The sequence below is a fragment of the Rhinolophus ferrumequinum genome, chromosome 3 (assembly GCF_004115265.2).
Source record: "Rhinolophus ferrumequinum isolate MPI-CBG mRhiFer1 chromosome 3, mRhiFer1_v1.p, whole genome shotgun sequence".
Lineage (NCBI taxonomy): Eukaryota > Metazoa > Chordata > Mammalia > Chiroptera > Rhinolophidae > Rhinolophus > Rhinolophus ferrumequinum.
In genome coordinates, this window is record NC_046286.1 from 39426960 (window position 1) to 39499048 (window position 72089).

At 35.9% G+C, this 72089-nt stretch overlaps 2 protein-coding genes across 3 annotated transcripts; one reads left to right on the forward strand and one right to left on the reverse strand.

Moving 5' to 3' along the window:
* Positions 1-20936: 20936 nt before the first annotated feature.
* Positions 20937-23402, reverse strand: LOC117015595 (uncharacterized). The gene is made up of 3 exons (XM_033094187.1): positions 22996-23402; positions 22564-22777; positions 20937-21190 (listed from the first exon to the last, which is right to left on the reverse strand). The coding sequence occupies exons 1-3, from the start codon at positions 23367-23369 to the stop codon at positions 21116-21118; spliced, it is 663 nt and encodes a 220-aa protein (XP_032950078.1). The 5' UTR covers positions 23370-23402; the 3' UTR covers positions 20937-21115.
* Positions 23332-58887, forward strand: TTK (TTK protein kinase). 2 transcript variants are annotated; one of them, XM_033094186.1, is made up of 23 exons: positions 23333-23447; positions 23708-23818; positions 24601-24741; positions 27177-27399; positions 27762-27868; positions 30133-30273; positions 30918-31032; positions 31199-31271; positions 31365-31459; positions 32887-32971; positions 33994-34111; positions 37615-37763; positions 42685-42818; positions 44182-44308; positions 46935-47027; positions 50922-51079; positions 51705-51856; positions 52948-53072; positions 54079-54159; positions 55415-55591; positions 56521-56605; positions 56936-57033; positions 58458-58887. In XM_033094186.1, the coding sequence occupies exons 3-23, from the start codon at positions 24603-24605 to the stop codon at positions 58539-58541; spliced, it is 2559 nt and encodes an 852-aa protein (XP_032950077.1). In that variant the 5' UTR covers positions 23333-23447; positions 23708-23818; positions 24601-24602; the 3' UTR covers positions 58542-58887. The 2 variants fall into 2 exon arrangements, with proteins under 2 accessions (XP_032950076.1, XP_032950077.1); XM_033094185.1 differs by lacking the exon at positions 23708-23818 and having other exon boundaries at positions 23332-23447.
* The last annotated feature ends 13202 nt before the right edge of the window (positions 58888-72089 follow it).

The window sequence follows — 72089 nt, forward strand, 5'->3', positions numbered from 1 at the left end:
TGTGTGGAGAGTGAGAATGAATAAATGAATAATATTAAAGCAAAAATGCAGTCTATCAGTCTAAGATTTAAAAAAAAAAGTTGAAAAACTAATGCCATATGATAAAAGCAATAATTTTTTTTCTTTTCTTTATTGTATCTATTGGGGTGACATTGGTTAGTAAAATTATGTGGGTTTCAAGTGTATGTTTCTATAATACATCATCTATATATTGCATTGTGTGTTCACCACCCAGAATCAAGATGGAAAAGGAATCAGATATATGGTGATGGAAGGAGAACTGACTCTGGATGATAAAAGCAATTTTTATATTGCAGGGTATTGTAATATTTTTAAAACTCAGAATAGTGAAAGCTGGAACCTAAAAAGAGATATAGAAAGATGGTTATGTGTGTTTTTCTTTTATAACTTAAAAATAATCTATTTCAGGTTTTGTTACATTTAAAGTTTTGATCAATTTTATAAAAATTAAACAAACAGAGTTTACAACCTATATTTTGGTGAGATAAAACATATTTAACATGATTATAACTACAGATAACATCTTTCTGCCAGTTTGGAGCATATCAACTTTGCAAAATGGTATATACTTGCTTTTGGTTTTTGTTTTTCTTAAAATATATTCTCTTTAAGTATAAAACTGGAACAAAGCCAAAGGTATCACATTGCCTGACTTCAAACTACACTATAAAGCTACAATAATCAAAACAGTGTGGTATTGGCAGGCAAAAACACATACACACAGACCAATGGGACAGAATTGAGAGCCCAGAAATAAACCCATACATACATAATTTTTGACAAAGGAGCCAAAAATATAAAATGGAGAAAGGAAAGCCTCTTCAAGAAATGGTGCTGCATTTCTTGCAGTATTATTCACAATAGCCAAGACATGGAAACAACCTAAGTGTCCTTTGACAGATGATTGGATAAAGAAGATGTGGTACATATGTACAATGGAAAACTACTCAGCCATAGAAAAGATGAAATACTGTTATTTGTGACAACATGGATGGATCTTAAGAGTATTATTCTAAGTGAAATAAGTCTGATGGAAAAGGACAAGAACCATATGATTTCACTCATATGTGGGATATAAAGCAAACAAATAAAAAACAGACCAAAACAAACAAACAAATAAATACAAACAAAAGAATGATAGCTACCAGAGGGCTAGAGGGTTGGGGAGGATGAAGAGGGTAAAGGAGGTCAAATATATGGTGATGGAAGAAGACTAGACTTTGAGTCGTGAGCACACAATGGGTAGTATACAGACGTTGTATTATAAAGTTGTATACCTGAAATTTATGTAATGTTATTAACCAATGTTTCCTCAATACATTTAATCTTTAAAAAAGGTATAGAACTGACTGAGTTTAAAATGTTAGGGAAGTAAATTGACTTGCCCAAAATCATGATTTGGTGACAGATAAGATGAAAATGAAGATGTCTAACTACTAGTCGAATATATTCTATTTTACCATTCCACTGCCTTCTTTCATCATGTTCCTGAATATTTTAGAGGTTTACACTATTTTAACAGGTGGTTTATGCTTTGAATTTTAGTTGGAAAAAGTAAAGGATGATTGCTACTTAGTGCCAGAACAATTAACCCCATGGATTCATTCATTCAATAAATAGTCACTGAGTAGCTTCTGTTAGGTTATACCCTGTTTTAGGTTCTAGGATTAAAGCAGTGAACAAACTGGGCAGCAATTCTCATTGTTGTGGAGGAGTTTAGTGGAGAATATGAAAAACTAAAAAAGTAAAATCTACACTATTTCCAGTATTAGTAAGTGCTGTGGAGAAAAACGAAGCAGGGCAGGCAAATAGTGTAGGAGTTGGGGTGACAGTGGGGCACCTGGTGATTCAATTTAAAGTATGATGCTTGGGCCGGCCTGGTGGCTCAGGCGGTTAGAGCTCCATGCTCCTAACTCCGAAGGCTGCCGGTTCGATTCCCACATGGGCCAGTGGGCTCTCAACCACAAGGTTGCCAGTTCAATTCCTCAAGTCCCGCAAGGGATGGTGGGCTCTGCCCCCTGCAACTAAGATTGAATGAACACGGCATCTTGAGCTGAGCTGCCTCCTGGATGGCTCAGTTGGTTGGAGCACGGGCTCTCAACCACAAGGTTGCCAGTTCGATTCCTCGACTCCTGCAAGGGATGGTGGGCTGTGCCCCCTGCAACTAGCAACGGCAACTGGACCTGGAGCTGAGCTGCACCCGACACAACTAAGACTGAAGGGACAACAACTTGAAGCTGAACGGCACCCTCCACAACTAAGATTGAAAGGACAACAGCTTGACTTGGAAAACAGGCCTGGAAGTACACACTGTTCTCCAATAAAGTCCTGTTCCCCTTCCCCAATAAAATCTTTAAAAATAAATAAATAAATAAAATAAAATGAAATAAAAAAATAAAAATAAAAAAATAAAATATGATGCTCAAAAAAAGCTTTACCAAAAAAGTGACCTCTGCCTATGTTTATTGCAGCACTATACACAATAGCTAAGACATGGAAACAACCGAAATGCCCATCGGTAGATGACTGGATTAAGAAAATGTGGTACATTTATACAATGGAGTATTACGCAGCCATAAAGAAGAAAGAAATCTTACCATTTGTAACAACATGGATGGACCTAGAGAACATTATGTTAAGTGAAATAAGTCAGACAGAGAAAGATAAGTACCATATGATCTCACTTATATGCGGAATATAAAGAAAAGAATAAGTGAATGAACTAATCAGAAACAGTTTTGGAGACAAAGAGGAAAAACTGAGGGTTGCTAGATGGGCGGGGGGGTGGGGGTAAGGGGGAAGGTGAGGGGATTATAAAACAATCAGTAACCACAAGATGGCCATGGGGTTTTGAAAATTAATCTGGGGAACGTAATTTAGTGGTTACCAGAGGGTAAGGGGGTTGGGGGGTGGGAGATGAGGGTAAGGGGGATCAAATATATGGTGATGGAAGGAGAACTGAGTCTGGGTGGTGAACACACAATGTAATTTATAGATGATGTGATACAGAATTATACACCTGAAATCTATGTAATTTTACTAACAATTGTCACCCCAATAAAAAAAAAAGTGACCTCTGAAGAAAGAGTTGAAGGAAACAACAGTCATAAATGCAAAGGCCTTGAGAAGCTCTGATTTCTTCTCAACTTAGAATCGACGTGCTTCTGTTCAAGTGGTGAGTGACACAAGACCTTGAACCTGAGTGAGCAGTTGTTTATTGAGAAGTTGTGGATTTCCTACGATCGGAGCATTCTGTCTTACCACTATAATAAACTTTTACTTGTGGTTTATGTTTTACGGAACAGGGACATAAAAGCAATACAATGCTTTCTCCCCTGGAGTTGTTTGTATATGTGTGTGTATGATAAGTGAGGTATATGTGTGGGAGAGAGAGCTTGAGGGTTGGTGAAGAAAGCTGGATCAGAGTCATTATTTCTTTTTTCATAATTTTTTTTATTAAAGTTTATTGGGGTGACAATTGTTAGTAAAGCTACATAGATTTCAGGTATACAATTCTGTAATACATTATCTATATCTCACATTGTGTGTTCACCACCCAGAGTCAGTTCCCTTTCCATCCCTATATATTAGACCCCATTTGCCCTCTTTTAGAGCCCCCCGCCCCCTTACCCTCTGGTAACCCCCAAATCTATGGCTATGAGTTTTTGTTACTTCATTTGTTTGTCTTGACCTTTTGTTGTTTACAGTTTTATATACCACATATCAGTGAAATCATATGGTTCTCTACTTTTTCTGTCTGACTTATTTCGCTTAGCATTATAATCTAATGCCAAGATCCATCCATGTTGTCACAAACGGTACTATTTCATCTTTTCTTACCGCCAAATAGTATTCCACTGTGTATATATACCACAACTTCTTTATCCATTCATCTATCGAAGTACATTTTGGTTATTTCCATGTCTTGGACACTGTAAATAAAGCTGCAATGAACATTGGAGCACACATGTCTTTATGGATAAATGTTTTCAGATTTTTTGGGTAGATACCCAGGAAAGGAATTGCTGAGTCATATGGTAATTCTATTCGTAATTTTTTGAGGAACCTCCACACTGCCTTCCATAATGGCTGCACCAGTCTGCATTCCCACCAACAGTGTATGAGGGTTCCTTTTCCTCCACAGCCTCTCCAACACTTGTTACTATTTGTATTGTTGATGATAGCCATTCTGAGTGGGGTAAGGTGATATCTCATTGTGGTTTTTATTTGCATTTCTCTGATGATTAATGATGTTGAGCATTTTTTCATATGTCTGTTTGCCATTTGTATGTCCTCTTTGGAGAAATGTCTCTTCAGGTTCTCTGCCCATTTTTTCAATTGGGTTATTTGGTTTTTCGTTGAGTTGTATGAGTTCCTTGTATATTTTGTATAATAGCCTCTAATCAGAGGCACTGTTTGCAAAAATCTTCTTCCATTTAGTTGGTGGCTCTTTATTTTGTTGATAGTTTCTTTTGCTGTGCAGAAGCTTTTAAGTTTGATATAGTCCCATTCATTTATTTTAGCTTTTACTTCCCTTGCCTTTGGAGTCAAATTCATAAAATGCTCTTTGAACCCAAGGTCCATAAGTTTAACCTATGTTTTCTTCTATGCAGTTTATTGTTTCAGGTCTTATGCTTGGGTCTTTGATCCATTTTGAATTAATTTTGGTACATAGTGACAGATAGCAGTCCAGTTTCATTCTAGAGTCATTATTTCTTATGCATCTATTAAAAGATGTCTCATTCTCTTCCATTCTTGCTGTTTTTCAAGTTTAATCTTGATATTGAAGCTAATGCTTCAAGAAGCGTGGCATAGGGGGAAAATACGTATCAGTGAGTATCCTCATGCCGAACACTTCAGTAACTCTGAGCGCTCTCAGAAACTAATGTGATCCCGGATTCGCCATCTGTCATCTAGCACAGTCCTGAGAACGCTGGCCTGTTTCAGGGCCTTCCTACTCAGATGTGCTCCTGGGAAGCCTGACTAAGTCGAGGGCTGCACTGTCCTGTATCTCCCTCATACCAGGCAAGAGCAGCCACTCCCCTGATCCCCAGTTTTCATAGAAACATGAACAAATAAATTTATTAACAAACACATTGGATCTGTGTTTAACTCATTGTCTGGTGCTTAGCACTGCACAGAATGATCTATAACCCTAAAGATCCACTCTTATTCCTAACCCCATTCAGGCCCCAAGGAGAACCTAAGAGGTTCTTCAAGCCTCTTGTCCTATGTCCTTTGAAATAAAGGGTACCTGTATCTATGAAGATTTGTGCGTTGTGCCACTGCCTACGTTGGAGATGGATACTGATTCACAGGATTAGAGTGATAGAAGTCCTTAGGTAAGAAGAAGATAAAATAATTAACACACCAAGTTCTTCCTCTTAACGTCATTCCCAGTGGTGTGGAGCATCCACTTTCTTGCTTCTCTTTGTATTTCAACTTGTGATTCTGAAGGCCCTCACCAATTAATGTAGCATTTGTAGTAGTTTACATGGCAACCAAGGCATACTCACTGTCCAGTATGGTGGCCTTAGCCACTTAGCTAGTGGGCACATGAAATGTAGCTACTCCAACTGAGAAGGGCTGTAAGTGTATCTACACACCAAATTTTGAAGACTTAGTATGAAAAAAAGAATGTAAAAGACCTCATTAAATATTGTTATATTGATTACATGTTGGAATAATATTTGATATGTTAGATTAAATAAAATATATTATTAAAACTATCTTAACAATTTTTAAAATGTTTACTTTTTAATATTTTAATTTAGAAAAATGTTTAATGTAAAAGAATTAAAAATTATGTATGTGGCTTGCACTATATTTCTATTGGACAGTGCTGATCTAGACAAAATATATATAAAGTATGATACTTATTCTTTATATAGCACAATTTAATGCTAGACTTGTGAAGCTTTATTTTTCTGAAAATATCTAATAAGATTTAATAATGTTTTTAAAATGAATTTAAAAATTCAACTTTAACTAATTTGGATTAAAATTTTTCAAATGCATTAATTAGAATTTGTATTTTAACTTAATTTTAATATATCATTTTGAATATTTTAGAAGGAAATAACTTTTGTAAAAGTATATGTAAAATAATTTAAAGTTTTATATTTATCTTAATTTTTGATGAAAATATTTTCAAATTTTGTATTCTGAATAGTTACTATTAATTGTTAGTTATTTGGCTTTCTACTGTCAGTAGAGCACAAATTATGTAAAAGTCTTAATTAGAGCAATATAATAAGTGATCTTTCTCTAGTGAAAGTAAGAAAAATTCATGGAATGAATCAATTTATAAATAACTAATAAATTATACACATTTGTTATTATTCATTCAAACATCAGTGGCCCATCAACAAAAATGCCTATAATGTAGAGTAATAATTAAATCCAAATATCTTTTATATTTTTATATTTTGTTGCAGTAGGAGGAGAGAAAATATGTCATTTTGCAGCTTGTTAGCCTGAGCTATAACCTTTAAATATTTAGACATGTGGCATGTGGACTTTTATTTATACTCTTGCCCTGGAGCTCACAAACGTTAGTAGTGGATCTTTTCTGATCATAAAGTGGTCTCAGGGTAACCAGAAAGTTCTAAGTGAAGCAGGGTATTTTCTGTGGAACAGAGTCACATGTGGAGCTTTCATGGCTTCTGGGGATCCTTCAGAGCTGACAATATTTATATGCCTCTCTCAAGGTCTGTGTGACCCAACAGAGTCTCCAGCCTAACCCATCAGCACGTTGACTCCTGGGCCTATATGGAAAGAGGTGGTTCTAGGAAATGGATGGGGAGACAATGAATCTGACCATGTCCTTGCATGTATGACTTCCTACTTCTGCCCTTTCCAGAGTGAGTTAAATAGCCTGGTTGAAAATTGCTGAGATAGGTTTAAGCAAACTCAAAGCTTCTGCAATATATGCAATATAATAGCTGTAGTGCCAACTTTTGGTAGAAACTGGGTCAAAGGGTGGAGTAGGTGCAAGTGATCATTTTCAAATGGTGCACTCAGCCATCTGCCAATTAAACTGTGATTGAGGACTAAGGCTCGTGGAGAACCCAAAGGAAAGTTGTAAACTGAGTTGTTTCTTAAATTGATTCACATATTATTTTAACAGCACTTGAAAAGGAACAAACACAAAATGCATCAATCCAATATGGGTAAGTATCGCAAATTGTACCTATCCATGGACAAGCTTTACTCAACCCTGGAAATTAATAGCTATTTTCAGTGACAGAAACTAGAGAGCTATGAATGATCATTCCATCAGAAATAAAAACGGACTGGGAAGAAAAGTCCAGAGTTCTAGTCCCAGTTTTGCTATTTCCCAGACATGTAACCTAGGGCAAGTCGCTTATTCTAATCTTCAGTCTCCTGTCTGTGAAATGATGAAAAAAATTGTGCTACGTGTCTCATAACCTGATGTGAGGATCAAATGAGACCATTTAAGTGAAAGAACTTTAAAAACTATAAAGTTACTTACAAAAATAAAACATTATCATTTTTGGTTTTACCCTTGATATTCCTTCAGGAAGTTAGGACTGATTGCTATTATTACTATTATCATTACATGTTGATATAGGTTTATTTGATATGATTATATAGTAAGATATATTTCTTTCCCAAGTGACTACAATTCAGAAGTCTAAATCACTGATTATTTAGTATTGAAACTTTATTAAAGTACCATTCCAAAGAAACTTTTTTAACCTAATCAGTTTTACTCACTAATTTGAGTGCTGCATTTCTCCCCTTGAATTCCTATTTCTCTTTTTCTCTCCTTCCATTTTAAAAAATCAGACGACTTATTATGTATAAGATACCTATACCTATGCTGTCAAAATAAACATTGCCATTTTACCAATGTCTGCTTTTCTTCTGTTTGTCTCTCCTTCCTGCATTCATCTATAGAGTCAATGGGAAAGGAGCCTCAGTGTTTCTCATGTTGACTGCTTTTAGAAGAAAGGGACCTTGTAGCTCCCTTCTACGCCCCTGAGGCATTTGTGGGTTCCATTCTGACAAGACTAGTCCATCTGCTGGACACACCCTGTGCAACCTTGGCCTTCAGATAAAGCAGGGAGTGAGCCTCTGACAGGTGCCGCAGTCAATATCCTGGACGTCCATGGCGCAAGTGGAACTCTAATCAGACCTGTGTGTATATGTGGTTGTGCAACATGCTGTGTGTGGGTGGGTGACTTTATCCCCAGATGAACACCTTGTTGCATCTGCGTGCTCTGAGTGAATGAAATCCTTAAGAAGATTTGAAATAAATAACAATATGAAAGTGTTAGGACATATCACTAAAAGATGCACATGTAATCATGTAAGAAGAAAATTTCAGGACCCAAATTATTAGAATAAAACAATGTATTAAATTTTTTTCCTAACTAACTGAAGAAAGGTCTTAAACTATTTTATGTATTCAGATAACAAATTAATTCAGGCCCCTCAAGGGAGACACAATTAGAAGATAATTTTAGGTAAGATTAAATAGATCAATAGATAGATAGATAGATAGATAGATAGATAGATAGATAGATAGATAGATAGATAGATAGATAGATAGAGACTCTAAACCATTCCGTGTCTCATATTTAATTTGCAGAAATTATTTTAGAATATCAGAATACTGCTTATTGTCGCTGTTTATTATCACATCTCTGTATTACAAAGTTAATTTTTCGTCTTTTAGTTGTTATAAATATTCTCTACAAATTAATGTTGATGGCTCTTTTGGAATTATTCATTCCAAACAGGTGGCCTTAGTATTTCCTTACCTCAGAGGCAGAGGAGGCAAGACCCTTAGAGGAGCTTATTTCTCCCGGGGCATTGAGAAAGCTGCACTTTCAGCACAGATACTATCAGCCTTACTAATGATCCCAGGACCCTGAATGTGGACTAAAGCAAGAGGTCCCCTGGAAATACCTTGGCGCTTCAGCAGTAATCAGTGTGAGGAAAGGCTTGAAGTCAGGGGCCCTCCAACATCTTAGTCACACAAAAAACACAAGGTATAGCCTTGGGTAGGTGGAGCCCCAATTATTACTGAATGTTCCACCAGCTTATAAGAATGGGACATAGAGTTGGATTGAAAGTGATTTATAGATTATAAACAAAAATGATGATTTTTGTACTTTTGAATTTGTGAACTGAGATTCTGTTCTTCCTATGTTATGGCTTTTAACACATACATTCACAAACTGAACAAGGAATTAGAAGTAATCATTAATTCTTGGTTTGAATAAGAGGTTGTTGCTGTGTTGATGATCTTAGAATAGTTAGGCTCACAGATACTCAGAACAGCAACCTTCACTTTTTTTCCCTTTTCTTTTAATTGTGAAAATAGAGTAAGGAAGTATAAAAGCTAAACTTTATTTAGAAAAAGCACCACAAGTCCGTCATCCAAATATAGCAACTATTTTAATGCTGTTTGTATCCTTCCAGTCTATATATCTATATGTTAACAAGTAACCTCTGTCCCCAGTTTCGGGAGTATCTTGGCAGAATTTCAGCAGAATTGCTGAAAACCCAAATTCCTCCTTGCTCTTGGCAGAATATGTTGTGTGGTGATTGGCATTTGTGTTCTCTTTGGTGACCTTAAATTGCTTTTGCTGCCACCTCATGGACTCTGTTGCGGCTGGCTGCCTTTATTGCCACAGGTGTGGGATGGCTTTGCATAATTTGAAGGTTTGTCACTACAGAGTTCATTTGAAGATTTTCCTGTGCATCAGGATAGCAAAGCTTCAGTTTGAACCTGGGCTGCAATTCCCGCAGGTTCAGGCTGGTACAAGCTTGTCTGGGGTTTGTGAAGCCAGAGTATTTTCCCGGGGCCTGAAGAAACTTTTGGGAAAGAGCTTGACTTTTGTCTCCTGCTGGAGCTTCTAGGTACTTGGGGTAAATTATGAGATACTCTGACAGAAGTCAAACTGAAAGGGGGCTATAGAGTCTTCTTGGAGAGAACTCTAAGGGTGGAAGGAGGGAGGAGCAATCAGCTCTCCAGTAACAAACCCTTAGTTGTCAGAAGAGAAAAGAGATTCTGAATATAGTTTTGTTCCCAGCCGAGTCTCGTACATTCATGTCTGAGTCCTACGTTAAGTGTGGGCAATACACAAAAACTAAAAGAGCATTGACTGGACTCCATTAAGGTACATATGAGGTCTACCAATTAAGTTCGCAAACTTGCCACTGTGCGCTTACAATGGCAGCACTGTACAAACAGCTCGGTAAGGTTTCATCACCTTGGTATATCAGTGTCTCACAGTTGTGTTCCTGTCGACGTGTGGCGGTGTCTTGCTGAGTGGCGTTCATTATTGCTGTTGCATGTTTTTGTGTGCTGTCGTGAGAATGTCTGAGCTTGAATTCGAGCAATGAACAAACAATAAATTTCCTGTTAAACTTGACAAGAGTGGAAGTGAAATCAGGGACATGTTAGTCCAAGTTTATGGGGATAATGCCATGAAGAGAACGTCAGTGTACAAGTGGATTAAATGTTTTCCTGAGGGGAGAGAATGTGTCACTGATGAAGAGAGGTCAGGGCGGCCTATAATGAGCAGATGAAAACATTGCAAAAATATGTCGAATCGTGCATCAAAATCGTTGGCTGACTGTGAGAAGCATAGCAGACCAAGTAAACATCGATAGAGAAACAGGAAAATCTTAACTGAAAATCTTGGCATGAGAAAGGTGTGTGAAAAAATGGTCCCAAAGGAGCTCTTGCATCCCGACAATGCACCAGCTCACACGGCACTGTCTGTGAGGGAGTTTTCAGCCAGTAAACAAATAACTGTATTGGAACACCCTCCCTACTCACCTGATCTGGCACCTAATGGCTTCTTTCTTTACCCAAAGATAAAGGAAATATTGAAAGGAAGACATTTTGATGACCTTCAGAATATCAAGGGTAATATGACTACAGCTCTGATGGCCATTCTAGAAAAAGAGTTCCAAAATTGCTTTGAAGGGTAGACTAGGCACTGGCGTCGGTGCATAGCTTCCCAAGGGGAGTCCTTCGAAAGTGACCATAGTGATATTCAGCAAGGAGGTATGTAGCACTATTTCTAGGATGAGTTCGCGAACTTAATTGTCAGACCTCGTGCACATACTGCATGTTTTTGACTTCTCAGATTGAAAGTTATCAAAGAAAGAGAGGTAAACTCAATTTGCTACAAATCACCAAGTTAATTACTGTGAAAATTTTAAGAACCACATGCTGTGTTGTAAAATCCTTTGTGCTCAGTGGAGTAGCAACAGGTTTTGTGGAAGAATGACATGCTTGGAGGAACAGGATCTGAGAGAGCAGTGGGGATCCTGGAAGAGATATGTGGTGTTCAGTGAGGCTAGATTTGCTTCTGATTACAAGTAAGAAACTCCCTGCAACTTTCAAGAAATGCCAAAGGGAACGACTCCGAGGCTGAGGACCAGCATTCTGCAGATAGAGGAAATAAGTCCTGAAATTTTAGAAGTCTTCAGAGGACCCTGATGTACTTACAGGCTGGCGAGGTCCTGGGAAAACCTGCCTACCACTGGCATTTTCATGGTGTCTTCAGAATGAGATGAAGACTCACATACCCACAGACGGAAGATGCTGCTATAGTTAACTACAGTAGCAACCCCCCCATTTGCTGTTTCACTTTCCGTGGTTTCAGTTACCGCAGTCAACCAACATCCGAAAATATTAAATTTCCCCAATTATTGACCATTGATAAGTTCAACCATTGACACCATCTGCTCCTGACATTCAACCACTGACATCATCTTGGCTTGATGACCCAGGATCAGCCCAAGCAAATGATCCTTCTTCTAATGTATCATCAGGTCAATAGTAGTAGCCAAACATTATGTCACAACGCCTACGTCATCACCTCACTTTGTCTCATCACGTAGGCATTTTATCATCCCAAATCATTACATGAAGAAGAAGGATGAGTACAGTACAATAAGGTATTTTGAGAGAGACAACATTCACATAACTTTTATTACAGTATATTGTTATAATTGTATTATATTATTAGTTGTTGTTAATCTCTTACTGTGCCTAATTTATAAATTAAACTTTATCATAAATATGTATGTATAGGAAAAACATTGCATATTTAGGGAAAAAACATTATATAGATACTATCCATGGTTTCAGGCATCCACTGGGGTTTTGAAATCTGTCTCCCACGGATAAGGGGGGGACAACTATACTATCTGGTCAAAGTGGTTTAGCCTCAGGATTTTAGTGGTGCCCCTTGACTTATTACTTTTCTAGCATTTTTTATTCAGCACGTAATCATTATGTACATCCTCTGTGTGGGGGGGATATAATAGTGAGCAAAATATATTTTGATCTAGTTCTTGTAGACCCCATAGCCTGGTGATCAAAACAAACAAATTCATTCATTTGTTTATTCAACAATTTTTATTAGCTACCTACAATATGCTACATACCATTCAATGTTTTTAGCATAATGATGGACAAGTATGCAAGGAAGGAATTTAATATCAAAGTGCTTACTTGGTAGGAGGAGGTAGGTAATAAACACAGTGATGAATAAATGAACAACATAACTATGGATAGTGATAAGTACTATGAAGGGAATAAGCCTGATGACTTGATGAACAACTGAAAAGCCTCAGTGAAGAGGTGATATTTGAATGGGGCCCTAAAAGATGGAAAAGAGCCAAACACTGAAGATTGCACATGAGCAACAGTAAAAGGTGGGGTTCTTAGGCAGGAAATATTTCAGTGTGTCCAAGGAACTGAGAGGAGACCAATGAGCTAGAGCTTAGTGCGAGAAAGAGAGGGAGGGAGAGAGAGAGAGAGAGAGAGAGAGAGAGAGAGAGAGAGAGAGAGAGAGAGAGAGAGAGAGAGAGAGAGAGGAGAAAGAACTTAACGAGAAGGGCTTGGAGATTAGAAAGGGCTCTGTCATGCATGCCTTAGGGACTTTGGTAACGAGCATTGTTCCCCCTGTAAGTTACTAGGAAGGCTATGAATGTTATAAGCAGGTGACCGTCATGATCTGGGAAATTACACTTCTATTTTCTAAGAGCACTCTCCCCCAATGCTCAAGAAACTTAAATTTTTTAGAGCTGGCCCTTAAAAAAAATGTCAAGTGGCATGACTCAGTGACCTACCACAAAGCTCACTCTTCACACTAAAGTATGATGTTTCCACATTGTTACTCAAATATCTCAAGTCCTGTCTACTCAGGGGGACATAAGATAGGACACTTTCTAAGACACTGAGGTGGCTTTGGTTTCCTCCTCTCTGCTGGAGGCTTCCCATACCAAGATCAGCTCTCTAGCAACTGCCTCTCCCAGGAGGTTCATGGAGGTCAAACTTCCATTGGCCTACCTTTCACATTAGAGCAGCCCTATGATGAGGAATTTAGCAAACACACACATCCAACCCGTGATTTAACAGTGTCTCAGTCACAGTCATAAAATGGGGGGAATGGCAGAGATAAACTGCAGACCTGATAGGATCCTGAGAGGAGTAGTTTAAGCAGAGTAAGGAAGACGATTACAATGCTATGTAGTAGTTGCATGTTCTTATACATGAACACATGTGCAAAACTCAAGGGACTCTCAGAAGTAGTAGAGGAATGTAAAATTTTCAAAGAAATGGAAGGCTGCATTAGCAGGTAGAGAAGAGGGAATCACACACAGGCTAAAATAAGGAATACCACTCCATCTTCAAAATATCCTCAAATATTTTCAAAATATTTGGTTCTTCCCAGTGAGATTACTCATTTGATTTTTTTTGCTTTCATTTATTCACCCACTATTAAATGAGTATATGTGTTTACATAGTTTTGTACATTGTTATAACTACATTAGTCACTATATATACTAATATATAACTATATTAGTCACTGTATATTATATATGTGTGTGTGTGTGTGTGTGTGTGTGTATATATATATATATATATATATATATATATATATATATATACAGTTGTTATGGATGGAGTGTTTGTGTCCCCCTAAAATTCATATGTTGAAATCCTAACCCCCAATGTCATGTGTGCTTATAAGAGAAGGTACCACATATCTCTCTCTTACTTTCCCCACCTGCACACAAAGGGAAGGCCATTTCAGGACACACTGAGAAGGTGCCATCTGCAAGCTGAATAGAAACCAACCCTTCTGGCACCTTGATCTTAGGCTTCCAGGCCCCAGAACTATGGGAAAATAAGTTTCTGTTGTTTAAGCCAACTGTCCATGGTGTTTTGCTATGGCAGCCCTACCAGATTAATGCAGATTTTAGTACTGTGCAGTGGGATGCTGATGCGACAAATATTTAAAAATGTGGAAGTGGGTGATGGGTCAAAGCTAGAAGAGTTTTGGGGTGCATGCTAAAAGAAAAAGTCTAGATTGCCCTGAAGGGACTGTTGGTAGAAATCTAGATGTTCATGGTGATTTGGGTGAGGTTTCAGACAAAAATGAGGACCATGTTATTGGAAACTGGGGGAAAGATGATCTTTGTTATAAAATGACAAGGAACTTGGCTGAATTGTACTCTCGTGTTTTGGTAGAATTTGCAAGGGATGATCTTAGATATTTATCAGAGGAGATTTCTAAGCAAACTGTTGAAGGTGAAGGTGCTGCCTTGTCTCTCCTTATTACTTATAGTAAAATGCAAGAGGAGAGAGATAAATTGAAGGAATTGTTAAGCAATATAGATCACATCTTGAAGGTTTGGGAAGTTCTTAGTCTATTCTTACAACAAAAAATGAGAAAGCTTGTTCTGAAGAGAACACCAAGCCTGTGGTTGGACAGTTACTTCAAATAGAGGTTCCCCACAGATGTAATCAGCCATCTCAGTTGTGGCTAGGACTAAGACTCAGATAATAGTAGCAGCAACCCTGTCAGCTAAGACAGAGAAAAGAGAAAACAGGACAGAATGAAGGAAGGCTGTCAAAATTCCAGGATTCTACAGGACAAGAAAACAGAGCTATTCAGCTGAAAAGGGAAGAATGACCCATTCAGGGATCATTATGGCTGCCACTCTAACCACACACCTGGGGGCAAGGGTTTATTCCTCTCACCAGATACCAAACTCTGTTGTCACGCTGATCTTGAACTTCCAGGCTCTAGAACTGTGAGAAAATAAATGTTTGTTGTTGAAGCCACCCAGTCTGTAGTATTTTGCATGGAAACCCGAGCTAATACACATCTGTACCCTGAAGACAGCTCTTTTTTCCATGTTCCTTTGGTTCATTTGAAATTTTGATCACTTTACAATACCAAGAAGGGCTATCATCTTAGCTCTTTCCTTGACAGAATACATAATAGGAGGGCATTTTACATGTTTATTTTCCTTTTCTCTTTCTTGTTTTACTTTCTCTTCTCCTCTCCAGATCTATGACCTGAGGTCATGGTGAATAATGGTGGTGATGGTAATCAGAGTACTTATTCCAATAATGTGGCAAATTATTCCAATTAAATCCCATTTCTCTATTGTGAAGTTTTGGCAGAGACATTTTAGTTGTTAGCGACTCTGAACCATCTAAACCTGCTTTAATAGATTTTTGTATTCAATCCATTGCTTTGAAATGTGTCAAAAACTACTCTTGGTCATTAGAGAGAAACAGGTGCCTATTTTCACAGCTGTCTGTGACTCTGGAACAGTTTGAAAGCATTTGATCCAAATTTCCAGCAGATGCACTTACTTTTGCCAAGTATCCATTCTGGATCCTTATCTGAGGACACATTCAAAAAACATTCTAGATCAGAGACCAAAGATCATTTATCTAGATGATCAAAAACTCTTAAATCTGTTTTCACAGGCCTCTGCCAAGTTAGGTATTGTTGGTTCTTATTTAGTAATGTAAACATGGTATATCTTTTTCCATTCTTTTACTTTTATCCTATTTGTGTCTTCATATTTAAAGTGGGTGAGTTGTAGGCAGCAGATAGTTGGGACTTGCTTTTTATTCAATGTGAAAATCTCTATCCTTTTCAGGGGATGTTTTGATCATGTACAATTAACGTGATTGTTGATACAGTTGGATTTTAATCTATAATTTTCTATTTTCTTCATCTGTTCTTTTTATCTTGTTCATGATTTTCTGCTTCATTTTGATTAATTGAATAATTTAATTTTCTTCTTTTGTTCAACGATTAGCTATAATTTTTTATTTATTTGCTTTTTTGTTTTTGTTTTGTCGTTGCTTTTTAGTGGTTGCTTTACAGTTGCTAGCAACACTATCCAATATGTGAGCCACGTATTTGATTTATAATTTTTCTACTAGCTACATTAAAAAGACATTAAAAGGACACGGTACAATTAATTTTGATACAATTTTTATTTAATTCAATATACCTAAATTACTATTATTTTAACCTGTAGTAGTACTAAAATATTAATGATAAATTTTATATTATTTTTCACACTATGTCTTTGAAATGTGATGTGTATTTTACACATACAGCATATCTCATTTTGGACTAGTAACATTTCAAGTGCTCGAGATCTATTTATGGCTAGTGGCTACCGTGTTTCCCCGAAAATGAGACCTTAACCGGAAAATAAGCCCTAGCATGATTTTTCAGGATGACATCCCCTGAACATAAACCCTACTGAACCTTTTGGAGCACAATTAATGTAAGACCTGGTCTTATTTTTAGGGAAACACAGTACAATAATGGACAGGAGGGGGTTATAGAATGAGTTTTTAACTTATCACAAGTAACATATCACTTTACACATAGTAGAAAAACCTTAAACAATATACTTCCAATTCCCACCTCCTGGTCTTAGTGCTATTATTGTCATATGTTTTACTTCTGTATATGTTGTAAATCTGACAATACACTGTCATTGTTTTTACTTTAGTTATTTAATATTTTAAAGAGACCTTTTAAATAAGAAAAATATCTTTATTATGTACTCACATATTTACCATTTTCAGTGTTTTTTACTCTTTTATGTAGATTCAGAATATTTCTCCCCAAAGAACTTCCTGTAATATTTCTTACAGTGTAAGGCTACTACTGGTAGTGAATTCTTTCGGCTTTTTTGTGTCTGAAACCATCCTTATTTTTCCGTCATAGTGAAAGATACTTTTACAGCGTATATAATTCTAGGTTGATAGTTTTTTTTTAATTTCAGTCTTTTACAGATATTGCTCCACTATCTCCAGGCTGATATTGTTTCTGCTGTCATCCTTGTGATGGTTCCTTTTTATATAAGGTGTCTTTTTTTCTCTGGGTGCTTTTTAAGATTTTTCTCTTATCATAGTTTTGAGCAATTTGATTATGCAGCTGGGTGTAATTTTTATAAAATTTCTTGTGTTGGGATTTGTTGTATTTCTTCAATCTGTTGATTTATAGTTTTTGTCATATATAGACAAATTTTGGCCGTTTGTTTCTTCAAATATATTCTTCAGTTTTCCCTCCTTTCCTTTGAAAACTCCAATTATGTCTATGTTAGTCCACTTTAAGTTGTCCTAAAGCTTATAGATGTTTTGTTTACTTTTTGTGTATCTTTTTACTTTGTGTTTCATTTTGCATAGTTTTTATTGCTATGTTTTTAAGTTTGTTGATCTTTTGTCCTCCAATGTCTAATCTACTGCTACTCTTATCCAATGTATTTTTTATTGCAGATGTTGTATTTTTTATCTCTAGATGTTTGTTTTGGGTCTTCTCATATATTCTATATCTCTCCTTGGCATGTTTGCATTTTCTTCTCACTTCTGGAACATATGGAATACAGAAATAATCACTGTTTTTGTGTCCTTTTTTGTAGTTACATTTTACAGCTTAGAATACCTGCTAATGCTTTCAATTCAATGCCAGATGTTGTGAATTTGACCTGGTTGAATTTTCTTGTATTTCTATCAACATTCTTGAGCTTTTTCCTGGGATGCAGTTAAATTATGTGATCTTTTTAAGGCTAGACTAGTACAGCTTTTAGTCTAGGGCTAATTTTGCCCCAGTACTGAGGTAATATCATGTGTCCTTTGCCTGATGCTCTATTGAGGAACATGAACTCTTCCTTGCCCTTTATGGGTCTATGGATTATTCCCTCTGATTCTTTCAGCTACTATTTTCCTCTGGCTTTGAAGTGGTTTCCTCAAACACATGTACTCATCGGTATTCAGCTGGAACCTCAAGGGACTTCTAGTAGATTCCCAGTGTTCTCTCTGTGCTGCTGGTACTCTGCCCAGTGAACTTTCCTGTCTTGGCCATCCCAGACTCCGAGCTTTATCTCCTTAACTTAGGGAGAATGCCAGGCAATGTTTGGGTTCCTCCTTCCCACACTGCAGCTTGGAAATTCTCTCCAGGAAATAATCTAGGGACAATCTCAGGGTCCATTTGTTGGTTTCTCTGCTTTCAGGGATCACTGCCCTGTAATGCTGGATATCTAATGCTTGAAAATGCTTGTTTTATTTATTTTGTGCAGCTTTTGTTGTTGTTTCCAGAATATAAATCTGGACCATATTTCTCCGGTTGGCTGGACTCTAATTATATGTTTGAGAATTTTTTTTTTGTAAGCCGTAATGTGTGGTGTCACATTTATCCCTATACATTCCATGTTGTTAACTTTGTCTTTATTCTCTTCTAACATGTTGGTCTTGCTTTAATTAGTATGTGCAAAATTAATAATCATTATTTGTATATGTTTGCCACACAGATAAAATATGTAGTTTAAAACAAGACCAAGAACAGAGTTCTGAGGCCTTCCACTAGGGGTCAACCTCAGGTTCTCCTCAAACTCCTAAGCAATGTTCTTTGAGAATTAAGGTCTACAGAGTTGCAGAATCATCCCACATTAACAGCACAGAGCTTACATGCTCCTCTCTTTTTCAGAAAAACGATAAGAGAGTCTTTATCACTTTCTTTGCCAGAGTTAAGATATTCTATATTTCCGGCCTTCCGTAATTTTAGAAAAAAATCAAAATGAGAATTTAGTATATTCTATATGGGTTGTTCTTAATGAATCATGCTGGTATCTAGAGATCTCTGCTCCCAATCAATTCTATAAGCTTCTCCAGAATTGAGCTAAAAGTTCACATTATAAAGACCTACAGCTTCCAAGTGCTACATTTTCTAAAAAGAAACATTTCTCCATTTCTGATTTTTTGTCCCTGTTCCTGTTTATCAAGACTTTTCAGAGACTGCCAACAGTTTCTGGGATTATAAAGTCAATTTTTTCAATGTTCTGTTTAGTTTCTCAAGTACATTACACAGCTACGTGAGTTTCCTTCTGATAGCAGAGATTGAAAACATGACTAAAATAAAAAAAAATTCGTGTCAGATAATTTGAAATTTAAATGGCTTTCCTATATAGTTTCACATGACAAGAGTTTCAACAAATTCATTTTTAAGATTGCCAGTTTGAATACTATTCTCCATGGCGGAGGAAAAAAATAGGAATTCTACTTTTTTTTTTTGTCATTTGTTAATATAATCTGTTGCCTGAATAACTAAACAATATCTGATGTCCAAGTAGTGGTCCCAAACTATTACTGCTGCTTTTCTTGTTCAGAACATAATCCAAACTGTTATTGCTGTTTTTCTTCATAATCTATGAAGTGCTTTGTTGTCTGTCCTTGCCATTTCATTTTCTTTTGGGTAAGGCTTGGTCCATTCTGTGCTATGTAGCTTTCCTTAAATTATTCTTTCAGGTTCTCACCATTCTTATAGGTTCACACCATTCCTATATGCACCAAAATTAGGTACACTAATAACATATCCCTGAATAAATCACCAGAAAGCAGTGCATGACTTATTACATGCTGTGAGAACTACATTGATTATTAATTAGAAATTTAACCTCTGTACATGCACAAAGTAAATCCAAGTATGGGAAAAAGTTTCTGAAACTAAAGTTTGGGACTTAGTGAACTCATAACAATGACTTCAATAATTGAATTATAAAGGCAACTGTGTTGACAGAAAATCATCAGATTAGCAAAAAAAGTGACATGATGATCAAGCCAAAGTTACATGGTCCAAGCTTTTATTTATGTAACAAAAATAAAAGTGAAACTTTCCCATCTCAACATAAAATCAAAATCCTTTGGTGAATTGTATTGTTTTATGGAAGGCTTGCCTCTGAAAATAAACACGTTTATTCACTGCCAGATGAAGCTGGTTTTAAACCAAATGAGTAATTGTAATATTATCTTGAGAAGAACAACTTCACTTCCTTATTCTCTTTGTTGGTGGCTCCTCATTGGTCTATTATTGCAATGGCCTTGCTGAGCAGCAGCTAAGGATCAAAATCTATTTGGACAGAAGAATCACAGGCATTGATTCTGCGTCAAGTAGGAGAGCTATGGCCACCCTACAAGTAGAGAACTAAATACTACAGTGAAACTGTTCATCCCAATATGGTATATTGTTACATGTCTCACATGTATACAATCAATATAATACTTACCCAAAAATTGTACCTACTGTTTCTAAACAGCTTGTCATGATATTCTCTGTCAATAAATAGTTGCTGAGTGTGTGTAAGACATAGTACAAAGATTTCTTGAGCATTTACAAGAAGTATAAATGGTTAAAGTTTCCTCCTCAAGAAGTATACAAATATGTTTTATATATTTCTTGGAAATAGGATTCTGAAATACTCTAATAGTCATAAAGGTTAGTATTTGGCTAACATTGATTGAATGCCTACAGTGTAGCAGACACCATTCTAAACACTAAGGATATTTTAATGAACATAGTAGACATAAATTCCTGCACTTATGGAGTTTACATTTTAATAGGGTAGGCGGAGGAGAGTCAAATAAATAAATACAATAAACAGGTCAGATAAACTATAGGATTTCATAGCCCATTGCGGTCCTGTGGACATAAAGTGGAAGAGTCACATATGTAATTTTCAATACCCAAATTAAAAAAGTAAAAAGCAACAGGTAAAATTAAATTTTAATTTATTTTTTTTATTTTGGAGTAATTTTTTATTTACAGAAAAGTTTCAAAGATAGTACAGTTGGCGTATACCTTTCACTCAGTTTCCCTACTGTTAAGATCTTACATTACTGTTGTTCATTTGTTCAAATTAAGAAACCAACACTGGTACATTACTGTTAACTAAACCTCAGCTATTTATTATTTGGATTTCATCAGTTTTTCCATTAATGTCTTCTCTCTGTTCCAGGATTCAATACCACATTGCATTTAGTTGTCATGTCTCCTTGGTCTCCTCTGGTCTGTGACAGGAGATATTAATTTTAATAATATATTTTGTTTAACACAATATATCACAAATATAATTTCAAACTGTAATCAATATTTTTAAAATTACCAATAACATCATTTTACATCATTTTTTCATACTAAGTCTTCAAAATCCAGTGTGGTATATATTTATAATTACAGTATATATCAAACTCAGACATTTTCATAGGAAGTACTTAACTGCATTTACAAAATTTACATTTGAAAAAGTAGATTCACATACCTGGATTGTTCCAAATATACTTAAACGTTTTCCAATAATTGTACTTAGTATTCAGTTTTAATTTTAAATTAACTTTAATTAAGGTTAATTAATTTAAAAATTCAGTTCCTTGGTTGCACTAGCCATACTTCAAGTGTTCAATAGCCATACATGACTAATGGCTACCATATTGAACATTGCAGCTCTAGACTATTGTAAGGACTTTGGGCTTTTATCCCGAGACCAGGAGCTCTGACAGGTTTTGAGCAAAGAAGTGACACGATCTGATTTAAGATTACTTTGCTGTACTGGAGAATAAATTGAGGTGAGGCAAGGTCAGAAGCAAAGGAGACCAGCCAGGAAGCTATGGCAGTAATCCAGGTGAGTGATGAAGGTGCCAGAGACTAGGGTGGTAGCAGTGGAGGTGCCAGTATTCCAGGAATAGCTCATTAGATCTGACACTATTTATGATTAGATGTAGAGTCAGGAATGACACCAAGGTTTTTGGCTTAAAAATAAAACAATGAAAGTTTCCTTTGCAGAGATTTTGTAAGAAGCAGGTTTGAGAGGAAGGGGGAAAAATCAGGCACTCAAGTTGTGGGCATTTTGAGTTTAAGATGCATTTGAGACGTTTAAGTGGAGATGTTAAGTAGGTAATGGGTATATGAGTCTGGAGTTCAGGAGAAAGAACTCAGCTGGAGACATAAATTTGGGAGTCATTAACATATAGATGGTACCTAAATATGTATGACTGAAAGAGATCACCAAAGGAGTGAATGTGCAAAAACGAGTGTAAGGGTGAGGTTATCAGCAGCAATATTTTCAGAAAAATGAGTTTTGAGATCAGGCCCCTAAGAGATCAACAAGAACTGGTGAGATGGTAAATTCCTTCCGACTAAAGCCAGTGTTAGAAGCAACTGTGCAAAGGTGGTGATTAGCCAATCATGATACCGTGTAGCAAATCATTTTGCTCTACTGAAGCAAAAATACATAGCCAGCAGGTACGGACAGGTGCACTAAGTGACAAAGGGCTTTCTTGCTAGCCAAAGCTGGGAACGCGAGGGCTCTGAGAACAACTTTGTATTAAATAAGTGGCAGCTGCAGTTAATTTCCTACACATACACAAAAGAAAACCTGTCCTACCATAGAGCATGTCAGGATGCTGATAAAAGACATCTTGTTGTCCTGGATCACAAAGCCACTTATCAGAGCCCCGCACCCGTGTAGTTTACTCGAGAAGTGACCTTTCCCAGAGGACACCTGAGCCCTTACTTGGGACAAGCTCGGAGGGAGGGGCGCTGATAAGCCGAGTTCAGACATGTCAATCGTGACGGGCATCGGAGTTCTGCGCAGAATTCTGACGAAGGTAAGGACCATGGAATCACTTAAGGGTAGAATGAGGGCACAAATGGGATCTCAAGACAAAGCACTGAGATTTTTGAGCTGGTGGCAGGGCTGAAGGTAGCTCTGTGAACCAGCATTTCTTGCCACATCCTCCCTACGCTCGGCAGTGAGGAGCTTGGAAGACGCAGGAGTGGGGTGGTGGTCGGCGGGAAGGACTAGCTCACAGGGCACCTTTTAGGTCCAGATGCTGAGAGCAGCGTTTCCGCCCCTGTTATCCTCTCAACGGGTGACTCTACCCAGGAATGGCTCCCTCCCCGAAAGAGACTTGCTCTGGTTAAACTGGAAAGTGCAGGAAAGCCGGCCCCTGGCGCCGGGGGAGTGCCAGCGGAGAGCCAGCGAACCCGGACTGAAGCGCTGCGCAGGTGCAGATCGGGAGACGACCCTTCCGGGGCGGGACTCGCTGGTCGCAGAGGGAGGGGCGGGGCTGACGCACACCAACCAATCACAGCAGACGCTTCCACTTGGCCAGCACCGACCAATAGGAGGCCGCGACAGTAACGGCGGGGGAATTCAAACGTGTTGGTGGAGAAGGGTTCGGATTCCATTTTTTCTTCTCAACTCGGCTTTCTGGCGGTGATTTCGGCCTCGCAAGTGCACGGGGAACGGCGGCAGCTCGCGGGACGGTAAGTGGTGGGGGCGGGTCGGGGGCGGCTCAGAGCCGGGTAGACGACGTAGGGCGCGGCTAAACGAGCTGCAGGGGGAGGGGAGCTCTCGCCGCCTCCGCCAACCCACCGGGTGTAGCCCGAGATTTTGTTGAGGATCCAGGAAGCAAGAGGTGGGTGTAGACCTCGCTGGGAAGAGGGTCTGGCGGGGCACCTGGGGAGAGTTTGGGGACACGAGATTGTCTCCCTAAAGGTACTTCTTCTGTTGTCTGGTGTTTTAGAACAGAGAGAGGAGATGGTGGCTGTGTTCTGACAGTTACCTTTCGATCCTGACTTGAAGAGGTGATATCTAGATGCCCAGTTTATCGCCCCTTTTCATTGTTAAAGTCAAGGTCAGTGGCGGCATTGATACCAGCGACACTGGGTTACTGGGTTGATGTTTGAGAATTACAAAAATGAGATTGACAGGAAGACTGCAGACTCTTTGTTGACCAAACATTACCACGATGCAGATGAGCAAGTGCTTGGTATTATATGAATACAGTAGTCTTGGTATTAGAGTGATTAAGTTAGCAAATCATTAATTCTGCCACATATGCGCAAGAACAAGCCTGCTGTGATCCCACTTATCAATAAAGGGCTGTGGTGGTGTATATATTCTGCTTTGAAAACCTTTGCATTGTGCAGGTTTACTCACATAAAGCAGGTGAATAAAGCAATGGTTATTCACATTGCCAAAAGGATTCTTTATGTCTAAATGTCACTAACAAAATCCAAACAAACATTCCATCACATTTTTTTTTAAATGGCAGAATTTGCAGATGACCCAGAGAAAATAAATGAAAAAGAGTGAAAGGGAGGTGTTCAGTGTATAGAAGAAAAATGAAAAGCTTTAAAGGGGGACAGCAATTTCTGTATCATACAATGACACAGTTCTATTGGGACGAAAACACATACTTAGCCTATTGGAAAGTTTGATGGACAATTTTCAAATATGTGCAGTTGTTTTTGTGCACATAGCTTCACAAATACTACCTTAATAATATTTGCATTAAGATGTGTTCATATAACTAATGCTTTATCCTTCTGGATTCTAAAAGGCTAGTTGCAAGTTTTTTTTCTTTAATGGTAGTAAAAATAAGAATTATGACCAGTTCAGTTATTTTTTTCTTAGAAATGGAGGCCGAGGATTTGGGTGGCAGAGAATTGACAATTGATTCCATAATCAACAAAGTGAGAGATTTTAAAAATAAATTTAAAAATGAAGACCTTACTGATGAGCTAAGCTTGAATAAAATCTCTGCTGATACCACAGGTGAGTTCCTTTTTTTTTTTTTTTGAGTGCCCTCTAAGGTTAAAGAATGAAATGTTAACCACTGGGTGTTTGCGTGATATAATTTTCTCAGTAATTGATGCTTACCAATTAGAGTACTGTACACACTTTTGTATGGAAATATTCCCACAATTTTCTGCTTTCTGAAAAAGGAAACATTTATTACAGTGTACTCAGAGGTAGTTTTCTGAACTCTTCCATTATTATCAGCTGTTATTTCTGCTAATATGCCTGCCATCAATAGTTGTGCCATTTTTTTCCATTCCTTTCTTGCAGCAAACTAAGAAATCCTCAACAATCTTAAAATTATATATAAATTCAAAGTCAAACATTTTGTTTTTTATTTGGAGAGTGTTCCTATTAGTCTCTTGGCCATTTTTTCCTGTTCTGGCTCCCTCTGTTCCAACCACAGCGATGTCCCTGCTATCTCCTCTTTATGCCAGACTACCTCCTAGCCTAATGTCTTTTCTCTTGCCCTCTGCTGTGAACACGGCTCCCCCAGATATCTGCCCATTCTTACCTCCTTAAGGTTTTTGTTCAAATGTCATCTCAGTGAGGGCTTCCCTCACTCACCTATTTAGCAATAGCAACTTGCTGGGGTGGGAGTGTGCCCCCTCTCTTCCTTTCCTGTATTGTTTTTCTCCACAGCACTAATCACCTTATATCTGATATACTCATGTGTTTATTCCCTGTGTCCTCTGCTAAAAGGTGAGCTCCACGAGAGCATAGTTTTTATCTGTTTTGTTATATCTACACAGCTGATAATGGTACCTGGCATATGGTAGGCACTTAAATATTTATTGAATGATGAATGAATGAAAATGCTCAAGTTTTAATACCTGGCTTTATGAAAACTAGCTCAGAAGCCTAAATATTTACTATATTTCAGATTGTTATGGTTATTTGAAAGATGACCTTTGGATAAGTTTGTCATATCTGTATAAGCATTAAATGGATGAGGAATTGAAAATAAATGGAAGAACCTGTAATCTAGTCATAATGGCAGATCATATTCACTTAAAACATCCCACAAACTAATTATTTTTTGGTTAAGCACATTCTTGAGTATCACCATGCTTTGTTATGTGTATTTAACGCTTAAAAAAGTTTGTATACTAAGGTAGATGGATCCTTATTTGAAATCCTTAGCTCACTCAAAGCTGTAAATACCTAACATATATTGATAATTAGGATTATTAGATTGACTGTATTAGATGAGTTAATTATATCTAAGTATATTAGATTAAGTATTGAGGAAGATTCAAAGATGCTTAAAATCATGGTTTCTAAATGAGAAGCATTTAAGAATCCACTGTGCTACATTATAAGGTATTTGACAACAAAGGAATACTAACACAATAAAGACAATACTTTAAGTGTTGAGTAGAGGGAGAAAGGAGTACTCAGAGGCATGAGGAATAGATCTGTAAAGACTTTTTTAGACACTTTGCAGATTAATTTGTTAGGAAAGCAATGGGAGGTAAAACTGGAAAATGAAGTTAAGATCAGACCAGATTAAATGTAAAATAGAAAAGCAAAATTATGAATGTGCTATGTTTTAGTAGAAAGTAGAAATGGTAATTTTATTTACAAAAGTAAGGATTTAGTCCTTACCGAAGGTAGCTGAAACCAATGGAAGGAGTGATAGTTTCTCTGAGAAGGAAGAATTTGATAATGTTTAGTAATGACTAAAATACAGTATATAGGAGACCGACGTTAATTCAAGTTGTTTTTTAAAAACACTTAACACTAAAGAAAGTAAAAAATAAATCACAATATGAAAATTACAGGGAAACTTGGGTAACTTGGAGGGAAAAGAAAATGACCATATCAGTTGCTTATCTTTTGTAAACTGGTTTTATTTGGTTGGTTTATAAGTTTGACTTATATGGAGATAATGTTGGCTAAAACAAGTATATGATAGGACTGGGATTATAAGTTTCTAATGAATAAGTTATTAATGAATTTTCTAAGGAATTTGGTACAGGTGGTGATGGGAGAGGCTTAAATTTCCTTTGAATAGTTAGAATACTAAAATAGAATTATGCTATAACAGCATAAAATTTTCTTAAGACTATGTTTTATTAAACGTATTTATAAAAAGCATTTATTTCCATCTTTTTCCTTCAAAATATATAGTTTTTTGGGTAAAATTTCATAAATGATATAAAAAAACCTCATAAAAAATTTCATAAATGATATAAAAAAACCTCATTTTGTTTTCATTAAAAAAAACCTCATAAATGATATATATGCAGTAAAGGAGTTGCTTACATTTACACAAATTGTTAAAGTTTTTAAAAAGTATTTTAAGGGGTTTATGTACATTGAGAGTATAACTAATTTATAGGAAAAATTAGTGTTTGTTTTCATGTCTTTCTTCCCTTTATTATGGCATATTTGTTTCTTTTATTCAGATAATTCGGGAACTGTTAACCAAATTATAATGATGGCGAACAACCCAGAGGACTGGTTGAATTTCTTAGTCAAGCTAGAGAAAAACAGTGTCCCCCTAAATGATGCTCTTTTAAATAAATTGATTGGTCGTTACAGTCAAGCAATTGAAGCCCTTCCTCCAGATAAATATGGCCAAAATGAGAGTTTTGCTCGAATTCAAGTGAGATTTGCTGAATTAAAAGCGTAAGTATTAGCATTTTAACTCTATTTAACTAACTACATCACATAATATGTAACTGCGTTACAAAAAGGTAAACTGAGAACATGTCAGGATTACTTGTAGGAAAGTAAATATTTTTTGCGCAAATCCTTTTGCTTATAATTCTCAAGTGAATGATGTTAATTCTCTTTATTATACATATTTCCACAAGCTTCCTATTCCTGACTCAGCCCAAAAAGGTTTTTAAAAGTAACTTATTAGTATTTAATTTTATATACAGAAAAAGATAATACCCCATGTTTTTTGGAAATTAGATGAGGAATTATCAATCTTAGTTTAGCTGTGTCCTTTTTCTTAAAATTTGACTCTAAAATCTTTATTACAGTATTCAAGAGCCCGATGATGCACGTGACTACTTTCAAATGGCCAGAGCAAACTGCAAGAAATTTGCTTTTGTGCATGTATCTTTTGCACAATTTGAACTATCACAAGGTAATTTGAAATATCAAGTCCAAATTTTAAGTAAAAGATAACTTCCTATTATAACTTAAATCATAGATATGAAGTGGGAATCTGAGGCAAAAGGCATAAAAGTTGATCAGAGGAGACGGGAAGTGGAGGGTGGGGTGGGGGAAGATTCCCACCTAAATATAAATGCAGAGAGTATTTGTTGTACTAGCTCTTCCACTTGTAAGGGGTAACCTCAGGAAATATGCATGAACATGGTGTTTGTGCTTACATTCAGGAAAAGTCAAAAAGAAAGTGTCTTCTTTACTGAGTATTTGTGGGATAAAGATATGAGATATTTAAGCTAGAGCTTAGGTAAGCTTTTCTTTTGCTATAGCTTCAGAGCATTTCATAGCACCGAAATATATATCAAAATATAATCATAGCATTAATTGGTCGTTCCCCTTTTTAAAGAAAGAAAGAAAGGGAGGGAGGAAGGAAGGAAAGAAAGGAAGAAAGAAAACTTGTAGAAGCTTTTATTTCTTGCTTACCTGATTCTTTGTAGTATGAACTTTTGGATAGGACCAGTGCAAGCTCTTCCCACATTTTTAGCCTGGCCAATCATAATCTTTTTTTCTCATTTTCTGGGGCCTCTGGTCCACCCTCAGTCTACCCTTTTGGCTATGTGTTCCTGTTTTCCCTCAGCCTTGTTTCTGCTCTATCCCTGATCCCATTTACCACCAGATACACACATTACCATTATTGATTTGGCTCAGCCAGAATCCCCATGATGGTGCCCAAAGCAGGACTCAGTCAGTGGAGAGTATTCTCAGGGATTGAGATTGGAGAAATGCATTGTACAAACTCAGGAAGTGATCTGAGAACCCTGAACTTTACAGATGATTTCTGAGTCTTAGTTACCCGACCCATCTCTAATCTATCCTGTGCACTGTCATGCACTATCAGGTGACCTTTTAAAAAATCGTCCCTTTCCTGCCTAGGAAAATTGATTCCTCCTTCTTGCTTGTTAAAGTAAGTTTGGCCAGGCCTTTAAGATCCTCTATTTTTCCTTCATTCTACTTAAGAAATTTTTTGAGGTATTATGGCCTATCAACAGCAACTATAAACTTTATATCTTTAGAACACATAAATATTGAAAATATTGAAAATCTCAAATTGTGATCTGTAAAAAAGAAATGTACTTTATCTGTACCACTGCAATGTAGTAGTAGCCTCAAGATCAAAATTATGATTATTTTGAACAGGGTTGATAAACAGGCTTTCAGGAAATATGCAACATCTCTGAAGTCTTATGTGCAGTTTTGTGTGTATGTGTCTTTTTATAGGAGTGGAGGACATTCCATAGTTTTATCAGATTCTCAAAGGGGTCTATAAGCTTTCTAGTTCCTGGTTCATATCTAAGCCTTTCTTTGTTTGCTGTCCTAAAATGGTCAGTACATGAAATTCTATCACTACTCTCAATAAATGTACACTTAATCGCTATCAAATATATTTATATTCTTAAAAATTGTAAACTGGCCGAAACTAGAGGCTATCTCTTAATCATCTTTATACCCTAAGTGCCAAGTACTTTGATAGCATAGTTCAGTGGCTCCCATAAATGTTGAACATATTCTATAAGATACTACATGATGTGTACATTTACTATTTATAAACATGATACTGGGCTAAATATATTGGGTAAGTTTGCAGTTGAAATAAAATTTGGTAGTTTAACTGTAGTCAAAAAGGTAATTGTAGTTATTTTTGCATTTCTCGGGTGGTGTTGCTAAGTCTGATAGCTAAAGATTAATCTTTATCATTACTTTTTTTTATAAGAATACTTTTGACGGAGGATTCCCTGTAGCAAAAGATGTCAACCTTAATGACTAAATGACATGAATGATAATTATTATATCCATTGTAACAGATTGATGCTCCTGGGACTATTATAACATCTAGGGCTTAGTTTTTCCTTTTACTAAATTCCCTGAGGTTCCTGAGTGTTTTTGTTGGCCTTTGCTGTCCCCAGTTTGTAACTACTTTGTTATACTTCTTTTACTTCTGAAAATAGTCAGTGGTGATATACTAATGCATAGTTACATCAATTACATAGTACAGAAGTAAACTATTTTACATGAATTATTTATCAGAGATGAGGTTACTTATTTGCTTATGAAATAAAGCACATGAGCCATGGAATACATATTTTTGCCTAAAGCTTTAAAAAAATTTTTCCCAGGTCCTGATAGGATCTGGAGAGTGAAGATTGCTGCATTAAAATGACAATTACTTTTTTACTTTGTTAGGTAATTTCAAAAAAAGTAAACAACTTCTTCACAAAGCTGTAGAATGTGGAGCAGTGCCACTGCAAATGCTGGAAATCGCCATTCAGAATTTAAATCTCCAAAAAAAGCAGCTGCTTTCGGAGGAGGAAAAGAGTTTATCAGGTAAATGTATTAATGTGTGCTAATACTTTTCTGTGGTAGATTGCCTATAAAAAAGGATTCAGGACAATATTTTATAGAAAAATGTGATTTATGTAGAATGGTCAAGATCTAAGTTTAAATTTCAGATTTAAAGGAGGTGAGACATTTGGAACTAATAAAGTTTTTACTACACATTGGATATTTTGTTGTTGATCAAACTCTCACTGGTGGCACATTAAAAACAACTGGATAGATGGGGTCAAATATACGGTGATGGAAGGGGAACTGACTATGGTGGTGAACACACACTGATATATAGATGATGTATTACAGAATTGTACACTTGAAACCTATGTAATTTTACTAACCATTGTCACCTCAATAAAGTTAAAAAATGAACACACTCACAACTGGATCCAAGCAGGAGAATCACTTTTTGCTTGTAGAAATAGGGCATGTGCCTTTACTCTGCGGACAGTTATGTGATTATGAAACAGTTATGAAGTGTAGAGAATTATCTTGAACATCTTCATGTCTGCATATCTTATTAGGGACAGATCTGTGAATTGGTTTTTTAAATAGTCTTACTTGTGAGATTACTTTTTTGTGTATTTTTTTATGTCTTTACACATTTAATCACAATTTTTTTTCAATTTTTTTTACAGCATCTACAGTATTAACTGCTCAAGAATCATTCCCCAATTCACTTGGACATTTACAGAAAAAGAGTGTCAGTTGTGATTCCAGAGGACAGACTACGAAAGCAAGGTTTTTGTATGGGTAAGGAGACTGAATCGGTTTTTTAAATACTCATCATACTTTTATATTATCTATACATTTACATATATATGCTCATGTAATAGTGGTAACAGTGCTTAGCAGTTAATGGAAATACATATGTTAATATTATTGTTTTAAAAATTGGGGATATTTTCTTTCTGTTTAGAGAAAATGTGCCCCCTCAAGATGCAGAGATAAGCCATCGAAATCCCTTAAAACAAACAAGCAAAGCTAAACGGGTAAGTCAGTTTTAACCTACTTTGATTAAGGTGGTAGTGGTGAGGTCTTTGTTTATTTCCTAGTTGGTTACTTAACCTTTCTAACATTTTTAGTCATGCCCATTCGGAAGAGTTCCAGTTAACCTTCTAAATAGCCCGGATTCTCATGAGGAGACTGGTGGTTCAGCTGTGTCAAGTTTTACGAAAAGGTATGTTTGGGTTTTAATTTTTTAATTTGCTTTCAGTATTTGAAGATTGGTAACAGAATGATCTTAAGCTCTTTTACTGCATAATAGTACTTATGATTAAATTTTTATTTAGTATTGAAGCTTACTGAGCCTCTCAATATTGTGAGGGACAAAGGAATGAATGGGGAATATGACTTAATTTTGCTTTTAAACTCACTAAAAATATTCATTAAAGGAACTATTAAAAATAGGAAATATGGAGGGAAAAATATTAAGTCAACCTGAAGCTTAAAAGATTGTAGACATCCCCAAACTCCTGTTGTTTGAACATTCCTCACTTACAGATTGCCTCTCTTGTAAGAATCTCTCCTTAGTGTGTACATAGAAGGCTTCATAGCAGGGGTGAAGAGGGGTCTAGGAGTGATTTCTTTTCCAGCTTATTCAAGGAAAAGAGCGGTTATCAGTGTGAAAGGTGATTAATTTATTCGTTTGCTTAAGAAGCTAGGGCATCAAGAAGTGGGGCAGTCAGTAGAGATACTTTGATCTCTACTGAGATCAAAAGAGTAGAGTATTGTTTATCACATCTGGTGTCTTTTCCTTCCTTCAACTTGGGTGCTTATTCCCTAGAAGAAATGGGAATCTAGTTTTCTAGCTTAGCTACGGGAGTTTTTCTGGCCTATTCGTAGCTCTAATCACTATATAACATAATTTCTATTGGAAAAATCTCCTTGGATTCCAGAGAACACTTGGCAAATAAACTTTAGAAAATACAACTGATTGTTTTTAGTTGGTGTCTCCTACACTTAAATTCCTATTATACTTAGGGCTTAACTAAGCATTGATATGAAAAGAGCATTTTGGTTGTCAAGGTTAAGTTCCAAAGTGTTATGAGAGGACTATTACCTTTTCATCTTTATTTTAATTATCTAGCTGAAGAATAAAGGAGACTTTTTCACACTCCAAGAAAATTAAAACAAAAACAAACCAGTCATTTTCTTGCTTGTTATGACAGAGTGTGTGCCAGGCAGTATGGAGGCCCACAGAAGGGTTTATACTCTAGTTCTTGTCCATAAGCTATTTGTGACCTGAAGTGTAGTTTCACCTACGTACTGTTGTTCCCTTCTCCTTTCCCACAGTCATACCTTAATCCCAACTGTTATGTAATTTATGTAAATTATATAATTTATGTGAATTTGTAATTTATGTAAAACTTATGTAATGAAGGAGGCAGTCACCTACTACTTATCTTTATCACTTTTGTCATTGCTCAGCACCTAATCACATATTACTACAATCATGCTATTTTAAAAATATTCTTTTTAAGGGATTTTTCCAATTAAAAAGTGTGTATATTGTTGAAAAGCCAACTTTAAAATGGAAAACAATAATACATTGAAAAGATTAATTTCAAATTAAACATTAAAATTATTTTGTTTTGTGGGTAATAGACAGACCTCTAGATCAGAATGCCGAGAGATTGTGCCTGGATCTAAATCAAGTGGAAATGATTCCTGTGAATTGAGAAATTTAAAGGTATTTTTACTTTTTAAATATTTTTATGGAGCAAGGGTTCCTGATCCAGAGTCCATGGAGCCTTTTCTGCGGAAGGGACCCATAGTTTATACAATATCTATTAAAGTGTTCCTGAAGCCCCAAAAGATAGAGGACCACTAATGGGAAGGTGTACAGAAGTCCTATACTGTTTTTCTGAGATTCAGGTGGTAGAGCAAAGATCACCCATCTCCTGGGATAACTGAAGTAACACTTACTATGCATTTGTTAAGCAGATTTGTTGGCCTGGGGTTGGGAACAGCTTCAGTTTCCTGGGGTGTTTAATCATATGATCTTAGCAGGGCATCTGAGAAACAAATGAGAAAATAAATTGGGAAGGGTAGAGGTGAGGGCTTAGTCTGATATTCTGAGATGGCAGAGCAACTTTGTGTGAACTTCAAAGACAAGAAACAGTTGTAGTCACTGGTGCACTGATTTTGAGGGATTATACTATTGTTGGACTTGAGTTAGTCCCCTGCCATCACAATGTGTGTATTTTCAAGTTTATGTTCTTTATCATTCCTTTCTTTCATGGTCTAGCCTTTAAAATAATTTTAACTAATCACAACTACCTTAGCATAGTGCATAGTTGTGTTAAAATTTTACTTTCTGGATTTAGAATAACTACTGTTTTAGACTTACACAAATCTTAATTTTGACTAATGCTATTATTTTTGGTGATAAAATATAATCATAGTAACAAAATAATGAGGCGTGTTTTACGTTGGGTTCAAATTTTCTAACCTCACTTGTTAAGTGAACATATTTTAGCAACTGATTAATATCCGCATTGAAAGAAAGTTGGCCATATTTATAGTTATGTCCATTCCCTTTGCTCTAGTCAGTAATTCAAGAAGTTAATCTTTGATTGGAGTTTGTGAGTCTACGTGTAGTTATAATCGATAATTTTCCTAGTAATATTTTCACATTGATAAGACTTTAGTGTATTGACCACTAAGACAAATTAGTATGAGACTTTTAAAAATCTTATTCTTTTCACATAGTCTGTTCAGAATATCCATTCCAAGGAACCTCTCGTGTCAGATGAGAAGAGTTCTGAACTTACTACTGATTCAGTAACCGTGAAGAATAAAATTGAATCAAGTCTCAGAAAATTAGAAGGTAACAGTGACAAAAGTTACAGACTTACTTCTTTAATTAAGAAAACCACGTTGTTGCTTGTGATTGCTAACCAGCCACTTAAGAATTGCAATATATGGCTATGTCTATGTCCCTTTATTTTGTATTTCAGTTGAAATATATAGAATGTATAAAAAGTATTGAATTCTGTAGCAAAGGAAGTTTATTTGCCGAAAAGGTGCATAAAAGGAAGAGTGGAAGTATAGTGGATCTGAGTGACACTTCTCCATTGGCTTGACAGATACTTTCTGGAAAGGACACAGCATCTGTGTTTATGTGACAATTCTCCTTTTCCTTTGATCAAACATTTGATTTTCCACTATAGGAGTACTATGATAAGAGTCCTAAGGATATGTAAACGAATGAGCCAGGCTCCCAAACAGGTTACCTACCATCCAGTGTGGGAGATACACTGCTCTAAATATAATGCGGGCACAATGTAGAAAGTGTCATAAGAACCACCTAAATAAAACACTGTAAGAATTCAGAGGGAGGAGAGAAATGTGAGGAGCTAATTTGGTTTAGGGGAAATAAGGTAATACTTCGTGAAGTAGAAGAACGTGAAGAATTATGAGGGTTTAAAGGAAGGAATACAGTGATAGAGTATTACAGGTGGAGGGAATAGTGTAATAAAACAATAAGACGTTTTAGGAACAAAAAACAGTCTAGTTATGCTGAAAACTAACACACGTAGTATAAAAATGGGACATAAGGCTTGTAGACTTGGAATGGCTGGCTTAAATTTTTTATTCCTTTAGATGTCACAGTACCATTAAAGATTTTTGAACAGGATCACAAATTGGGTGATCATTGTCCAAACAAAGATTGAATGTAATTTTTTTCTTTTAACTGGACTGAGGAGGGGCACTGAGACAAAACTGGGCTTGCCCCAGGCTCATTTTTGTTTATCCTGATCTTTCCTGGTTCTAGTCCTGAAAATCCCATGTCTCAGGAAAGCCCTCAGTCCCTGGCAAACTGGGATGGTGAGTCACCCTACATTATTTTGCCATTATTTTGATGGGGAATTGATTCTTAATCCTAGCATTTGGGGGAAACATATTTTATATTTTCATGGGATCTATTAAAAACTGGTATGATTAAAAAATCATCTTTACTGAATATGCTTGTTAATAATAGTACTAATCTGACACATAATTTAATGTTTTTAAATGAAGACTTGTGCCAGTAATATTTTGTACAGTAAAACTTTTAATCAGAAAACTGCCCAAATCATAAGGGTACAGTGCAATGGAATATTTTATTCATATGCATTCCTATGGAGTGTATTCAAGGGGAGGGTTGGGACACAGAATGTGCATATGTTCATCTTCAGTAGGTAGTGCCAGACAGTTTACCTTTGACCAGCAGTTGTGTCACTCTTGCTTTATATCCTCAGTTGTTTTATTGTTGATTTTTAGTTTTAGACATTCTGATGCTGCTACGTGATACCTCATGGAGGTTTTAATTTTACATTTTCCCAATGTCTAATGATGTGGAACTTTTATTTTGTATGTTTATTGGCCGTTTGGGTATCCTTTTGTGAACTACTTGTTGGAGTTTCTTGCCAGTTTTTCTCTTGGGGTTTCTTTCATTTTCTTGTTGATTTTTAGGAGATATTTATATCGTCTAGATACAGATCCTTTTTTTGGATATGTGTATTACAAGTGACTTCTCCCATTATGGTAAAGAGTTGATGAAAAGAAATTCTTAATTATCATGCATTTTAATTTATTCATTTTTTCTCTTGTGTTTTCTGTTTCTTTAAACAAATCTTTTCCTACTCTAAGATCATAAAGATGTTTACATATATTTTAGAAGATTTATCATTTCACATTTAGACTTATATTCTACCTCAATTTAATATTTTTATATATGTAAGATGAGTGTCGAGATTTGTTTTCCCCGTGAGTATCCAGTGGATCCAGCAGTATTTATTGAAAAGACCCTCTTTTCTCTCACTGAATTGTGTAAATTAGGTGATCCTGTGTGTGATACCTGGTTTTAGATTCTTCTTTGTCCCGTAGATTTTTGGTTTTTCTTGTCTATCTTTGTGCTAATACAGTGCTGTCTTAATTACTGAAGTAAGTCTATATCTATCTGAAAATCTCCCAACTTTGTTTCTTAATATCTGTGTAAATCTTCCAACTTTGTTCTTCTTCAAGGCTATTTTAGCTATTCTAGGCCTTTTGGATTTCCATATAAATATTAGAATCTATCAGATTCCATTTTTTAAAATGGGATTTTGATTGAGATCTAAAGGCACAAGTTCACATCTTAACAGATAAGTTTTCTACTTCACTAACCTGGCATATTCCTTCATTCAAGTAGTCTTTAAAACATTATTGAGGGAATCATTTTCTGTGTAGGAATTTTGCTTTTGCTAGAGTTATTACTAAATATTTGATGTTTTTTGATGCTATGATAATGAATGGGATCCTTGTAATTTTCTTATCTTTCTTCATTGCTGGTAGGTAAAAATACAACTGATGTTTTAGTTATTGATCATTGATACAGTGACGTTGCTAAATTCACTGACTATTTCTAATATTTTCCTATGGACTCCTTCATGTTGTTTGAAAATAATGTGACATTTTTTTCCTTCCAAGCCTTTTAACTTTGTTTTCTTTGCCATAGTGCACTTAACCCCTTCAGGGTAGCGATGAACAGAAGAGTTGATGGGTGGCATTCTTGTCTCCTCCCATCTTCTAGAGGGACGCTGTCAGTGTTTTACTCATGTATGATAATTGCTGTAGATGTTTGTAGGTACTTTTCCTCAAGTGCCAAAACCATGAGTTTTGCTTTGTACCTAGATTACCATTACTTTTTTTGTAAATAGTTGTTGAATTTTAGCAAATGCTTTTTTCTGTTTATTGAGTTAATATATTTTTCTTCTCTGTTCTGTTATTATGGCAAATTGATTTTCAAATGTTAAGCAAACTTTCCATTTAGTAACATACCTAACTTGGTCATAATTTGTTATACCTTTTGTATATCAATTGCAAATATTTTGTTTAGGATTTTTGCATTTATCCTCAAGCTAGGAATATTGATATTCATAGAAGAGTAAATATATTGTTCAGAGACCCTTAAGAAATTAAATAGCAGGTCAGTTTAAGGTAAATTTTTTTGTTAAAAAAGGAAAGGCCTATGAAAAGTGGTGAATTTTAGTAGTAAGAATTTATGACATATATGTTTTTAAAATTTTTACTTATTTATTTACTTGCTTTCTGGTAAAGACCACAAAAATTCAGAATAGTTTCTTATAAAACTCTAGTAACAATTTAGGAAAATGTCTGTGTTGCAGCTTTGTAAAATTGACTTGATAAAAGCAAATTGTCAATAACTGGTTTGAAGTTTTTAGTTTCTCTCTTTGTTTTTAAGAGTAAAATGCTAACACAGTATGCAACAGGTTCTATTGGTTAGGTTTAATTTTGTTACTATCAAATATTCTTGCATTTTAATGACAATAACAAAAACACTTTCAGAAACTAAAGAACGTCAAGAACCAAAGGTTCCAGAAAATAATCAGAAACAGTGGCAGTCTAAAAGAAAGTCAGAATGTGTATACCAGAATCCTGCAGCATCTTCAAATCAGTGGCACATTCCAGAGGTAACACCAACAGTTGATACAGAGGTAACTTTCTTTTCCCCTCAAGTGTAATATTGCCATTATTCATAATGTGATGATCACATTAAATGTTTTCTTATGTTATTAAATCCTTATGCACCATATTTAGTGGAATAGTTTACTTAAGAGCTGTTTTTATTATTTATAAAACAATGATCAGTAACAGCCATAGGGTCTGTAAGAGTAATGTCAACTTGAGTTCTATTTTCAGTAGTGTTTCTGTATTGCTGCTAGACAGGTGCAGGGTCAGCAAACTATAGCCTATGGGTCAAATCTGGTTCCCAGCCCGTCTGTGTAAATAATATTTTCTTGTGACACAGCCATGCCCATTCATTTACTTACTGTTTTTGGCTACTTTCCAACTGTAACAGAAGAATTGAGTAGTTAGAACAGAGACCGTCTGGTCTACAAAGCCTAAAATGTTTACTATCTTGCTCTATATAGAAAACAACATGCTGATCTCTGACCTAGTGCAATGCATATTGAAGCATTTGACAATTTTCTATTGTTACCCTCATGGATAAAATAGAAAAACATAGACTAGACAATGTATGTGAATTTATAGCAGGTAGAATGATCATTCCCAGTGGCTAGGGGCCATTTCAGAAGGAATGATCTGGTAGACTACTGGAGAGCCAAACCTATTTTAATACATGGCCATAGCCTCACTTTTTCTTTTCAGTTATATTCTAACTCAGTGGTTCTCAAATATTTTGGTCTTGGATCTCCCTTTTACACTCTTAATTATTGAGACCCCGAAAGAGCTTTTATTTACATAGGTTATGTTTATCTGTGTTTACTGTATTAGAAAATAAAACCAAGAAATTTAAAAAATATTTGTTAACATATTAAAAACAATGATAAACATATGAATATAGATACACTTCTGAAAAATAAGTATTTTGTCTTATTGATGTATAATTGAAATACAACATACTTGTTTCAGGTGTATATTTGTATATGTTGTGAAATGATCACAATAAGTCTAGTTAATGTCTGTCACCATACATAGCTACAAATTTTTTTTTGTCTTTTAATGAGAATTTAAGATATATTCTGTTCGCAACTTTCATACATACATTATTATTAATACAGTATAATTGCCATGTTGTACATTACACCCCCCTGACTTATTGACAACCTTTTGACGACCTTGAACCTTTTGACCATGGCTCCCCTCCTCCACTCATCCTTTGGCAAACACCAATCTATAAGCTTTTTTTCCCTTTTTTCTTTTTCTTTTTTCTTTTTTTTTTTTAAGATTTCACATATTAGTGGTACTATGCATCATTTGTCTTTGGCTATTTCACTTAGCATAATGACCTCAAAGTCCATCCATGTTGTCACAAATGACAAGATTTCATTCTTTAGGCTGAATAATATTCCATTGTGTGTATGTGTGTGTTCATATATCCATCAATGGATACTTATGTTGTTTCCATATCTTGACTATTTTAAATAATGTTGCAGTGAACATAGGGAGGGTGCATATAATTTTTGCATTAGTGTTTTCACTTTTTTCAGATAAATGCCCAGAAGTGGAAGTGCTGAGTCATATGGTAGTTCTGTTTTTAATTTTTTGAAGAAAATCTATACTATTTTTTATAGTGGCTGCCAATTTACATTCCCACCAACAGTACACAGACATTTTAACAATATTAATTTTTCCAATCCATGAGCATGAAATATCTTTTCATTTAGTTGTCTGAAATTGTTTTCATTAGTGTCTTAGTTTTCAATATACAGGTCTTTCACTTCCTTGGTTAAATTTATTCCTAGGTATTTTATTCTATTTGATGAAATCATAAATAAATTGTTAATTTTTTTCTGATAATTCATTATTAGTGTGTAGAAATGCAGCAAATTTTTGTATATTGATTTTGTATTTTGCAACTTTACTGAATCTGTTAGTTCTAGCAGTCTTGGTGGAGTTTTTAGGGTTTTGTATATATAATATGTCGCCTGCAAATAGTGACAGTTTTACTTTTTTTCCCAATATGGATGACTTTTATTTCTTTTTATTACCTAATTGCTCTGACTAGGACTTCCAATACTGCTTTGAATAAAAGTGGCGAGGGTGGGCATTCTTGTTTTATTACTGATCCTAGAGGGAAAGCTTTCATCTTTTCACCGTTGAGTATGATCTTCTCTGTGGGCTTGTCATATATGGCCTTTATTATGTTAAGTTATATTCCCTCTGAAAAATAAGTATTTTTCAAAACAAAATAATAATAGTGAGAAAAGTGGCATTGTTTTACAATTTCTTTAATGGTTAGCTTACCAGAAGAGTGGATTTCTTGTATCTGCTTTTGCATTCAATTTATTTTATTACCCCATGTCTTATAGCCTCAGGAAAACTCCAGTATATACTCAAGAAAGAATGAAAATTAAAAAGACAAATAATGTCTTAGTATAACTAGAATAATAGTTTTAAGTTCTCAGACTCCCTGAAAGGATCTTATGGACTACCTTTTCCCTACTTTTCCTGGATTACTCTTTGAGAACCACCAATCTAAGTAAAAAAGTGGATAACAAATGTTGGCTGCGAAGAATCTTGACAGGTTGAATCATGGATTATATTAAACAGCATCTCTTTTTTTCTTTTTGAAACTTGTAAATCAGTAACATGGTAAGGGAACTCAAAACAATTTATTTATCATTAGAGAAATGCAAGACAAAACCACAATGAGGTAGTATTCTATACCCACTAAGATGGTTAATTAAAAAGAGACAATAACAAGTGTTGGTAAACATGTAGAACCCTCTTATACTGCTTGTGAGAATGTAAAATGGTGCAGTCGCTTGGAAAATGGTATGGCAGTTCCTCAAAAGGTTAAACATAGAGTTACTATATGATCCAGCAATTCCACTGCTAGGAATTGCTGGTGTATATTCAAGAGAAGTGAAAATATATATCCACAGAAAAACTTGTACATGATTGTTCATAGCAGCTTTATACATGATTGTCAAAAGTAGAAATAACCCAAGTATTCATCAACTAAAAAGTTAATAAAATACGGTACTCTTATTATTTCATTTTATTCATTATACAAGTAATGAAGTAATGATAAATGCTATAACATGGATGAACCTTGAAAACATGCTAAGTGAAAGAAGCCTGTCACAAAAGGCCACCTATTGTATGATTCCTTTTATAAGAAATGTCCAGAATAGGCAAATCCATACAGATAGAAGGTAGATTAGGGGTTGCCACTAAGACTGGGAGGAGTGGAGAATGGGCGTGAATACTAATGGATATGGAGTTTCTTAGGATGATGAAAATGGTTTATAATTAATAGTGGTGATAGTTGCACACTCTTGTGAATATATTAAAAACCACTGATAAGTATACTTAGGAAAGAAAGAAAAATAAATTAGGTGGTTTCTTGGGGGTTACTGCTTCTCCAGCAGCCCTCTCAAGTGGAGTTTGTCTTTGTCTCACATCTCACTTACCTTGCAGCTGTGTTTCCCGTTGCTATGTCCAGACCATTCTCTTGCAAAAAAGCCTGCCTTTTTGCGGCTTCTGGCTTGTGGATATACCATCCTGGTCCTTGTTCTTTGCTGTCATCTCTGAACATCCTTGTGACTCCCCATCGTTACTTCAAGATACCTACTTGCTTCACTGCTATCTACTTCAACTCAACAACTGTTATCTTTTTTTTGTTGTTGGTTTTTATAACCCTATATATCACTAGTCTTATATCTAGTGGCCAAATTCGTAACTTTTTCCTCCCTTGTGATCATTTCCTTGATTTCACCTTAGCTACCCATTCCTACTTGTATATCCTCAATTCTGATCTCCAATATCTCAAATGCAAATATTGTACTCAGTGACTACAATATTTTCACTCTCCTTGCTTAATAATCTTACTACAACAGTTTTTCAGTACCATCCTGACCACTAATCCAAATATATATATGAGGAACTCTTAAATGAAATGGAAAATTTATCCAGGAAAAGAGATAGTGACCACCTAACTATCTTCAGAAACTTAAAGGACTGAAATGTAGAAAGTAGAAGAGATTGATCCATTGTGGTTCTCAAGAGCATAATGTGGACCAGTGGATTAAAATTATAATAGAGAAACTGATTTAATCTAAACACTTGTGAATCCTTTTGAAGAACTAAAGCTGTCACCAAATTGAAGCGAATCTCCTTAGACAGTAGTGAGTGCTCAGGTACTAATAGTGTTCAAACAAAATCTGGTTCTCTATTTGGTTGAGATGCTGTAGAATAGGAGTTGGCAAACTTTTCTGTAAAAGGTTTTTATGCTTTGCAGGCCAGATGGTCACTGTTGCAGTTACTCACCGCTGCCATTATAGCATGAAAACAGCCATAGACAATATGTAAATAAGTGGGCATAGCTGTGTTCCAATAAAACTTTATTTACAAAAACAGGTAGCAGGCCAGATTCAGCCTGCAGGCTATAATTTGCCCATCCCTGCTATAGAAGATGTTCATTCATCTTTGTTTCGGGATTTGTATGAAATAAATTCTATTATACAAGCTCCATGTCTCTTACAAGGGAGAAGAACACTAGATAGGTATTTGCTATTCCAAATTTTGCTAAATAATTAATATTTATCCATTTTCCCTCAAACATAAGTGGGAAATGTGATTTTATTGATTAAAGAAAGACTAGCTTTTAGAAGCACAGGGCACTTAACTTAGATTCTGAAAGTTCAATACTGGTTATAAGAGACCTGATGGGAGCGGACATTAGATCCTGTTTTGTTAAATACTGTGCTTTCCCTCTTATCCCTTGGAGCAGAATATAACAGGCTTTAGAACTTACAGTGAAAGAGCTGTATTAAAAAGTTATTTAAAGTCTGGAATACGTATATCTACCTATTTTAGCATGCTTTTGTATTTTATATTTGTATTATTATTTTTTTAGAAGTGATGTTTTTTATTTTGGTTAAACAGAAACAAACCACTTTTGAGCAACCTGCCTCTTCAGTTTCAAAGCAGTCACCGCCATTATCAGTACCTAAATGGACTGACCGAAAATCTGCTTGTAAGACACCCAGCAGCAGGGCCTTGGAAGATTACATGAGCTGGTAATTTTTTGGCTCTTAACTTGGTGTAATAGAAATAACATGGTCTTTAGGGCCAAATAGATCTGGAGTTGAATCTTGCTGTTACATTAAAGCCTTTTTGTAACAGGCTAATTTACAAAATAATTTTTCTCAGCATCAGTTTTTTTCATCTGTAAAAGGTGAGGGGAAGTTGGCTACCATATGTTTTTTAAGGATTGTTGTGAAAGTCTCTGTCATATTGTAATCTGTACCTACAACTTATAAATACTTTACGCAAAACTTCTTGATAATCATGCATTGCCACATGGATATCTCTGTAAATGAGAAACATGTTATGGTTACATTCTTACAACAGTTAAAGGGTGGATACAATTTATATCAAAGGAGGTGTTAATTGGAATGTGATAGTTTCTGAAAGAGGTTGGTTGTAAAGGTCACATAGTTCTGGGGGTGTTGAGACGTATCAGACAAATAGATAGGAAGGAAGGATGAGTGAAAAACTTGGATGGTCACTGCTAATTGATAGGAAACACGGGATATTGCAAAAGCAAATTAAAGATATTCAAAGAAAGGAAATAAAGGATGATATATCATATTCTTTAACCAGTGGCTATATTTTTAGTATTTTTTTAATGTGTTAGAGGATAACTTAAATTCATGATGACTTTTGCTTTTCATTTTTATGGTATAATCTTTGATGTTAATTAGAACTGGCCTTAGAAGTATTATAAGGTAGTCTCCTACCTATTTAATACAATTTTGCTATATATTACCTCGTTTTATTATACTTAGAATACTTTAAAGAATGATTGCTAATGGCAATAGTTAATGTAGTTATTTATTGTGAAATTAGATTATTTTTGGTCAACAAATACTTGTGGAACTCCTTTGTGCCAAGCACCATTCTAGGTACTGAGGATACAATAGTGAATAAGACAAGCAAAGCACAAATGTGAACTGAACATCTTTAAACTCAAAGCCTAAACTCTTCTGACGTAATTGGCTTCCAGATCTTTCCAGCAGGCTACCGTAGAACATTATTGTTAGAAAGCATTCTTAAAAATCTATGATCAGCCATAGGCTGATCTTTGCCTTGGCTAAATTCTTATAAAATAGCTCCAAGTCCATATTTTAAATGCCATCTTATTTATTTTGCAATAAGAATTTTGGGGGACAAAAAAATTACTTTCAGAAAGAATTCCCCCCAAATAAAATTTCTTGCGATGGTGTACCTAGAATAAATTGTCCAGCTATATTAGGAAAACTGACTTGGATTCTATTTGATGTAACACATTTAAGCTTATATCCACCTTTTAAAATCACATAAAAACTGAATCTTGTTTTTAAATTTTTAATGTTTTAAATTAAAAAATATCTTTCCTAGTTTTAGAACTCCAGTTGTAAAGAATGACTTTCCACCTGCTTGTCAGTTGTCAACACCTTATAGCCAACCTGCTTATTTCCAGCAGCGACAGCAGCAAATACCTGTTACTCCACTTCAAAATTTACAGGTTTGATAAGCTTTATATATGGTGGTATATGTTAAGGTATGACCAATTTCAAAGATTTTGTTTTTACAGGATCTAGTTGTTAGGAAAAGTCTTAAGAACTTGTCTATTCTTAGTCCCAGTAAGTAAAACTCTTCTGATAAGAGTGCCTCTTGACTTGGAGAGGTTAGTTATTGAAGAAGTTAGTGCAGTTTTTTTTTTTTTTCATTAACTAGGCCAAAGTATCCAGTTTGAATAGCTAGATAAAATTTCTCTTGTAATCTAGGTTACTTTTTATTTCATTAAACTAATTAAGCCATCTGTCTGTTTGTGAACAGCCTCATTTCATTGGCTGATAAATAAATATAAATTTTCAGGAATATCAGAATAGCAATATGCGATGTTACTAGAATATATTAAGTCACTATTATAAAATAAGAGAAAATTTTTTTGCTGGTGGGAAGATTGCATTGCCATCTGGAGAAAAATTAATGTAGATACTCTCCTGACCTCAATACTAAAATTAGTTTCTAATGACTAACTGAGAGGCAGCTTAGTACTAGTAGGAAGTACGGGCTTTGAAGAGAGATTGCCTGGCCATGAATCTTGGCCTCACTACTTAGCAGCTGCATGACCTTTTGCAAGTTACTTAAACTCTCTGTGCCCATTTCATCATCTATAAAATGGAGATAATGAAGCTACCTATCCCATAAGATGATTGCGAAGATTAAATTAGTTAATGTATATGTAACTCTTAAGACAGAGCCTGGTACTTTGTAAATAATAAGTTAGCAGCAGTTGTTATTTAAATAATAAAACAGCAAGAAAAAAACCCCACAAGTAATTGTACAAATCAAGAGGCAAGAAAATTAGCTGACAGAAAGTAGAATAATGGTTATCTACTAGATAACCTAGAGGGAGGAAGGAATGGGGCGTTACTGTTTAATGGATATAGAGTTTCAATATAAGATGATTGAAAAGTTCTGATATGGTTGGTGGTAATGGTTGCACAACAATGTGAACGGACTTAATACCACTGAATTGTACACTTAAACATGGTTAAAATTGTAAATTTCATGTTATGTATAACTTAACCACCATTTAAAAAAAATAATGGAACAAAAAAAATTAGCTGACAATAGATTATACTAACTATGGAAAGAGGTAATAGTGTTTTGAGGGTTGAAGCATATAGTAAATTACAAAGGAGAAAGAGAAAGATGACCAAGTTTGCTTATACGTTGTTTCACAACACACTTATTGAGCTATTATTTAAGTCAGGCCCTGTTTGAGTTGAAATCTAGAAGTCAGGTGAAACATGACCACGTGAAGGGGCTAGGAGGATTCCAGAACAGGTCAGTGCCAAGAGGAAACTGAAAAGAAGCCAGGTGTGGCTCGAGTTCAGGAAGGGACTGGGGTGAGCCGTAGGGTCCTTCAGGGGCCCTTTAACTTACCCCAAGTGGGATGGGAAGCTGTGGAACTGGTTGAAGCAGGGTAGTGAACTTTTTTGTATTTTGAAACAGTTACTCTGGTGACTGGGGAGGATGGACTAAGGGGAATATGGGTCCTGTGTAGGAAACTGAACTTCACATTGATATTTAATCAGAAGTCAGTCAGTTACTTTATTCTAAAAACTGTCAGCAGTTAGGGGGAAAAGAAATGCAACTGCTTTCTTCTCTCTGAGAAATTTATAGTTTAAGTAGGAGAGGAAGTTCCAAAGAGGGTGGGCAGTGAAGAACCTTGATGAAATTACTACTTAATGAAAGCTAACAGGTATATATTTCAAAGCCTAATACTTTCTTACAGAAAGCATGTCGTGACTCAACAGTGTCTTTCAAACCTAGAGGTTAAAGACATTAGAATCTTTATCTCGTATAGTATGTAGAAGGAAAGGTTTTGCCATTTGTGATCTAAATTGGACTTAGTTAAACTGAGATTTATTCAGACCTTGTTCCAACTTGGTTAATCACCTAATGAGGTGCTCTTTGTGTCTTCAGCTTTCTTGTCGGCTCAGAATAACTCCTCTCATACCACTCCATCTGTTCAAAGCGTTTATAGGTCCACAGAGAGTTCTAGTACAAGGGAGAACTTGTATAGATCAGTTGTAAGTTTGCTGAGGAAAATGCTGAAGTTCATGTTAAGTGACTTGCTGAACATCACTCAGCAAAAAGGGGCCATTGATGAAATTTGCATTTGTCAAATTGACTTGAAACTCTTAGCACCTTAGCACACTGCTTCCTTTAGAATGTAATTCTACATGAGAAAAATTGTGTTTTTCTACATATGCATGTATGTATGTATGTACGAGTATGTAAGAAAGTAGAGGTTTATGTAAGAAAAGAATAGATAAAAAAGGTGGAAAATGATAGCTTATGAGTTTGTGTATTGAACATTAAGTGATTTTTTTTCCCCCTTAAACCTTCTATGTAAGTGGCAAGTTAGACCTTGGAAGTTTGTATATTAATTTAATAAGTGTATTTCTTCAGCTAAAGTATGTAAATTCCTTCTTTAAAGTAATTGTGACTAATACGTAATTACTTAAGAGTTAAGATAATTTCAAAATTGGAGGCATTTCACTATATTAAATGCAAGCTAGTTTCTCTGGCATGTTCTTTGAACCTTTGAATCTTTGTATGTCTTAATTATTTAGATTTCAGCATCCTCTTCAACAAACGAATGCATTTCAGTTAAAGGAAGAATTTATTCCATTTTGAAGCAGATAGGAAGTGGAGGTTCAAGTAAGGTAAGTATTTTAAATATTTAAGAAACAAATAAAACTATTTAAAACTTTCTTTGTCTTTTTTACCTTTTTGGTCTCTCTGTTTCTTAACTTCTAGGGACCCATATTGCCCTTGAACCAAAAAATCCCTTTCATGCCCTGCTCCCATTTCTTACCCCCAACAAATGACATATCTCTTTAGACCCGTTTCTTAATTCCAATTCCCTTCTCTTCCCTCCAATGTCCTATATTTCCAAATTTCTTCTTGAAATAACATTAACACTGACTTGGGCGGCAAATGACAGCTGTGTGTTATCACAAAAGAATCTTTCTAAAAGTCAGTCAAGACCGTGATGTAAATAACTAATATGCTTTGGATGATTCAGAAAGGTTTTTGACTAATAGATTTTATTTTGTTTTGAGTTTTTCATTTCAAAAACAGACTTTGTAACAAATGCGTTTCTGGAATTAGAATAGATCATTTTCTAAGTTTATCTGCGTTCTGAATTTATATGGTTCTAATTCTTTGGATGGAAGGCATCTCAAAAGAGTTGCCTAAACTTACTATTTTCAATTCTTCTCATTCTATTCTCTTAAATCCACTTAAGTCAGATTTTTACCTTCATCACTCACCAGAATAATTGTTATCAAGATCACCAATAAGTTCCACATTGTTGCCAAATTTAATTCTTAGCTTTGATTTTGGGTTACTTGGCATTTGGCATAGTTGATTATTCTTTTCTCATTGAATTTATTTTCCCCCCGTTTGGCGCCTCTCGGTTTTCTTCCTCTGCAACTGGCCATTCCTTTTCAGTCTTCCTCTATCTCAGTGGGGCAATGCCCTAGGACTCAGTCCTCGACCTCTTTTCTCTCTAAACTCACTCACTCCTTTGGTGTTCTTATTCAGCTTCATGGTTTTAAATACTAGGTATATATGCTGATACTTCCCAAACTTAGAGTTCTAGCTCAGGCCTTTACCTGAATTCCAGACTTTTATATCCAGTTTGACTGCTCAGCATCTCTTCTTGGGCATCTATTAGACATTTAAAAGTTAATATGTTCCAAAGATAACTCTTGTTTCATAGTCTTTCCCATTTCAGTAAATGGCGACTCCATTCTTCCAATTGCTAGGCCAAAAACCTGGAGTCATCACTGACTCTACTTACTGTCACACATATATCCAGCCAATCAACAAATCTTGTTGGTTCTTCCTCAAAGTATATCCAGAATCTGACTATTTCTCGCCACCTCCACTATTATCGCTTTGTTCCAAGTGATAGTATAATCTTGTCACCTGGTTTATTACAATAACCTTCTAACTAGTCTCATTGACACAGTACTTGCTCTCCTGATCTGTTTGAACACAAGAGTCCATTTTCCTCCAGATATCCTCACAACTTTGCTCATGTGTCTTCTCAGTCAGACCTTCCTTGATCACACACTGTAAAACCACAGTTTTCACTTCCAATTGCTGATGAATTCCATTCCCCTTTCCTGCTTTATTTTTCTCTGTAGCTCATCTAACATGCTCTGTAATTTCCTTACTTGGTTTGCTGTTTGGGTCTCCCTCACTTAAATGTGGGTTCCATCAACATAGAGAAGTTTGTCTAATTTGCACAGTGATGTTTGCTCTGTTATCTAGAACTTAAGAGAAACTGAAGTATTTGTTAAATGAACTGTTTCCCCTCAGCTGTTTTGCTGTGATAAGTTGTTAAGGATGAGATTATGAAATAAAGCATGTTGGCTTTATATAATTTTCTAAGCCAGCTAATAATAACTAGACTTGCTTGAGACAGTCTTGTTAACTTATTATAAATAAGGTACGTATATAACCATAAGTAGCAATTGTTTAATAATATTAGTTTCTTTTCTGTATGTATTTCCATTATTCTTTCCCTCGACTCAAATTTCAGGCATGGAAATAAAGGGATAATACAATTGATTTTTATCAATATGTTTAAATTACCTGATTTTGTTACTTTAACAGAAATTCTTTGGTTAATATTTATTACTTATTAGTTATTGAGCTATATTTTAATAGTCAAAGTAAAATATTTATTCAGTAGCATTTCAGAGGATGTTTTCAGAGGATGTAGAAGTATCTTAACAGTGTTCAAACATTTTTCCCTTGGAGTATAATGAAGATGTAAGCTTACTTAAGTCAAGGGTCAAGTGATAAAGCCAAGACTGGCCCATATTTTCTTAGTGTGATTCAATTGTTATTTAATTATTATGATGGAGTTGGCAAAATTAACATGCCTGGGAAAAAACGGTGCTTTATAAAACTAACACTGTTTATGCTCTTTCTATTCTAGAGTTTAGACAGTGACCAACTTATACTATATTAAGAGCATTTCGAAAGGTCCTGGGGCTAATAGGCATGTTCAAGACACTGGCCTTAACAGTTCTTTCATTAATGTTCCACAAAACTGAAAAATTATAATTGACACTTTCTCTGTGAAATGGAAATAAGGGCTGCCTAACCCAGCTCATCAGTTATGGCAAGAGTTTTGCCAGAGCAGGGACAATAGAGAAGTAAAAGCACACATATGCAAAACGTTGATTTAAAAGTTTTCATTTGCTCAAAATTTTTGAGATCTTATTACATAGGTTTAATATCCTGGAAATCTGATATACCTGACAACTTTAATATGTTTTTAAATGTCCACTTTATTCTGCCCTAATTGTTTTTAATGGTGGTAGCTAACATTTGCTACACTCCAAACACATCATCCCAGTTATCCTTCCAAACCTATATAGTAGGTACTACTAACAACATATTTGTTGTGTTATAACAGAATTGTAGATATCTCCATTCTCTGAGACTTGTAAGGCTGTTTACCTTATACGAAATGGCTTTATGCTGTTTTAAAATTTCTTTTATCTCTTTCTGTCCTATTTTCTGCTGACTCTTGCCCTATCACTGTTTTATGCCCCTCCCCCTGTAATTGGCTGTGTGTGCAAGTAAATCCAGTAATACTTTGTTAGAATTTTGTATTTAAAAAGTTTAAAGTAATTAAACTACCTGACTGCCTATTGGATGTTCCTTGTTAGTTCCGTTGTAATGCATGAACCTTATATACACTTTAGCTCTTTTCTTATTCCTTTCCAGTATCTGCTGGGTAGTCAAGGTTAAGTGGCTTTTAAATAAATGATATTTACTTCAACATGTCAAAGGGGATAAATGAATACAATTTTCTTTGCCTATACTGGCATTTTGTGTTTTAATTCTTTCATTTTAGAAGCCCTTGCATGTTTGCTGACGGTTAGAAACATTAGCAATGTGTTCTACTTTTCCAAATGAATCATCTGCCCTTCCAGTATTGCTTAGAAGTTGATTGTCATTATAGCCAGAGCAATTTGACCGGGACGTCAGAGATCCTAAACGTGCTTACAGGATCTTGTTCCTATAAAGTTAGTTGACTTTGAAAATTAGACCTAATTTGCTTTTCACGACTGAATATTGATAGCTTACAATTAGTACATATTTTTAAATATTCTCTACCACATGAATGAAATTGTCTATTCCAGGCACAATGGAAAAAACACTATAACATTATCTGTGAAATGAATTGACTATTACAGCCTTTTGCCTTCCTTAATGTTTCTGCATGTCTTTTTCTTTATTTCGCCAGGTAAAATAGCCAACAGTGTTATGAACATATATATGAAATTTATGTTACCTCTCTAATATGTTAATATAGAGACTTTTTAGAGTCTATACTTTTGAGTTACTGAGTGCCCATTGTCATAGGTAGTTGAGAATGGACCATTACTCTTCTAACATTTTTTTTTCCTTCTATACTCAAAATAAGCACAGACACTTTTAATTACTCATATCAGTGTTCCTTAACCTGTCTAATAAATTTAGTTTTGTGTTAGTATATTCTAAACTTTTCTCTTTGTTCTACTATATAGGTATTTCAGGTGTTGAATGAAAAGAAACAGATACATGCTATAAAGTATGTGAACTTAGAAGACGCAGATAACCAAACAATTGATAGTTACCGGAATGAAATTGCTTATTTGAATAAACTACAACAACACAGTGATAAGATCATTCGACTTTATGATTAGTAAGAAACCTTTTTTAGTTTAAAAACTACCGCATTTTGCCGTGTATAATGTGTACTTTTTTTGCCCAAATTGGTGAGGAAAAAATAAGGATGTGCATGATATATGGGTAGTACTAATTCTGTATCTATATAAATGTTTTTAATTTTTTATTTAAGCTTATGAGTTAAAAGTATAATTCTAGAAATCAATAACGATATCTGTATGCAAAATAATACCCTGGAATACGATAATCAGTTTTATTGAATTTACAATGAACTTGCAATGGCAAAGAGCTCTTGGCCTTCTATGATGCGTAAATATCATAAATTTGTTACCAGTACCTAAAATTTCTTGTACCTTGTATCTGTTCTTGTGTTTTGTAAATGTTTGTTACATAAAATTTTTTATACCGTAATATGTTAAAAAATAAATGCTAAAATTCCTTTATAATACAAAAAACCTAAATGTAAACAAAAATTTGAATTAAAAAATTCAAATGGAAGGATATCTTTTCCCTGAAAGTTTGGGGCAAAAATATGGGTGCGCATTATACACGGCAAAATTTAGTACTTTTTCAAATCTTAATAAATACCTTGTGACCTAACCATTTATTGTTTCATTGTTTTTATTTATTTTGAATGGCAGTGAAATCACAGACCAGTACATCTACATGGTAATGGAGTGTGGAAATATTGATCTTAATAGTTGGCTTAAGAAGAAAAAATCCATTAATCCATGGGAACGCAAGAGTTACTGGAAAAATATGTTGGAGGCAGTTCATACAATTCATCAACATGGTATTTTAAAATCTGTTTATTATGTAAAGTTAAAATATTCATTAATAGTGTTATCTTAGAGACATACACCTATAATTTTAAGGTATTGTTTATTGGCACCTTTAGACTAGATAAACTAAATATTTGGGTTTATTTAAAGATGAAGGGACCATTTCTTTAGGACACTGTTAAACCAAAGAATATAGGGCATGAATTCAAGTCCCACATCCATAAATCTGTCAATGTAAAATGTATCCTTATCAGTATTAACATAATCATAATCCTATGTCTCCAAATACTTGGATTATAGCAGATCTGAGACTTTGGGGTTCAGGCATCCTAAAAATTTGAGATACTAATTTCACTATTTGTAGTCATTTTGTATTGTGTGCCTTCTGTGGGAATTGGTTTTTGTTTTGTTTTGTTTTTTATAACTGTTAACCTTATTTTTAGATTAGATTTTTACTTTACTTGGACTTGGTTCTTTTTAGGGCTTCTCTGCCTTTACTATACCGTTTTTAAAAATAACTGTTAATTTAAATATTAGGTTGGTGCAAAAATAATTGTGGTTTTTGCAATTTTTAACCTTTTAAACCACAATTACTTTTGCACCAACCTAATTGTAATTTGTCTCCTCATGTCTCCCTATAAGTTCACCGGTGACCAAAATCAGGCTATAGGAATGGAGGTGTCAGGAGCACATGGGTCTCACCATCTGGCAGTATAATTTACAATGCTTTCTAGTGGGCCTGTGAATCACAGTGGCTAAGTATAAACTCTGTGGCCAGCTGTCTGGGTCCAACTCATGGCACTGTTACTGTCACTTAGGCCCTGTGATATTGAACAGATGACTTAAACTCTTTGCCTTAGTTTCCTTGCCTAACAATGGGGATAATAATAGTACTTACCTTAGCATTGATGTGAGGATTAAATGATTCAATACAAGCAACAAACTTGGAATAGTGTCTGGCACATAGCAGGTGCTATATGTTTGTAGGGTATATTAAAAATGAATATTTAATCTGACTAAAGGAATCAATTCAGCCAGTAGATTGTGAAATTTTTTGTACTTAGAATGTTTTCTAATATTATAATGGATTTTTATTTTGAAGGCATTGTTCACAGTGATCTGAAACCCGCTAACTTTCTGATAGTTGATGGAATGCTAAAGCTAATTGATTTTGGGATCGCAAATCAAATGCAACCAGATACAACAAGTATTGTTAAAGACTCTCAGGTAAGACTTAGTGAATGGTTGGTTACCACTCAGTAGCATTTAATTCCTTTTCTCCTATGAAGTATTTGCTAATGGGGATTTTATTTTTCTCTACCTCATTCTTCAAAGAACTTGAAGCCTTTTTGTAAGAATAGATATAACTAAAATCAAATCAAAACCATGATTAATAACAATTTTGTATAGAAAGTCAAGATCTGGTAGAAATATATCCAGCAATTTTGAATGATTTTTTAATAGTGAAGTAGAGAAGCAGTAATACGTACCTATCTTGAAAATCATCTTGGTCTTGATCTAACATTCACCCAAAACTTGATCTCAGTTTCCTAATAGCAACCAAAGAGGGAATTGCAGTTACATGTTTTGTATTGTCCATGAGGTAAGAGTATTTCATTCTTCTAGAGAAGTAAAGCTTTTTCTATCACTTACATTTGAAAAAAATATTTAAGCGGGCCTTCATATTCAAAAAACCATAATAAATGTTGTACTCAACTGCATTTTAAAATAAAATGAATGCATTACATAAGGTTGGCATAATCCTACCATGAAAATTCTTGCATAAGATTTGGATACCTATCCCATCTCAGTATGGACATGGACCCAGGAAGTACTTAGAGAAAAACTAGATAGTTGTTTGGTTGAATTTTAAAAAAACATTCTGAGTCTATTCCAGCATAGAAATAAGTGACTAATCAATTCCTTCAAAGTTTATGACCATTGATATAATTTTATCCTGGACAGTTTTATGGTAGTTGCCCATGATAATCACAGAAAAAGCGCAGCATTCTGAAAGGAGTCAATTTGCTGATTTGAACCCAATTTATTTCACTGTAGTTGTGAGGAAATAATATGTCTTAATATTGTCAGTTGTTTTGAGTGTTTTCGATATATTACTGAAATCTGTAATTACCCAAGTTTCTAAGAATCTGGCTGGCATTCGTGTTTTAAAAAATCTAAAGCAGAATGTGGTATTTTCATTGATTTGTGTTTTCTGTGATTTGGCAAATAGGTTGGTACAGTTAATTATATGCCACCAGAAGCAATCAAAGATATGTCGTCCTCAAGAGAGAATGGAAAATCCAAATCAAAGGTATTATAATGGTTATTTACATCCCATTTAGCTGGCATCAATATGGAATGGTCTAGTCTCTGAATAAACTTAACAGATAACTGAAAGTTATTTCAAGTTCTAAACTAAAACTTTTTAGGCCATTACAGAGACTTTGCCTTTTTAAGTAGATTATCATGGGATTTAATTTCACCCTTCTTTATTGATTTGAGATTGTTCTTTAATATTATGCTTTATGGTGATACCTTACAGTGTGCTCCTACAAGAAATGCACCTAGGATACTTTTTGAGTTTTAAAATTAAAGAAAAAAAGTAAGACTAAATTAGCTCTGATTTGGACCCCTTAAATAACACTGAATTCATAACTAACTTTTGAAGTCTTTTATTTCCTCTGTGATTCCCACATTTTATTTCTTACCATTTATTCATTTGTGAATTCTGCATTTCCAAGTACAACTCTAGTATGTAATTTTTCTTGGCCTTCCACTGGCTACTTTCTCACTTCTCATGCCCATAAAAATGTACTTTTATTATTTTATTTTAGCGGTGAGGAGACAGATGCACAGAATTACCAGCTAGTGATGAGGCCAAGATTCACGCCCAGCTCAGCCTAGCTCTATAGTTTGTGTTCTTGGGTTTAGGAGAGCCCAACTTAAAGAACCTCTAAAGAAACCTATGCATTCTTATACTATAAATTTATTGTAATACACTAACCTGGAGAAGACAAGTAAATTGTGTGTGTGTGTGTGTGTGTGTGTGTGTGTTTTAAATTTATTGGGGTGACAATTGTTAGTAAAATTACATAGATTTCAGGTGTACAATTCTGTATTACATCATCTATAAACCCCATTGTGTGTTCACCACCCAGAGTCAGTTCTCCTTCCATCACCATATATTTGATCCCCCTTACCCTCATCTCCCACCCCCCAACCCCGACAAGTAAATTTAAAATTTGCAGTTATGTGTTTTAGTTTTGTATTTTCACAAGCTGACAAGAATGTAGTATTTTGTTTTAGTTTAAATGTTTTAATTATGAATTTGTTGAAAGATTTAAAGTGATGCTCATATCGTGATAAAAATCACCAAATATAACAAAAACTAGAAAAAGATGTTTTGTCATGTAAACGTAATCTAAGACTTGCATATTCATTGAGGTTTAGTTATGGTTTTAAATATAAGAGTATGTATATATGTGTGTGTATAATATTCTTACATTTAATTTTATATTAACATAATGCCAACTTACTATCCCCCCTCCTTTTTTTTTTAAATTTAGATAAGCCCTAAAAGTGATGTTTGGTCCTTAGGATGTATTTTGTACTATATGACTTATGGGAAAACACCATTTCAGCATATAATTAATCAGATTTCTAAATTACATGCCATAATTGACCCTAATCATGAAATCGAATTTCCTGATATTCCAGAGAAAGATCTGCAAGATGTGTTAAAGGTAACAATAATAGTATATGGATATAGAAGAACAATATATCATATATAGTAGTTGACCCTTAAACAACTCAGGGGTTGGAGGCACCCACTCTACCCCCACGTAGTTGAAAATCTACATATACCATGTTTCCTCGAAAATAAGACCTAGCTGGACAATCAGCTCTAATGTATCTTTTGGAGCAAAAATCAATTAACATAAGACCCAATCTTATTTTGCTATAATATAAGACTGGGTTTTATATAATATAATATAATGTAATATAATATAATATAATAATTTAATGTAATACCAGGTCTTATAAATTTTGGCTCCAAAAGATGCATTAGAGCTGATTGTCTGGCTAGGTCTTATTTTCTGGGAAACAGGGTAAGTTTTGACTCCCATAAAATTCTGCTAATCGCCTACTATAGCCCAGAAGACTTATCCATAACATAAACTGTCGATTAACACATTTTGTATGTTATGTATAGTATATGCTATATTCTTACAATAAAGTTAGCTACAAAAAAGAAAATGGTAAAGTCATAATTTAGAGAAAATACATGTACAGTTTTTGTTGAAAAGATCTACTTGTAAGTGGAGTGTGTAGTTCAAACCTGTGTTGTTCAAGGATCAACTGTACTTTAATTGTTTGCTTCAAAAAAAATAGCTGAAATGATTAAAACTATGTAACTTGATATAACTAGTCCACTGAAAGGAATTGCTGTCTGACTTAGCTGTTGAAAACATGTTAAGTTTCTTTGAAAGTGTTAGTTTTGAAATGCGTGCTTGGGGATTTTGCAAATATGTCATGAAATAATCTAATTTCTGAGTAGCCTATCTAGAAAGCAACTTCTAGAAAGTAATACGATGCAATCTGAAAAAAATACCAATATTATGTAAGAAAACTTGCTTTGTTTTACAAAAAAAATTATCTTCATTTTTTGTAGTGTTGTTTAATAAGGGACCCTAAACGGAGAATATCCATTCCTGAGCTTCTGGAGCATCCATATGTTCAAATTCAGACTCATCCAGGTATTTCTTTAAAAATCAGTTTATTACCAGCTTACTAATATAAACAGACTTTTGACTGTAACAAAACAAAAAAAAAAATAATCTGAATAGGCTGCTCTTTTCCCGACTGCCTCCTTTCTTAAGGAATCTCCTTTTATGCTAGATACTAAAATAAATGAAATCACCTTTCTTTACTTGTTAGCATATATTTTTACTTATCCTAGGTAAGGGGTTATGAGCAGTGATAAATTACAAGAATGCCAGTTATTGTACTGTTAAACAGAATGTGTATTTGTGTATGAAGTTTTATTTTTTTATTTATAGTCTGTCACTGATTGTAAATTTTTGCAGGTAACCAGATGGCTAAGGGAACCTCTGAAGAAATGAAACATATTCTGGGTCAGCTTGTTGGTCTGAATTCTCCTAACTCCATTTTGAAAGCTGCTAAAGTAAGTATTTATATTGTCTATCTACATTATTTTAATTGTTTTGTATAGTTTAGTGAGTTAGACACTGAAACGGGTAATTCAAAGAGAAGTTGTTCCAGTCATCAGATCAACAGATCAGATGTACATGTTAAGTGCCTGTGGATACTTTACATGTTCTTTTGATAAATGTAGATTTATTTGGTTTATTCTTGTACAGATAGCACAATTGAAAGTGGATTGTCATATAAAGTTCATTCAAAAGATTGCTGTCAGGTCTTAACTGGAATAAATTTAATAAGAAATCTGTCTTTTAAATGAACACCATTCTTAACACAGCTTTTGAATTCATTTCTTCTAGCCAACTTTTTTTCTTAAACCATCTTGGAAAAATCACAGTAGTTGTCACATGTAGTGACTTCTGTGAATCTAGTAGCAGTCAGTACATTTTTCAAAGCAAATGTCTCACACCTTTCAGCCTCCTATTACCTGTTTATATCTATACCATAATTTTTGCATCTCACAGCCATCAAACACCTAGTCATTTCTAGAAACTTACATGTCCTTGTTGACCAACTTGTTTAGTCACCAACCAGTTACTAATTATATATTTCAATCATAACATAAAATTATGGAAGATTTTAGCTCCTGGGTATGGGTAAAGCCAATCTACGATGTCAAGAACTTGGAGACACATTTCTAGAGGAGTTAACCATTCACTATTATTTTGTATTCATATAAGGTACATTTCTTAAATTTTCTCAATGGCTAAATCAGTGGCTTTAGGAATTAACAATTGGACAGAATTTGTTTTGTAGTGTTGCTCTATACTTCATATCTCCATATTTTAAATTTCTACCACTGTGTTGTTTAAAGATTTTATAAATAAAATTGAGGTGCATTAGTTACCTTTATCACTAAGGTTATGTGTTCCTTGATGTCAAAGATGTCATCTTCATAACTTAGAGGTTGGCTTAGCCTTAAATCCATTTTTTAAACATAGATTTTAATAAAGCTAATTATTAAAATAAAGCTAATTACTTATTAATGTAATAGTTTGATTTTTTTTAATGTCTTTTGTTCATTGGTTTAAATATAGTTGGAAAGTACATTTCCTGATGAATGTATTTTCCAGTGTAGAAATTTATCTGAGATTGGCTTTGTTTAAGAAAAAGTAACAGAGATCAGGAAGACCTTGAAAACATATATATGCTTATTAATAGCATGTTAACATTTCTCTTACAGAAAGATTGAGCTGCATCTCATAATAGCTGACTGTTAGGCCAAACTAGGTGTTAAAATTCTTAATTGTTTCCTACAGTTTGTAAAATATTTTCCTCATTATAAGAACAAGAGAGAAATTTATTGCATATTAAAATATTATCTTTATTAATCTGGAATACATTGAATTTTAAAAGTTACAAAACAGATGTGTGTTTTTATTTCAGACTTTATATGAGCACTATAGTAGTGATGAAAGTCATGATTCCTCTTCTTCCAAGACTTGTGAAAATAAATTGGGGAAAAATTGATTTGCAACTACTCAGAAACTGTCAAATATCACCTGTAAAATACGTTGGACTATTACACTCTCGATTCTGTGGAAATCCACTCTTGAAGACAAGTTCACTCTGAAATGTCATTGGTAGAAAAATTCACTGGGTTATCCTTGAAAGAAAGCTGTAAAAATAATAACCACTATCGACACTATATATTAAATTGTAGAATTGTTTTCTCTCTTTTATGCTTTCCCATAAGTCTAACCTATTTGATATCATTTCATACTTGGAACAGTGGGTGGACAACTGAAATATATTCTGGAGAACTATGTAAATAAAGCTTTGTAGCATAAACTGACCCTAAAATGTGAAAGTTGTAAAATTATTTTCTTTAAGCAAATGTATTGGTGTGGTAGCAAAATTCTTAATAAAAATTGGATTAAGGGAAGATGCAAAAGTAGGCCTTAGTGAATGAACTTTGGTGGGGGGAGGAATTCCAAAGGGTTTGAATTCTGAAATAGATTTCCTAATTGCTTTATGGCACTGATACAGTCCAGAGTTTTAGGGCTGCACTTGGCTCTTTTAATTCTCCCTTTTGGTTCTTCATAATATCTATTGTATTTGATGTTTAGAATATCATTTGGATTTTGTGGTGTAAGTTGTATAGGACATGCCCTCATTGTATGACTTGCTTTGCTTGGTAATGGGTAATTACAAATGTGGTCCCAGAGTCTTTGGAATTGAATCTAATTCCCCCACCCCCCTTTTTTTTTGTTAGACTTCAGTAGACTTTTTTATTAAGACCTTTTTAGTGCAGTTTTTGGTTCATAGCAAAATGGATGGGCAGGTGCATTGATTTCCCATATAGCCCCTGCTCTCACTGATGCACAGCCTCCCCCATTATCAACATGCTCCACTAGAGGGGTACGTTTCTTACAATTAATGACCCTACATTGGCCTACCATAGTAATCACCCAAAGTCTGTAGTACAGTATACATTACGGTTCACTCTTGATGACGTATATTTTATGGGTTTGGATAAATGGATAATGACATGTGTCCATCATTATGCTATCTATTATACAGAGTATTTTTACTGTCCTAAAAATTCTCTTCTCTGTCTGTTCATCCCTTCCCAACCCCTCAACCCCTGACAAGCACTGATCTTTTTACTGTCTCTATAGTTTTGCCTTTTCCAGAATGTCATATACAGTTGACCGTTGAACAATACAGGTGTGAACTCTGTGGGTCCACTTATACGTGGGTTTTTTCCATTTGTGTTTGGGAGTCTGTGTGTGTGGAGGGTTGACTATATGCATTGATCTACACCATTTTATATAGGGGACTTTAGCATCCTTGGATTTCGGTATCTATGTGGGAAGGGGGGCAGGTCCTGGAATCAATCCCCCTTGGATACTGAGTGACAATGACGTTTTTGGAGAGTAAAAAGTTATATGTGGATCTACTGAAGAAGTTGGTGTCCCTTACCACTGCATTGTTCAAGAGTCAACTATAGTTGGAATTATATTGTTTGTGGCATTTTCAGGTTGGCTTCTTTCACTTAGATATACTGTTTCCCCAAAAATAAGACCTAGCTGGACCATCAGCTCTAATGCGTCTTTTGGAGCAAAAATTAATGTAAGACCCAGTATTATATTATTATATTATATTATATTATACCTGGTATTATATTAAAATAAGACCGGGTCTTATATTATTTTTTGCTCCAAAAGACGCATTAGAGCTGATGGTCCGGCTAGGTCTTATATTTGGGGAAACACAGTATGCACTTAAGGTTCTTCCATGTCTTTTCATGGCTTGATAGCTGATTTCTTTTTAGCACCTAATATTCCATTGTGTGGATATACCAGTTTATCCATTCCCTTATCCCCGATGGCATATCATGTGAAGCATCATATGCTTATTTATCATCTGATATCTTCTTGGGTAAGATACCTGTTAAGGTGTTTGGCTAATTTTTTTAATTGGGTTGTTTGTTTTCTTAAGGTTAAATTTTCAGAGCTCTTTGTATATTTTGGATAGCAGTCCTTTATTAGATATGTCTTCTGTAAATATTTTCTCGCAGTATGTGGCTTGTCTTATTTTCTTGACATTACTTTGGCAGAGCATAAGTTTTCAATCTTAATATAGTCTATCTTGTTAACTATTTTTTCATGGATTGTGCCTTTACTGTTGTATCTAAAAAGACGTCACCATGCCCAAGGTCATCTTAAGTTTCCTCCTATGTTATCGTCTAGGAGTTTTGCAGTTTACCTTCAGGTGTGTGATCCATTGTGAGGAGGGTTTCCAGGTGGGAATTCCTGCCCGTTCTCAGGAATTTTTTTCGCTTTCCCGTTCCCGGATCCCAAAATATAAACTGTTTTCTGTTCACCACAATGAATCGTTTCCACAAAGTGACGGTGGATACTACCAACCACCTGGGTTCAAGGAGCCGATTTTCCCAATTTCCTGACCAACTTTTCTCGGGATTCGGGATTGATTACTGTCACATATAGTAAGTCTGTTTTTAAGAATATTTTTATTAAATTTGTTGGGGTGACATTGTTTAATCACATCATGTTTTAAGTATACAATTCTATAATCTATGTTATCACATTGTGTGCTCACCACCCTAAGTCTAGGCTTCCTCCTTCACCATATATTTGACCCCCTTTACCTTCTTCAACCACCCCTTCCTTACCCTCTGGTAACCTCTATACTATTTTTCTAGTGAGGCCTTCCTTAAATAGCATATTTAAAATCATAATCCCCTACTCCATGCATTCTGTAATCCCCTTCCTTGATTTATTGCTTCGTATAGGATTTATCCTTCTAACATTTTCTACAATTGATTTAGTTGTTTTTTTAACAGTTCATCCCCCCTCCTCCTTTGCAATACCAGTTCCGAGAGTGCAAAGCTTTTCCTAGGTTTTGTTCACTACTTTGTTCCCAGTTCCTGATATAATGCCTGGAGCTGAGTTGACATTTGAATACGTGAATACAAATTTTTCTTCTTGGAAAGAATTATAAAATATTTCTTACAGAGAAACAGTATTATCCATATTAGGAAACTGCTAGCCCAGCAGGCTGATGTAACCCCTGGAGTGCTAGACAAAATGAGATGTCTTTTATGGGTATCACCCATTCTAAAAGACCTGGTTTGCAGCACTGGGATTTTAGACATAAAAGATGTTCACAGAGGCAGACTCTTTTTCCAGACGTACCCTTGACAGGGAGGATTACATACAGAATTAGGGATTTGTCTCCACAGAGGCATAACATGATACGTGGTCCTAGATGAAGTTTTTCTATGTTCAAATAAATGAAGTAAACTGAAGTTTCTGCCCTCTAGGTGCTTATTTCTGTGTTTCTCCTCTTCCTGTGATATGAGGGGGGAAACTTTTTTTTTTGGCTGTAGCCCAGATGTGTTGGTATTGACTTTCTAGTTCTTGCTGATACCATGCATGGTAGAGCAAATGCATGGAAGTGTTGACAGGACACGACAGACAACCAGTGTGCCTGTGTGTGCCCACAGCTTTAGGGGCCTGGTGAGGGCCGGACAGCAGGAAGTGCTGTCCTTCCCCACTGAGGGGGATCCCCAGCTTCCCTCTCTGGCTGGCACTTCCCAAGGGCTGATTGTTATAACCATAACCGGATATTCTCCCCACCCCAGGCTGGAGGCTCCTTCCTTTCCACACCCAGGCTGGTCTGTATCCTCCACAGGGCTGGAAAAGGCCCCCTTGTGGTAGGGGCGAGAGGTACGGAAGGTGCTGTCCACCCCAGAAGTTTGGCTGCTGGTACTCTAGTGAGTCAAGGTTCACTTGCCCCAAGGTGGGTGGGAGTGGCAGTGACAACAGCTGTGGTTCTAGTTCAAAGCAGGAATTTCCGGTTTGGGTGGTTGTCTGATTTGAAACAAAGCTACAGGGCTTGGCCAGGGGGACAGGCTTGCTAAATGGGTCAGGTCAGGTTGGAAGACATTGTCAATCATTGCTTACTCAATCTATCCAATGGGCGCCTAGAGCATTTTCCTTGCACTATTGCAAATCTGCATTCATTTCGTCCTGACCAGCTGGTCCGTGCAGCTTAACCTTCTGTGACCAGGGGCACCGTGGAACAAGGCAAGGAGGATTCAACTCATGATGAAGACAGTTTTTCATCATCTTCCTATAATTAAGATGACTCTACATGCAACATTCTCTCTCTCTTTTTTTTCCTTGCCTTTTCGGTCCACAGATTTGAACTCTGAATAAATTTGTCTCCCTTTTTTTCTTCTATTCCCGTACCTATTCCAACCATACGTCAATTTCTTTCACGAGTCTTCCTATTTTTTCTCATTTTTAAATCACCACCCTTGTCCTGGCACTCAGCCCTCCCCACCTCACTCTTTATTGTGTTCTCCAATCTATCATGTACAGCAGTCGTTCTCAAAGTGTGGTTCCTGGACTAGCAGCAGCAGCATTGCTTGGGAACTTGCTAAAAAATGCAAATTCTCAGGCTTCATCCCACATCTTTTGAATCAGAAACTTCAGGTGGGGCCCAACAATTGTAGTTTAACAAGGTCTCCATGTGAGAACCGCTGACGAACATAACCAGGCTCAGCAACTAACAGGATGTTTCCTTGGTTGTCTCTTCAGCTCAGACATCTTAAATGGCTCCACATCCCTATAGGATTGAGTTTGAGCTTATCGACTTCCAGTCTTCTGCATTTCCTTTGCCCTAGTCGGACTCGCTGTTCTCTGACATTTTGGCCATCCCAAACGCTCCCCTCCCCGCACGCTCCCTTCCCCACACTTTCCATACTTACTCATATCTTTTGTGTCTTCAGCAGCATAACCCAAGTCTTACTCCTGAGCTCAGCCCAGAGTTTTCTCCTCTTGAACTTATTCTGGTCTTCTGCACTTGTATGGTCTAATGTACTCATTTAGCACTTACGTTATGGTATTGACAACCATCATTTTATGTACGTGGATCTTGTTTCCCCTAATAGATTATAAGCTTCTTAAGGTTTTATAATATTAAACCTCTTAGTGTCGCATCGCAATGCCTGATTACTTTTTATGGGGACAGAGTCCCAGAGAGCAGTTTCCAGGCTCTCGACCTTATGTGGAAAGGTGCTGGCTGGGTTATTAAATGGCCATCAGCTGTTACCCGTCAGCCATTAGTCACTAATATAACTGCGGTGGCTACGTTGTGGGGTTGGATGGTTGTCAGAGCCGCGGACAGCGGATTGTGGCTAGCAAGTGCGGTTAGCAAGCAGATTACATTGCAGATCGTGTTGATCCTACTTCCTGTGTCTCACTCGGCCACCAATGAGACTGGGGAGCAGGAAGACCCCTCGTTGGGGTGCTGGCGGATGTTTGCTTTTGTGTCTCGACCAGCCACCAGCGAGACTATAGTGGTGTGACTCCGCTATCTATGGCTCCGTTGGTGTTCCTTTTTGGCCTCACCATCTCCTGCGTTCTTGTGCGGAGAGCGGGACCAGAGACCCTGCATTACACTTCTGTATACTTTATGTCAGTCTTTCTAAAATTGGCCTGATAATAAGAATACCTGGTGCATTTGTGAAAGACTGGGAGTCTCAAAGCCCCACCATAGACCTGGATTGGAATCTTCCCAGGAGGGTCCTAAGAACCCATTGTTTGAGTAAGTACCTAAGTGTTTCCCATTATCAAGCATGTTTGGGAAACACAGCTATAAACAGTAAGTACTCAAACGTTGAATTTTTTTTAAAACACGATTTTTTTGGTTAAAAGAAATCAATGGGAAGGAAAGAGCCTTTGTAACACGCACCCTGTGAGCCCATGATTAGTACTTGCTGAATGCCTGAATCTGTAGAGGGAGTTGGAGAAGCACAATCAAAGAAGGCAAATGGGGGTCAGACACCAGGAGATAGCAGCAAGAGGAAAGACAGGAAAACCGAGGGAACAGTGGTTCCAATGCCACCCTGCCTCTGGGAGGGGCATGCCACCCCAAGGCCAGTTGCTGAGTAGGAATCCAAGGAGTAAGGTGGTCATGTGAGTAGGAATAAAAGGGAGATAATAACATAAAAATTCCTTTGGTGTGTCTCACTGTGAGCTGAGCGATTTTGACATTCTTGAACCACCAGCAGCCAGGGAATTGCTATCTCCATGGAATCATACAGTCCAGGAATCCCTAAGAAGCAGTCTTTTTTAGAATCATATCGCTCAGGCATATCTGTGTCACTTTCTAGTTGAAACTGAGCCCAGAAAGTTAACTTGCCCAACAATGTATTGCTGTTTATTTTCAGAACGGAAGCTAGGATCCCAGACTTCTGACTCAACCGTCCTTGGCTTCTTTTTAAAAAATAATTGTGAATTTTTAAGAGACTATATCTTATGAATCTTTATTTTATCTAGACAAGAATAAGAAATACCTAACTCGATCCAAATTTTCAGATAGAGACCTAATCCTTAAAGAATGTTAATAACTAAGATGAACTGAAATAATGATATAAAAGCAACTATCACACTGACTGGCATATACTGGGCCTTTCGTGCCCGTCTATTCTTCTAGTCTTTGAATTACAATTCAGATCCTTACCTGAAAGTTTACCCATTTTCATTGTTTGCATAATTAAGGATATTAGCTTTGGAGTTATTCAGAATTTGAATCCTGGCTCTGCCATGCACTGTATAAGGTTGTTCATAATTGTTTAATCTCTCTAAGTGTTGGTTTCTCTACCTACAAAATGCAAATAATACCTTGCATGATTGCTCTGAAGAGTTAATGTAAGGATGCTTGAAAATGTTTAGCACAATGCCAGAAATTAGTAAATACATAATGAATATGAGCTATTTTTAATATTGATTTGCAAGAAAACTTTAGTCTGATCTATCCTTTCCCATAAAGAGGCAGTAATGGAAAGAGAGTGGTATCTCAGCCAACTGCTGGAATTTGAATTTTGGTCTCACCACTCAACTACTTGTGGGATCTTGGAAATATTTTTTAACTGTTCCCTGCTTCAGTTCTTATCCCCATTTTATAGATGAAGACCCTAATCTGTGGGATCAGTGTGTGGAGTGAATGAGTTAATATTTGAAAAGTGTTTAGTATAGTGCTCGGCACAGCATGAATACTCAAAATATTAGCTGTCATTAATATATTTCTTCCTATACTTATTGGCCTTGAGATTTTTCTGACTTTGAAGAGAAGATCTCTTCCTCTTGGCTAGGCTGAGCTTTCCTTTTTGCCTATTTCTATTAATATGTTAGAGTTTGCACCTGGTGGCCTATACCTCCAAGTCTGTCATTTCATCCCTTCCTTTCTTCCTCTTAAGGTTGGAGGAGCTATTTGCTCAATGATCAGAAATAAACCAATACACATGAAAGAAATGATCAGCAGTAAAGGAACAAGAAGAGTTCTGGCAATACACTAGGTGTTTAGAGCAATTTTAAAAATGAGAAAAAACTAGAGAAAAATTTTAGGGGCTATTAAAAAATGAGTTAGTGACCTATACAGAATAGAAACTGCTAAAATCCCTTGAAATTAGCCCAATTTTCCTGGTGTGAGAAGGAAATAATATAGCATATTTCTCCTTACCCAAAGATAAGTTCTATCTGTTCCTTTCTACCTTCTGTATTCAACAAGTAGCCCTAAAAATTCTCATTTTGGTCTGCTTACCTGTTGATCGAATCCTGTCCCGATTTGTACTTTATGTCAAGTTCCCAGAGCGTTGCCACCTCCCTAATTTGTGTGTACTGTAGCCATGCTAATTGCCTGCACACAGTACTTCCCTGATTCTGCCTTGGGGCAGGGCTCTGGTTCTACAGAGGTGGACACCCCTCTTCCAAGGGACTCAGAGAAGAGTGGCTCTGTTCCCTGCCCTGCGGATCAATCCTGACTGGCCTAAGCCCAACTTGGTGGTCTCATTGTTTTGCCAGTGATTGGCTTAGGCTTGGGCACATACCTTGATTCTGGCAAATGGAACATGAAGGGAAGTCTGCTGGGGGAATAAATCCTTGTTCTTAAGAATAAATTCATGGAAAGAAGCTATTCTTCTAGATATGGTCATGTCTGTATTTAATATCATGAACTGCTGTAGCTTTCCTGCAACTATGAAGGAAACTAGGACTGGGAGAGCAGACAATGGGGGTGGAAAAACCTGGGTCTTGGGTGATATTCAAGAGCATGAGATTAATCCTGAAGTCAGTTTATCCTGGGACTTCTTGTTATGAGATAACAACCTTTCCTTAATATTTAAGGCATGTTAACTTATAGGTCATCTGTTATGTGTAGTTGGAAGTATCTTAAATAATATACAGGTCCTCATTCTGCTTAGACAAAGACATTTCCTATGTCTCATACCTTTAAGTTCTACCTACTACCTCTGTGAAGCCTCCCAGAAAGTCCCAGCAAGAATAAGAATCCTCTTCTCTCAACTGCGTTATATACTCAGTTTGGCATCTCTCCCTCTCCCTCTCCTTCTCTATCTCTTCCTGTAAATACAAGACCTATGATAACTTTTCAATATTCCCAATTTCTAGGACACCATCTGAGAATCACTAACACTGTAACATATGTAGGTGGTACTTGGGATAGAAGGAGAACAATTTTGGCCTTTGAAGTCTGCTCCTTTGAAGTGTTACTTTACACTCATCTGCATGATTGGCAGTATGTTTTAATGTAAAGACTGTAAATTTTGGGGCTGACTAACTTGACTCCAAGTTTCATCACTTACTAACTACAGGTTCTCGTACAACTTGCTTAACCTTTTTCTCTTATGTAAAATACGATTAATAATGACTTGCAACATTATTTTGAGGATCAAATGAAGCAATGAATGTAAAATGCCCAGGACATAGTGGACGTTCAATGACACCACATACAATAGCCATCTATGTGTATGTAGATACACAACTTTTCCTTAATTTATTTGGGATTGCTGAAGAAGACAGTTCATGCAACGAGGTCAGTCAGCAGTGGGCAGTGGAGGAAGTAGAGAAATAGAAGATATTTAGACATCATCTCACTAATATTCTCATTATACAAAAGAAGAAACGAAGGCCCAGAAGTGTTCTAAGACTCACCCAAAGTCTTACTATTCTTTGGTGCATTTTAATATATGGGCAAATGGGCTTCTTGCCCCAGCACGTGATTTGAATGATTAGGATACATCTATTCCCCCTTTGTCCCTTCTGCTTGCATTGAGATTTGGGTCAGTTGACAAAGAGGGAGATGGCAATGTGAAACACTTTCAAGAGCAGGCCAAGTGGAGTTGAGTAAGAGAATACCTGCCAGGGGGATCTACAAAAAAATCATGTCCTATTTCCCAAGAAACACAACTTGAACAATGGGAATGTGAACTATTAACCAAAGCAAGAGTACGGAAGATGGGGATTATCTTTATTCTAATTTTGATACTAGAATAGATGTTACAACCTGAACAATTTGATTCATCTTATTTTCCTCATCTATAAATGGCTTTGCTCTCTAAATCACATTTTCTCCTTGTTATTTGAAAAATCACAATAAATGGTAGAGAAGTTGTGGAAGTAAGGAAAATAAGAAGGTGAAATGCCTTGGTCACCACAAAGTTCACCTTAAATCAAACACTAACATCCCACAGAACTCTTGACTTACTCAAACTCATCCCTCTATTGAAATTTGTTCAGAGTAGCAATCAGTCCTCTTTTGCAATCCAGGTGTAGAAGGATATGTAGAGGAAAAAATGATTTGCTTTTGGTGTGTTCATTTGCATATATATTTAGCAAAGCAGATGTCCCTAGATGAGGAGACTGAATATGTTTTCCAAACTCAGAAACCATGACAGGAACATTATATCCTGAGGCCAATCATTGCTCAAGTGGGGAAGGGAACTAAAGCCCAAGTAGGTCTTGGGTTCCCAAAGCAGAAATAGAGGAATCTTGGCAGTTGATGCACCAAGTTCCAAGGGAAAAGAAAGGGATGTAGCTATTGTATGAGTCAGTTGTGATACATGATTATGTGGGTGAGACAAGTATATGATAAAATGAAACAATATTTATACTTACGTTAAGAAATCAATTTCAGAAGTCAACCATGGATCTTACCAATCTTTCATCTTCCTTCCTTCCCACTACACGTACCTCAGAAATACCAAAAGGAAAATGAGTATTCCTATAATTCAGCCAATTTTCCCCATACTCTTTCTTGTACTCTGCACACGCACATCTATATTGATGATTCTTCTATTCTTTAAAACACATTTTTTTCATTTTAAACTCAACCATTTGAATTCTATTTACTCCCTTCTTCCTGCCTTAGACAATAGAGATCATAGTTCATCTATTTTATTACAAGGAGAAGGTCTCATTTAAATTTTTCCTCAATAATTAGAATTGTTAAGGCTTGCAAGACTAAACAATATTCACAGGGAAACGTTCCAGAATGTTTATGTCAGCACATTTATGGGCAAGGAATTGGAGGCCATCTGGGCGTCGATCACAGGGGAAATGGGAAAGTAAATGCAGGGAATGCTGTCAGCAGTGGGATAGACATCCATGGGCCTCCATGTATAGACCTTCAAAACAGTGCAAAGAAAGTAAGAAACAATGGAATCTAGAGCACAGTAGCATTTATGTTAATGAAAATGAGTACACACAGGAAAATACATATTTTATAAGGAAATACACAAAATGATACATGTCAAATATTAAAATGGGTGCATATTTGGAGGGAAGTGAATGATAATGGAGAAAGTGGAGTAAGGAATACATTGATGTAAAAATCAAGAGAAGATATTTGCATGTGCTATCAATAACAGTGTGCCATAAATAGGACAATAATGTCATGAGTATGGATGGACTCAGCTCTCTGCACTTGAGTTTCCTAATAAACATAAATAAATGGCAAAAGAGAGGATTACCTCTAGTGGGAGAGTTGAGAGATGTTTCTGACTGGGCTGGTATGGATCAGAGATGCTGTTTCTATACAAAGGCAGGTAGTGTGTCCCAGGAATTGTACGATTTGAAGCCAGGTCAATGACAGTCCTGTGGGACGCTGGTGTTTGATTTACCAAACTTGGTAAATTGATGTGGACGTCAACCTGATTATCACGGTGGCAGGGTTAACTACTGACAGTCACGCGATTTTCATCATTGTAGACAGACAGCAAATACTTCTAAGGCAATTTTTTCAGCATTCTGTCAGAAATAATAATGCCTTGAATTTGTATGACGTTGTATATTATTCAAAGCCCTTTGATTCTTTTGAAGGAAATTAAGTGAGATATTATTATACATTTCACAGATGACGACTGAAACACAAAGTGGCTCAGTTACTGTCCCAGGGTCACACAAGTTAGTAGAAGACCTGGTCTCGAAACCATGTTTCTGGAGCAACTGACACGGTGTTCTTTCTCCTAGTGAGAAAATACAGCTGACTGGGGCGTACCCCCTTTTGCTTCGACTCCCAGGAAGCTCTTCTGAGAGAATGATACCTGCTCTTATCATCTGCATATTTGTGTTCTTTTTCTCCCTTGGTCTTGAACTGTTTTTCCCCATTTTGCTTGATCACATTTCTTTATTCCTACTTATATTTTATCCTTCTTTTACTCTATAGTCACTATAGACTATATTAAATCATTTATAGAAGAGGTAGGAGTATAGGTAAATGCATAAATGTGAAAAGGGAGAGAAACCCCATCACACAAAAACAATACATCTTTTCCTGGACAGATCAAATCGCTGTCTCTGATGAGGCTAGGCACATTTAGAAAATCCCTGTGTTTGGATTATATATTATTTGATTAGCATTTTGAAAACTATGGTTAATAAGGGAACGACATCTACAACATTGAATAAAAGCATGATTCTAGATTTTGAAACTTAACAAATCAAAATGACCCTAGTTCAGTATTCCATTGCTTCATGGATAAAGAATGGCCTTCCAATGAAATCACCCATTCTGGAGTGGCCTGGTTTCTGAGCATCAAATTAGGGCAATGGATTTGTGACTTCTGTCCTCTATTCATTATTTAGATTGACCTTCACACTGGATCATCTGTCCCCAACCTACTTGTCTAGCTTCATTTCCTTCATCACCCTCCACGCACTTCCTATTTGGCACCTTACATTCTACGATTCACAAACTTTCTTGCCAATTCTCACACTGGGTCCTCTGATGGATCCCCCTTCATGATTTCTCCTTAAGGCCCAGTTCAGGTCACCTCTCTAGTTTCCCTTCATTTGGGCTCGTTGGCCCCATCACTCAAGCAGAAGCTCCTTCTCTATGTTCCATAGCATTTTGAATATGCCACTATATTATAAAAATTAATGGCTAATTTATTTGTCTTGCTTGCTAGACTGTGAACTCCTTAAGTCAAGATCTGTTTTATGGTGATCTAGGTCTTCCCGTGACCTAGTACAGTGCTTGGCACATAGGAGATACTCAGTTTAGCTATGAAAATGAGGGCAGCTGGTTGAAATGATGTCCAATGAGTTGCCACATGCATAGGTCAACAAGATATTCCACCAGGTCACAGCTATGCGTTGTTCAGGTATGCCTTCCTTTGCCTGATCTCTACTCCTTGGGCTGCCAATCATAACAGCTCCCTGCTTTTCTTTTTGGTCTCACTTTGGTCCCCTTTATTCTCAGTGTTCCTAATGATGAAAAGTATCTAAAAGTCTAGATGCCTGCTTTAAAAGCTAATTTTTAATTGTCACTATTTTTTCAAAAATATGTCATTTTTTTAATCTGGCAAAAAAGATGCAAACATCAGCATGTTTATTGTACTAAAAGTATGTAGGTTTGAGGAAGTAAAATATTTATATCCTATAAAATATGTCTGTGTGTATACATACACACATACACACACACACACAGACACACACATATACATATATAGTTTAAAATGTGGTTTCTATGATCAGTTCCTATATGTCCAAATTGAGTGTTAGCTGGACTTTGAAGTTTCACTCTCACAATCTGAAATAAATCTGAATCATTTATAGAAAACCTAGAGCAAAAACTTGTTTTTTTAAGTTCATGCTTGTTACTATGCATGCAGGTATTTCTTGATTGTGCAAACCATTTATCAAATCTAGGAGTGGGATAAGTGCTGGGGATTCAAAAATAAATAAGACAGTGCCTATGTGCAAAAAGCTGGTGGGGGCACAGCAGAAACTGAAGCAAGAGTGGGGAGCAAGGGCCAGACCGGAAGGACAGTGTAGACCACGCTAAAGAGTCGCTTCTTCTACCACGAGCTGGGAATCATAAAAGGTTTAAAGCAGAAGGTAGAGCTATGACCCTCTCTCTATTTGCACTTTAAAAAAATGGCTCTTTAATTCTTTGAGAAAAATGAAATCGTGGGGACATAAGCAAATAGATTATTGCTAAAGGCTAGGAGTGAGATAATTAGGGCTTAAACTATGACAGTGGATTAAGGGAGGCGAGAAGAGGATGGATTCAATTGATAAGAAGTAACTCAATAAAATGGTCACTTTAATTGACCATTTTAATTGGAGAAAAGTGGAAAAGGAAAAGGGAAATTGTAGGTTTCTGGCTTGGGCAGTGTGGGAGCACCATTTATGGGAAGAAGGAACACAAAAGAAGAATCCAGATGTAAACTGCCTCTCAGAAACA

Coding starts and splice junctions, on each gene's coding strand:
- LOC117015595 (XM_033094187.1), bottom strand. CDS start 23,369: ATGGAATCCGAACCCTTCTCCACCAACACGTTTGAATTCCCCCGCCGT. Junction 22,778..22,995: donor TCAGCATCTGGACCTAAAAG/GTGCCCTGTGAG, acceptor TACCTTCGTCAG/AATTCTGCGCAGAACTCCGA. Junction 21,191..22,563: donor GCATCCTGACATGCTCTATG/GTAGGACAGGTT, acceptor CTCCTGTCACAG/ACCAGAGGAGACCAAGGAGA.
- TTK (XM_033094185.1), top strand. CDS start 24,603: ATGGAGGCCGAGGATTTGGGTGGCAGAGAATTGACAATTGATTCCATA. Junction 31,033..31,198: donor AAAGCAAGGTTTTTGTATGG/GTAAGGAGACTG, acceptor CTTTCTGTTTAG/AGAAAATGTGCCCCCTCAAG. Junction 44,309..46,934: donor CTCCACTTCAAAATTTACAG/GTTTGATAAGCT, acceptor TTAATTATTTAG/ATTTCAGCATCCTCTTCAAC.